The following is a 72,089-nucleotide window of genomic DNA, read 5'->3' as shown; positions in this document are numbered from 1 at the left end:
GTTCAATTGTTCATTCAGTCTTTCTCTCAATTAGCTTGATTTTTTCTCCATCTATCCTAAGGTCTCTTTACACTTCCAGAGTAGTTTAAAAGGATCTTAATGTAAATGAGAATCATGCTCATGTGACTTCAGTGAAGCCATTTGTGGAATAAGATATGACAGACCAGTAGTAAGAATGGTAGAGCCTTTTAATTATTCTGGATTTTGCCCATTTTTCACACGACTGAGTTTTTCAGTATAATTCATGTATAGAAGCATATTTCTAATGTTACACAATATTATGAAAAATGATGCCTCATGGTACAGGTTTTCCTGGTGGAGGTTTTTCTGCTTTAAGCCATATCACTGTCCACAGAGAGAGGAAATAGACATATTACTTTTCTGAGACAAGGGCTGTGAGGTAATATCTCTTATTGGACCAACTTCTAAGACCTCTATGACCTCTGTGTAGCTCAAAAGCTTGTCTCTTTCACCAACAAAAGTTGGTCCAATAAAAGATATTACTTCACTCACCCCTTTGGAGGTGCTAAGCACAATCATCTCTGAGTGAAGTCAGTGAGATTCCATAACTCCCATTATTGTTAATAATCACCAAATTCTTGATGTAATTGCTTGACTTCAGTCCAAGTCAAAACATGGTTCTTCTGTTCTAGTAATTAACCCTCCTCTGCCTTCCCCCCAGGCATGCAGAGTGCTATACAACATAAGACTAATAAAAAATAAAATAAAAACTAGGCCAGGATCCATAGTAGATATAAATGGGAACAGCTCATTTGAATTAGATAAATTCATGGAGGATAGGTCCATCAATAGTTATTAGCTAAGATGGCCAAGGACACAGCTCCATGCTCAGAGTGACCCCAATCCTCTGATTACCAGAAGCCATCAGTGGAAGACAGGAATGGATCACTCTGTAATTGCCCCCTTCTGTACAGTCCCTGTGAAGCTCTGGTGTTGGCCATTGTTGGAGACAGGATACTGGACAAGATGTACTATGGTCTGACCCAGTAAAACAGCTCTAGTGTTCATGTGTCTCCAAAGCTGAGACTTGAGTATGTGTTGTCCGAAAGGATGTGTATAAGTTCAGAGCTCAGATACCCATCAGGATATGGCTTAAGAAGTCTTAAATATAGATGGAGTCTAAAATAGAGAAGACCAAATTACAATCAATCTTATTTTATGGTCAGGTCATACGGAGAACACAGGATGGATGTAATGTAATCACAATTGTGCCAGCTAATTATTTAAAGTGGTACTGTATTCTGGACAAGTTAAATGCATCAAATCTAACCTCATGTAAGGCTTGAAAAGAGGTAATTGCAATAAGTGTGACATAAGAATATGAGGTCATGTGTTACTATTTTGAGGTCATTGCAAAATATATAACAGCATAGGCAGTATAGATTGTGCTAATAATTATAATAATAATAAATTATATTTCATCTATGGATTTCCATGAAGATAGTGTGATCAAAAGTGGCACCAGGGTATGACTAACTCAATTCCCTCAACAAATGGGGACACAAAAGAGGAGTTTCCTCTTATTGAGAGCCTCTACAGAGGTTCAAGAAGAGGAAGAATTGCACAATGAGGAAGAATATTATTCAAATACCATTCAATTAACTCACAGGATCTACTGGGCAAGGAATGTCTACTTGTGTGTCATCAATTCACTGACAATACTCTGCCAGTATTAATAGATCTCAGCCAAAGGCCTTTTACAAATGCTAAATAAAATGGGAGACAGGAAAGATCCCTGAAGGATGCCACATCAAAAATCCCTCTGTGTTATACAATTTTCTGTTATTACCAACTGACTCTTAACTTCTAGATATAACTAGAAACACTAAAAGACTGCTATAAAAATACTAGCAACATCTTTTAGTCACCAAAGCAACAACCCTGGTCCATGATATCACAAGCTGCTGAGAGGTTCAGAATGACCACTTTTGACCCCATTCTAAAACAAAGCAAGAGCCCATTAATGACCCTGATCTTTCATAATCCTGACAAAGAAAGACTTGAACCCAGAATGGGATGTATTCAGAGTATCAGTGGTGACAAAGTATACCTTAAATTGAGTTTCTGACACTTCTTAATACACATTGCTGAACAGGGCAACTTTGAGAGACTGGATAGAAATTAGCAAGCACTGCAGGGCCAAGAAATGGCTATTTCATGAAAGGGTGGCCCTCCTCATAGTTAAAGGATAGTTGACATTCAGCTCCAATCCCTGGTGATAGTGCGCTGGTGTTAATGCCTGTCAATACTGGCATCATAATTAGACTATTTGTGTAAAAGACCAAGATGGACAAGAGTCTGAATTACAGCTGGTGGAACTGATCCTAGCTTTCAGTGAGCAGAAAGTTAAAGCTCTTTTCCTTTAATTAGATTTATGTGTGTGCAAGAGAGTAGGCTAGACTGCAGAGCAGAGATATAACAACATTCAGCCCTTCTCCTTCTTCTTCTCTCATAGACAGATGTTGGAGCTCAGCGCCTAGGTCTTGTAACCAGAGTATTCCCTCTGTATCAAGCAAAGCATTGTAAACCACCTTCCAGATGTTGGACTGGACACTTTCTATCACGCGTTATCATCTGCAGCATTGCCCCACAGTCATAGCATGGGGAGGAGTCCAAGCCAGTGCATAGTTGTAGCAACTGTGGACAAGCCAGAGAGTAACTTACTGAGCCTGGTCCAGGGTTTATGATCAAGCAGACAAGGAGGCAGCAGCTGCGATGGACACCTGAATTGACTTAGAGTTTTAGCCTCTCTTTCCCACCAGGGCTTCCACCCTGAAAGAATGTAGATTTTTAGCCCCATGAAGACATTGAACATCTGTGCATAGTAAAGGGCCAGTAGCACTCTCATCCAGGAATGCATGAGTTGATGTAGCAAAGGGTGTCAAGAGATGAACTGTGTTGTCACACCCCCATTTGCAGGAGTGAGAGTCCACCCCTGAATACCAGGAGACCTTCCAGTTGGCACTGCGTGTTGTTTCCTTTCTAAGAACGGGACACCAGTCAACCAGCGATGTAATAAGTTGGTTTTCTCTGTCACAGCTCTGCAGGAGACTTAACAGTAATGGCATCTTGTTGAAGGTGTGGCAGAGCTATGTGTGCTAGCGCATACAGACTGGAGGTTGGTGTATTATTCAAGAAGCCACTAATAAAACGAGTGGCCAAATTCAGCTGTGTGTTGACAAGATGAGTGTGGCAGCTGCATACCAAGACTGCAGAGTAATGTTCTGCTGGCACAAACACCAGGGGCAATGCAGGTGTACGAAGGACTGAAGTGTCTGCTTCCCAGAAGGTTCCTGACAGTTTTCATATCAAAGCCGTATGGGAAGGAATCTTCATTTTCAGGCCAAGACAGATATCCTGATCACTTACTTCCAGCAACGGGGATTAATTCTCAGTGAAACCAAGACAGTGGTGACTACTTTCTATCTAAACAATCATTTTGCCAATCAACCCATCTTGATCCATGTCCAAGGATAGCTGTAGCCATTCCATGCAGTTGTCATGTACTTGAGAGTAAAACTCAACCATAGCCTGACATGCTGGCCTCACCTGGAACACCTGATTCAGCATTTATATGACACTTTTCATCCCTAGATCTCAAAATGTTAGAGTAGGGAAAGAGTCTCATTATCCATTTTATGGATGGGAACACTGAGGCTCTGCACCTGAAAGGTTAAATGAGCCACTCAGGATCACACATTAAATGCGTACCAGAGACAGGAATAAAGCCTAGGTCTTTTGACTCCCAAGACAATGCGCCTGTATTTTGCTAATTCAATCAAATCACTATCCTGTCTTTCAGGGCCCAATCCTGCTCCCTCTCAAATCAATGATAAGTTACAAGATCAGGCCCTTCAAACACATTTACTTATTGCATCTTGTGACCATAGGATAATTTATACTATGTAAGTGTTATTGGAATTTACATGTACATAAAAGTAGATTTAAAGAAACAGCAGGTTCTAGAGCAGTAATATGATTATCCCTTCTCATACGTAATAAAACAGATTCACCTCTACCATAACATTGCATGTTATGTTCCACAACATGCTTTGACATGACTAATATGACCCAGCTGATCTCAGCAATAGAAAAATGTGAGGGGTGTGGGAAATGGGTGGTTTAAGAGTTACACATATGCATTGATAAAAAAAGAAAAATACCTGGCTGTTATGCCGGGGTGAGTAAAAACAAAAACAAAAGATGAAATACCGTGAGTTTGCAAGGGGTTGCAAATCTACAAATTGTCAGATTTTAGCATTTAAATGTTTTGAAAGGTAGTTGGTGATTCTGTGGGTGTAGGTGTGTGTAGGAGTAAGTAAGTAGACAGTGGATTTCCAACGGTATATGTGTTCCCTCTGTTGTTTAGAAGATGACCATATAACCAGTATTTTCTACTGCAGTGTTTAAGCAAGAACCATATGATATTATGTTTTATTTAAAATTGCCTTGTACCACTGAGGCTGGAAACGTGTACCTTTCGAACATTTCCATATTGCATAGTGCCACCATATGCTGCCTACTTTAATGTTTGTAAAGAGATTGCCTACTGCCTAAAGGTAGCATGTCTCAAGTTTACAAACCACATACATATTGCTTGAGGGCAGAAATGAAACCATTAAGTTAAGAGAATACACCAGGGTTTTTTAAAAGGTGTTAATGCAGATCTACAATCCTCCATCATTCTTTAAATTGAAATATATTGTAATGTGAAAACAAAATGAAAGGGCTGGAAGTATAAGTTTGATAACAGCATTTGGATATAAAAGGTGGAAAAAAAGAAGCCAGCTGATTAACTAGACACAGACATATCTACCTTAAGTGTCCTTGGAATCTCTTGAAATGAACATTGTAATTATGAAGCAAGACTTTCATGTTTCTCAGAATTAGTATAAATGGAAAATAGCCACTGGACATTACTACTAATTTAACAGAATGACTCATTCTATTGTTTGTTCTGAATTATCTTGTCTATATTTTAAAGAGATAAGTTGTAATTTATATATTGTAATATTTAATTTTTGTTAAATTTGGTTTGCTTCATAATAATTTAATACATTTTCACCCCATGTTTGCCTTTAGATAGCTTCAGAGAACATAGAGATGGAAAAGTCCCAAACCATGCCAATACAAGATTATTCCCTATTGTACATTTTACGGTATTTTCTCCACTCAAGTTCTAAATAACTCAAGTGATGAGGCTTCCATCTCATCTTAAAGAATATCTTATCCCCTCTTAAAGAATATTCCATATGGTTAATAGATCCCATAGGTGAAACCCTCTGAGGTGATAAGTAGGTCTTGCAACATTATTATTTTATATATTATATTTATAGCAGGATAGCTCTGAGGAAAGCTAGTCAAAAATCAGAACTCCGTTGTGCCATGCTAACAAATAACTAAGAAGACAAGTCCCTTTCCCAGATAGCTTACAATCTAGGTCTCAGGCAGGATTCAACAGGTCAACAAAACAGACAAATGAAATGAGAGGACAAAGTAACAGAATATAGCAGAAAAATACACCTCCCAGCCTACCACTTGCCTAACCAATGCCAGATGGCAGCAACTTGTAGAGATGGATTTAAAGAAGGGATTTAAGAGAGGATAATGGTGGCTTTACAAATTTTGATGGAGAGTAACACGGGAGAAAACTTAGAAAAGCCTGATGAAGAAGCAGACAAGCCAGCGAGTGATGCAGCTGTTACTGAAGTCCATGGAAACTGAGGATGCTCTGTACTTCACAGTGTTATGATTACAGCCCACATGCACAGGGAATTAGATAAAAACATAAATACTCTTGCTGGAAAGTTGACTACTTTGTTTCTTTGACTTTAGTATAACATACAAGAAGCCCAAAACAAAGAGAGAAAACAGGCTGCTCCTTCAGGCAGAGGGGGACAACTCACTCCACCTTGCTTTAAGCAGGCTCTTTCCAGACTGCCTGTCTGCTGACTGACTCAGGCTACCAAGATCACATGGCTTCCCCCAGAACCTGGTGGCCTGCAGGCAGGACCAAGACCACACTTAAGTTATTGCTTGTCTTTTTTTAACCAGTTTACAATACGCCACACAGAGGTGGTACTCCAGATTGGGTTCAGTATCAGGAATGTTCAGCCTATACTTTGCCTTTTTTAATTCTATCTATTCCCTCCTAATTACTCTGTTAATAATTATTGGACTCTAAACTAAAAGTGAGCAGCACCCCTTATTGAAATTGTATCCAAACATACATGCTATTGCATGTCCCTTTTCCTAATTTTCTTAGAATACAAAATTTTATTCTGGATAATTAAGGTACTAGCATGGGAAACTGCTGGAAATTGGAATATTTTTTAAATAAGTGAGGACTTATCATGTTCTGTATATTTCATGCTAGGGCATAGAGCTTGTTCAGTGGAAAAGGCATTTTTATGTATTTCGGTGACAGGTTTCACATAGTGTACATTTTTGGAGGGTGTTGGTGCTTTTGTTGCTCTGAGCCACACTAGGAAGTTAGGTAATTGTTTATAGGAAAAAGTCACGGCGTGCGCTAAACACAGTCTCCAATTTCCAAACCAAGTATTGTGATATTCAGCTTACAAGTCACCCCTATTAGCTACTAGGGCTAACACAGGCTTCCTTGCAATAGTTCCACATTACTAAATAGTCTTCAAAAATACCACTGCCGCTTAATTTACTTAATATTAGTATCCATGTTAACCTAATACCTTTCTTTTTTTTTAAATTGGCAGTTTATAACATGCTTTCTTATCAGGTAATAACTATCTAGATTTATTTAAAGAGCCCTTTCTTGTTAGCACAAGAAACAAAATCCTACAACGATAGCAGATTAGGTTCCCCCTGAGGCCTAGTTCAGACAGTTTGTGCCTTTGTGTTCGCCTTTCCTCTATTGTAAGACGTGTTCAGTGGCCTGTGTTTTGAAGCCTGTAGGGAAGAGATTAAGTTCTTGTCAGCTGGCTGTCTAAGGGTGTGGCTTTTTAACATTTTGGCTAGCAGATGGTGGCAAATCAACAGGTGCACTCAGATCATGGCACCAGGCTTTTTACATCTGCTAGGCACACAAATAGTGTACGCTAAGCTACTTCCCCCCACACCAGCTGGAACATTTACTATTACCAAGTATGGCAGCAGACAAGGTGGTGAGAGATGAGGGCTAGTGACCTTCAACTATTAACCTTCCTACGTTATACTCTGAAAAGGATCAGCATGGCAAGAATGCTTTGATGTGAATATTACACGATGAAAAATCAATAAAGACTACATGGTGATTAGCTGTTGTAGGAAATGATGGGTAGTTTTGGTTTAAGAAAAAAGTTTTACAGTGAGTGACAGGTTCTCTCAGCAGCCATAAAATATTCCAATTTTAGCAGGTCTCTTTTGTTTGCATCCAATGTTTCATATACTACAGGTGACCAAACAGATTGCATCAGCTCTAGATTCTTTTGGAAAATAAAAAATGCACCTCTCAGACTAAAGTTTGCTGGGGCCAATTCAACTCAATTCTTTTTTTGTAATGAAAGAACATGATTCCAGCTCATTTTATTTCATACAGAAAGCATTATTAGTACAGAATAATGTCATAATCTTATAATGAAATTAATTTGTAGTGCTACAGTAGGAAGAGAACTTAAAATGACTGAAAATACTCAGCTGTTTGAGGATTAATGTCTTAGTTTTCTTAGAATATAGAAGCCACTGAAAAGGGGTCCAGGAGACAAAAAGATGACTGAAGTTGTGTTCCCTTTTCTATTTGCAAAACATTTTTTTTAATAAAATGACATCAATGTATGTTTCTTACAAAGGTAAATGAAATCAGATGGGAAACAAAAAAAATCCATACTGACGTTCATTCACTAAAATGTGCACATTTCTGGCTGACAGAAAGGAGGATGGATAGAGCTGGTAGAGGAAAAAGACAGATATTGTAGTACTGTTATATCACAAAAAGCAGTGAGGAAGGATATTGTGTTAGTATGTGATTTTATATACATCATATGCAGAAAGTGTGTGTGTGGAGGGGGGGGGGAATGTAAGCAGTGATATTTTCCTCATGAAGTCTTAGAAAGGATTTGTAAAAGGAGGGAATGCAGCAGATAGTAGTTAACAGTAAGAGAGAGAGCAGGGATAGATAACCTGTAGAGGTAGAGAGATAGGTGAAGTGAATGCCCTTATCTTGCCAGTTTTACCCTAGATAATAACTCATTTTACTTCAGTATTCCATGGTATTTGCTATACTTACCATAAGAAAATACCTATGGGACACTGTTACATATTTGAGTTACATTATGTTGTATTTTAAGGTAATTGGTGAATTTTTACAGGGGGCCACATTGGAGAGAGACATGAAAAGCAAATCGTAACAAAATGGACAGTGGCTAGAAGACAGAGGCAATAAAGTGGCAAAAAGTGATGCACTATGAATAAAGCATTAAGAATTGCATATCTTTTTGTACTAAATAATGGATGAGTTTAAATGAAATTTAATGAAAACCTGTGCTTTCCCGACTCCCTTTTCTCTGTAACCAATCTTTTAGCTTCCCAACCCAATCAGACCCTTCTGTACATCCCTCTCTCCCCATCCTCTGCAATGTAACTTCTAATCCAGCTCAGTTTCCACTCCCCAAGAACAAGCAGCTGATTTCCCTGGCCTGGAATCAGAGACTGAAATTATCTATTTCCCTCCCTGATGGTTCTCTTTCCTCTCCCTTTCATTCTAACCTGATCTAAGGTCTGTTCCTCCCCCAGGGTCCTTTACTTTTGCTGATGTTCTGGATCCATTGCAGGGTCTCAGCAAACCTGGCAGTTTCTGCTAAACTAGCAGCTGTCTTCAACTCTCCTGGCTCTAGGGCTTCCGTGGGTCAGAAGCAATAAATTGTGTGTCTCTCATGTGGAGGAAGCACTAGAGCGTAAGAGATTTGAAGAAAGTATCCAGCCCAGAAGAGACAGCCCAACCTGCTGAAGCCCCACAAAAGGATTTACTAGGATATCAGCAAAGGTAGAAAGGATATCTGGGGACAGAAGAAAGCTAAAATGGGAGTGGGAGGTCGGTTATTTTTCTGTACTGATCTGAGCTTTCAGAGAGGAGTGCTCTCAAGGCCACGTTTTGGGCTGGTTCTTCTTTCTTTTGGACTGTTACAACCTGCCTTAGTGCAGACATTCCATGGTATGGCTGAAGAAAAGAGAAGCAGAAACAGTGAGAAATGTCTTCATCGTGATGATGACTGAGCAATGTGCTCTCTGATGTGACAGAGTGGGTACATCAGAGGCCTGTGTAAATAGATAAATGAGGAACTGGAGAGTAGCACCAGTCACATTTACATGATCCCTACTATCTTTTGATGGGTACTGGTTTGACAGAATAGGAGATGATGCAATTGGTATTAAAAAGGTCGCTATAATCAAGAGACTTGACATGTAACACATGTGCCACTGCCCTCTGCTGGATGGGATGTCAGACCTACTTTTAGTGTGGTTAAATATCTCATCCTCAAATGACTGGGGAGAGGATGTTCCAGAAAGATAAACCAGTTAAGGTTGGTCAGTGACAATCAGATAGTTACTCAGCATCACATGACTTGCTAAATTATATCACTTCAGAGCATGATAATCGGTGGTAAAAGATAGAGTAAAATCTTTCATTGTCTATGTAGAAAAAACAGGTCCAGGAGGGAATGTGGGCTGAGCAAGGGTTTTTTGGGAGAGAAAGGCAAAGGGGAGAGAGCAGGGTTTGGGGTGGTAGGAGGAAAGAGTGAGAGCAAAGAAACAAGGTGAAGAGAAGACCAGAGAAGAGAAGAGCCGGAATAATGAAGGAAAAATATTAAAAAGTAAAAGAAAAGTTCTTTTAGAGAGGAGAGAAATGAAGGAATGAATGAGTGAAGATGGATGGAAAAGGTAAATTGAGTCACAGAAGTATTTTTTAAAATGGGAAAAAATAGAGTGATGGGACATGAGATTGAAAAGCTGATAGAAAGGTGCAAAGATACTCAGTGAAAATGGTGAATGGGAAAGGGAAAAGAAAATCGCACAAAACCAAAGGCAGCCATGGTAAATTCAACTTCTCTCTGTCAGTGCTTCATCTCCTTTCCTGGTCTGGGTGCTCTGTCTCTCATGACAATCTGCCCATTGTCCCCTCCTTCATCTTGCTGTTCTGTCATCCTAGTACCTTTTCTCCTTTAGCTCGCTCAGCCTGCTCTGTTTCTCCCCATATTTTCTCAACCTTTGGTTACTTTTGTCACCATTTCATTGGTCTCCACCCTTTAGAAGCTCTATCCTCCCCGCTTCTAATTTCCTTATCTCCCACCGCCGTTTTGGAGGTTTCCCATGTAAGCGTTTTCATTACGCTTTTCTTCTGTCATGCACACTGCACAGCTGCCAGCAACAGAGGCAGCAGGATGTGCCAAGGAGGAAATGCTGGAAGTTATATGTTTTGGGGACACAAGCATTGTTTGTTGAGGCCAACCTGAAAGATCATAGTGAATGATAGGCTAAAAATTCTCATACTGGCCCACATTCTCTCAGCTTCAACATGCCTAAGCCCATTCTGAGCCACTGTTGAATGTTTGCCACTTTTCCCCACTATATTAGACATATCCATAACATGTTGTAGATCTAAACAGAGGAGTCCCTCGGAAGGATAGAGATCTTCTGGGAAGGCTCTGCTTTGTAGATTTTCTGTGATGAAATGGAATATATGCCTTGACTACTAATTTTGATAGATTGTTCAGAAATTCATGTATACTCAAATGTTTAAAAAAAAGTAAAATTTGCAAATTTATTCCTACTGTAAGTGTATCTAAATGCATAAATATTTAGACATTTTCAGCAAAGCTGCTAATGTCTAACCTTTATGTGAATCTATAATTTGGTATAAAAGGTATTAAATGCTATGGTAATGTCACAAATGTCTATAAATATTCACCTCTTATTTATGAATATTTCACAGACCATAAGAAGAAACATTAATGAATACAGACCATTATTTCTTAAGGAAAAGCCTGGTAGAATTTCATACAGAAGGATAACTTTTTATAGGCTGTTTGAACCACGATGTAGAATTTCATAGAGAATTATATCCCTGCTATAGAAAGTTCTATAGGATAGTTCAAAATAGCTATAGAAAGGAGATTATTCTCTATTAACTTGTATAGGTTTATATAATGATTTCTATAAATCTCTATTACATTTCTATAGAACATTTTTAGTTCCATCCCTATTAAATTCTATAGAACCCTAGTCTGATAGGCTAACTACACTGATGAAAAATCCTTTCAGACTGATATGTTTTTCTTCCCCAATTGCAGTCCTATACTTCTTTTACTGGTAGTTTGTTAGAGGTGTACTACCCATGCAGGTCTCAGGAGGCTCCCAAAAAGTTCACAACACAGTTTTTTTCCACCAGGTCTACAGGGGTGAGGAATCAGACCAGAAAGGGTTAAGTGGCTGGAGACCAGATGCAGCTGGGCTCAGTTAAACTGCAGGGCACAGCTGCTCTGTATAAAAAGGAAAAAGAGAAGCATGTTAGCTAGGGATGAAGGAAAGCTGTGTCTACCGAACTGTTTATACCCCGAAAAGGGGGAGTGCTTACATCTCAGCCTCTTGGAAAATGAAGAACTTTGTAGGTATTTTGTTTAGTTCTGTGATTTGCTCTCACGGTTGGTTAATGACAACCCACCTAAAGATGCTGGATGTTCACTTTCAGGCATCATTAGAAAAGATAATTATAGGTTAAACTGGAGAGGGGCAATGAAATAAGAACTAGCAGAAACCTGATATGAATCCTTCAGAAGGTTTGAAAAAAGATTAGTAAAGTCTCTGTTCCTGCTGAATCAGGAAGCTTTCAGGTAAATGCAGCTTGTAAGTTTGATACCCAGCAAATACCAGGTTGGTCTTATCCACATTTTATAGGTCTGTCCCCCAGTAAAAACTTGAATAGGGCTCTTAGGGTATATGCTGTGTATCAAGCTTGCTATAATTTCATGGGTGCTTCTTAATCCTGTAAACCATCTTTGAAATGTCTATTGTTTACATTGTTCTAACCTCTCTAATGCAAACTTGGAGAGATTCTGTGGGCAGAAATAGTTGCATCATACTATGTACAGAGCTATTCAGATATATTTAGTGTTTCCATTAGAAATCTGCCATCAAGCAAGACAGAGCATATGGAGAGGAGTTAGTGAAAACCTGATTAAACATTTATATTGAGCACATTTTGATTTAACTCACATAAATAACTCATTATTTTTGTTTTCTCTTTTTCTTTCTTTCAAAATCAACCATTTCCCCACCTGCTGTGCTAAAAATAATGCTAACATATCGGTAATAAAGAAAGCATTAGTGCTAGCAGATAATGACATTGTACCCATTCAGACCTGAGGTTCCCAGTACATGACTGTACTAAACGTATATGTTTTTGAAGAAGGCATACGTTCAATTCAGTAGAAAAACACCAGCATCTTTCTTTTGTCCTTCTAAATCACAAGTAGATATTCCAGGGGCAATGGTTATTATACAGAAACTAGGTAGGGGTGGGCTCATGATGGGAAGTTCAGATTAATAGCTGAACATCTCCAAACTTTGAAAGCGTTGTATATTTAGTGTTTTATTTCTGGATCCATTATAAAATGGACAGGAATTTTTAGATATAGATTCAGATCTGAACTTTTCTAAGCTTTGAGGGGATTTCAATCCAGTGTTCTAGTTCAGCCCCATCTATCATAGTTCTTGAAAGGTTCAGGGCCTAATTCTCAGTTGCATTAAGGCATCTTCTGTTAGTCTAGCAATGTTTGTTTCCTTAAAGTGGGTCTAAAACCAGCTTTAAGGACCCTCTATGTTGCTTAGCATAACTGAAAATTCATGTCTCCCAGTTCAAATTAGGTTTGGATAAGCACAAAGCACTACAAAATGTGGATTCTTCTCCGAGTCTCTTGAGAGCTAGATATTTCTCTCAAAGAGCTTCCCTTCTACCTCTCTCAAAACAAAATTCAAACCCTGATAATTTCCAATGCCCTTTTGCTCTCATTACCTGTCTTCTCATGGGAAACAGGATTTCATTTCCCATCAAGCAGCCAGAGCTGCATTCATATTTAAGAAGCATCCCAGGATCCTTTGCAAGGCTTCCAATACTTATTAAAAAGTAATGCAGTATTCTACAGTAATGTCCTAAAGCACTGCAGTAACATGTAGCTTTGGGTCATTACGGGAGAACAATGTCATGTTCTGTATGGCATTTCCTCTAAAGCTCCATGGTAGCTGTGATGTGGGTCCTGCCTTAATTCTGCAACCAATGCCTCCTGCTGGTATGGGTCGTGAGGAATTAAAAACCCAATTCTGTGGGAAGTAAATTAGGTACGAGTAAGTGAGAAGACTTCTAAAACAAAGATAACACAACCTGTTTGGAATATGCTATGCCCAATGCTGAGAGGCAACATGAAACATGCTCATCAAAATGTCATTTTGTTAGTATCCTAATGCATTAATCACAAGGTGATATATTTTCTAAAACAAAAATCCACACCAAAATATCACTCTCTATAGAGTCATTATTTTAACTTGTTTAATAAACCTATGAAATCTGGTGGTTTTGGTTTGCATGAAAAACTACTGCCTGTTGGATCACAAAAGTGATCGTTAGTGGAAAATAATGCACTCAGCCTGGGGCTATGACAATTATATCTCCCTTTTGTTCATTTTTTCAGTCAGCTGGGAATAGTTTGCCACTGTAAGTGTCAGCTCCAGATATCTGTACAATGCATGGGGAGAACGGAGACTTCGAAGGTAACTCAGTTAAGTTCACACGCATCAAGAACTTCTGATGACATACCAGTGGTAACCATATGGGGAAAGCTATACTGATTTGCGAATTTCATTAGAAAGCTTAGATGTCTATGTATGCAGCCTTATTCACAGTTTTTTTCTGTATTGTGATTTTAGGATATAACAAGGTATTAACAAGAAAAAAACATGTTTTCATGAAAGCTGCATACAAATTGTACCTCTGCCCTGAGCCCTTCTGTGTGTTTATTTTTCTGAAAGAGTTGGTTTCTTAAAGAAACAAACAAAAATTGAAGTGGGAGGAGGGGAAACTTTTTTTGAGGGTCCATTTTAAAAATTCTTTGATATCAACATATAGAAGGGAGAGGGTTGAGTGGGGTGATTGTGGTACAGCACAGACCTCACCTGTTGGGCTTCTTAATTAAGTTGTTGTAATAGTTGTTCTGGGTTTTTCTCAAAGTGAAAATAGTGTAAAAAAACAATTACATAAAGATTGCTTTAAACACTTTTTAAGAGGCTGCAACTGTTCAGATCTGGGGAGATCATTTGGGACTTTTCCCCCAAATGGTTGGAGGTGAACACTTTGCTATATCCACTATATTAGGGATTTCCAGACCTTGAAATTCCAAAAGGTGGAGTATTGTCTAGTAGTTAAAGCAGAAGAGACTGAGTCAGGACTCTGAGTCTCATTTCTGTCTGTCATGACTCACTGTGTGTTGGGTAGGTTACTGTAACAGGGCAGAGGGTAGAAAACCCCTCACCTGCCTCTGTTAGCCCAGACCTAAGGGGCTTGGGCAGCACAGGTAACAGTAACCCTGAGCCGCTGAGCCCCTAGGGTGTCTAGGGCAGAAACTGGGACTGTATTGTTGCACTGTTAAAAATAGGAGCACAGGTGAATGCAACCTACGAAGGTGTGGCGAGTCCTTTTGGCTAGAGAGAGGGGATGGAAACAAATGGGGCCTTGTCCGGGACCCGAACCAAGCCACTGCAATAAGTGGCGACCCAAATGGAAGAGACTCCCAATGGCTCGTGAAGGCGGTGCAGGAGCTCCAGCGGTCCCACCAAATGGAGCGGCAGACACTCTTGTCCTGGCAGGAGTACCAGAAAAGGAGCCTGCAGGATTTTATAAAAGAGCAGGCCAACGCACAACAGAAGCTGCTGCAACAGATGGTGAGTCCCATGGGTGGGGGAGGTGGCAGGGTGACCGGCTGGGGACTTCGTAAAATGAGCCCAAGCAACGACCCCGACACGTACCTTGGGGCTTTTGAGAGGGTGGCAACAGCCGCAGGCTGGGAGAGGACTGCCTGGGCCCTGCACCTTACACCATATTTAGAGGGTGAGGCCCAGGCAGCCTCTATGGCCTTTGGAGAGACTCAAACTCAGGATTATGACATGGTGAAGGCTGCCGTCCTGGACTGGGTCGGCCTATCAACAGAAAAGTACCAGTAGACGTGCCGGATGGCCCAGGGAACAGGGAGTCTATGACCACGGGCATTCGCCCAGTGGCTAACAGATTGGGCTACAAGGTGGCTGCAACCAACCACCCATACGGTGGAGGAGGTCTTGGATGTGATAATTTTAGAGCAAATTGTGCAGAGCCTGACGGACACTCTTTGGGTCTGGATGCGACGGCAGCAGCCAGGCTGGCTGGCAGACGCCATGAGGGTAACCAAGGAGTATGTGGAGGCGGAAGCTGGGGAAACCCATTGAGGACATGGAGCCCAGAAGGAGGGCTCTGAGGCCTGTGCCCAAGAAGGGGCCTGAGCTGGGAAGTGGCAGGGGCTGAGACATGGCTTGTTGGCAGTGTGGCCGACCGGGTCACAAGAAACAGCACTGCCCAGACATGGAGTGTGGGCTAGTGGATTTTTGTGGGTGGGCCGGTGGCCAAGGGAGGCCGAAGGGTGGCCATTGGGCACCAACCCCATCTGGGTGGGAAAGAAACCCTAGCAGGGTTTGGTGGATCCTGCCTCTGCCCAGTCATTAATCGAGAGGGGGCTAGTAAAACCATTATGGGTGGTTCCGGGGGCCAGGGTTGTGGTGCAGTGTATACACAGGAAGACTTGGTGAAACCTGCTGGTCCAGGTGCCCCTTGAGGCCAATAGGCGGTTCAAGTGGCATCAAGCTGGTGTAGTGGAGGAATTGCCCTACCCAGTACTTCTGGGAGCAGATTAGCAACCCCCTTCCAAGGAGTTGGGAGGGCAAAGGAGACCCTGGGAGGAGGAAGGCGAGAGCAAGGGTATGCAGGACCCCGTGGAAAGTAAAACCCCTAGACTTAAGCCAGGAGAGGAGAAGTTAATGGAACCCCAAGGACTTGAGAGGGAGTTGGGGGGCAGGACAAACCCCCCGGGATGAGGGCAGAAGGACCTGACACCTCACCACCCATGGACGCCCAGGAGTGCTGGACATGTCAGGGAAGGGAAACCTTTGGAAGCAGTGTCTGAACCCAGAAAGACAGAGGGCTGCCGGAGTTAAGCCCATGGAAGTGAGGCTGATGGCAACCCTGGGGATACCTAAGGGGTCCGAGGGCCTAGCTGGTCATGAGACCCGCGCGGAGACTAAACACAAGGGGGAACCCCAGGGGCTGAGGAAAGCCCCGACCACAGGGGAGCCCCACTGGTGGCCCTACGGACTGAGGGGATGCCCCGGGAAAGAGTGTCTGTATGGAGGGTGGGCCAGGCCAGAGACAACTGAGCCCCAGGAGAAAGAATCCATGCGTCCCCTGGTGACCGGGGACATGCTGCCTCACAGCAGCCTGTACCAGTGGCCGAAAAGAGGTAGGGTCTGGGTGAACTGGTTGGTTCAATAAAAGTGGGGAGGTGTGTAACAGGACAGAGGGGAGAAAACTCCTCACCTGCCTCTGTTAGCCCAGACCTAAGGGATTGGGTAGCGCAGGTAAAAGCTGTGGCCCCTGATTAAGCTGGGTCTGAGCTTGGCCTAAGGAAGGAAGTGGGAACATCTGGGAACCTGGCCCAGAGAGATAAATAGGCCAGTACTCAAAGCCAGGGGGGAGGTGTGGCACAACAGGGCATGGGCGTTTGGGAGACAGGCTGTCTACTGGCCAGGAGGGAGGTCAAACCCTCAGCCTCTAGGTTGCCTGGGGCAGAATCTGGGGCTGTATTGTCATGCTGTAAAGAAAGAAGCACGGGTGAATGCAACCTACGAAGGTGTGGTGAGTCCTTTGGGCCAGGGCAAGGGGACCCTGTGGACAGAAACAGGTCCAGGCCACCTGGCCTGCTACAGTTACAGACGGGTTTGCCTGCCACTGGTCATGTACCACTGTGAATCCCTATCTCCCCTTCTATAGACAAGGGAGCCCAGAAACAGAATGAGAGCCAGTTTAGGATGTGTGACTTTAAAGTGGAATTGTGGCTTTGTGAAAAAAGAGGCGAGTTTGGGCCCAAGGAGAGAATGTTTGTTGCAGTTAGTACATGTGTGTGCGTGCACGTGTACGCACAGGGGCGCACACACTTTTTCTGAGGTGCCAGCAGATAAGACTGCCTCTTTCCCACCATGAAATCCACTAGGGATCCTTATGACCTATGTGCTGCACTCAACCTGCTACAGGGATTTTCTAATCCATCTATTTTCATATTTTTTAAATCATTCCCACCCCCGTAGTATCTAAGCACTGATGTGTTATGATGATCAGTTAAAAATGTTAAGGAAAAAATACATGTTGGCAACAGAAGAGTTGGACAGACCTTCCAGCTTTCTCCTCAGCCAGGATCCGTTCTTGCTTGTGAGCAAAGTGATTCTGAATCTGACCTGTAGACTCCGTTATATGCTGTGCTGGACACATGGTCTGGCTGCATCTTCGGTGGTAGGATGCAGGTAACTTACATATTCCACAGATAGCTGCATTTGTGCAGGACCTATACTGAAATAATCTCTTTGCTACACTTCTATGAAGGGGGTTAGAGGGGCACACTTTTAAACACTTGCATGTAAAAATGCAGGTCTCATCATTGGTTGCTTGTAGGAACAAGGTACAAAGCTATCCCAAACTGACTGTGGGTTTATTTACAATGTTTTTATTTTATTTTAACTGTTTTCAGTTATTCTAGTTATGTAATCCGGCTCTGTTACTACTGCATGTCCCACTGCCTTCCTGCTTTCCAGCTGCCCCCTCAACTACCATGCCTCTAGGGTTAAGAGAAATGGTAAAAATGCCAGCAAGGTAGTTGGACCCTTATACAATTCCAGCTGTCCAAGAAAGATCTCCAGCTCTGAACCTAGGATAGGAGATGAGCAGGACTTTTCTGCCCCCTTTGAGTCCTTTGTGGTTGTTGCCCCCAATTCCTGTAGGTTGGTGGGGAGGGAAATCTTGAAGTCTGGACTGAGTAGAGGGAATAGAAACCTCTGCACTACCTGTCCTAATCTTCTAGTTCTTAGCAGCTACAGATTAGAGCTGGCCGAAAAACTTGCAGCTAAAACTTATTTTCAAAAGTGCTGTTTTGTTGAAACCAAAGTGTGGAAACTTATGAATTGCAACAAAAGTTTCATCAGGAATGTTTCTCAGGTTCAGGAAGGAATTTTGAGATGGAGGGAGCCCAGCAGACCATGGCCCATCACAGAATAGCCAGTAGCCTGGTGGTTGGGGCGCTTGGGAGATCCATGGTTAAGTCCCTGCTCTGCCTGATACAAGTGCCCTTACCATCAGTGTTAAAGTCAGTCAATCTGGCTCTCTCCTTCTATATAAATAATTGAATATTCATTGGTCCAGAGAAAGACTAACTGTATAGCCTGGTGGTTAGGATACTTGCCTGGGATGTGAGAAAGTCCTTGCTCTGAATTAGGCAAAGACGGGACTTGAACTTGCGTGTTATACTTCCTAGGTGAATGCCCTAACCACCAGCATATTGGCCACTCTGCCCCTCTGTCTTTGATGTTATTCCACAAAAAATTTTCTAAGGGTCTCTTCCATTTCAATGCAGAATGAAAACCACTTTTGAAATCTCATTTTTTCACAAAGTGGAATTGTTGTTTTCTTTTAGCCCTACTCCTGACCTTCTTTCCCCAGGTATAGGTGTTGGATCTTAGGGTTGGAGAGGGCAGGATCTCCTCATGGTTTCTTCTGCTCCCCCTTGCTTCTTACATATAAATAAACTCTGTAAACTAGCTGCAACATTTCATTTGCTCCAAAAGAAATTTCAAACAAGACAAAGCTCAGAAACGTAAACCAAAAGTCACTAATATTCCATGCAGCTCTACTTGCTGGCAAATGGTTTGATCACAAGACCAAAGGTGTGTGTCACATTGTCACAAGGTAGGTGTGGGTGTGAACAGAGCTACTTTCTCTTGTAAAGGGAGGAGTACTCCTGTGTTGTCTGAAAGCCCAATGCCATTGTAACTGTGTGATCAGGCTACAACGTACATCATTTCCCCAAACCAGACCATTGTGACAATCATTTGGACTCCAGTTCTGAAGTCAGAGTTAATATATTTTTAAATTTTAATCTGGAAATGAATTTAGTGTGCATATATTGGATATATAACCTGTTTTTGGGAAAAAATGGATACTTGTTGCTGGGGAACTATTGTAACTGGGCACATGAAATGCAACTTTAATCCTTGCTTCCTTTACCTGGCAACCATCCCTTGTCCTCTGCCTCGAAAGCATTAAAGTAGATATGCTATGCTAATAAATACAGGGAGCAGAGCAGTAGCTGCTGTGTCTAAGGAAGCACAAAACTGAAAGACGCGTTACTATTCTAATCTGAAATGTGTGGTGTGTAACTGCAGAAAATTTTAAACCAGTCAGTACATGATGTCACTTTTCACTTGAGAACATGTTGCTCCATTCTGCTTAGTTTTTCAGATCTATTAGTGCTGCACTTTCCTGGGATGTTTTATTTAACAGTTTAGGGAATACTTCTCTTCTGTGTTTTGTGTTTGTTTTGTTTATTACTTTACCTTCAGAAATGCTCTAAGGAAACCAAACTAGTAAATGTTCTACAAGTAGATTAACAACAGTATGGCGTGCATAAAGCTTTGTCTGTCTCTGCACAAGTTTGGATGACTGAATCTTCTCTTTCACACCAACTTTACAGTGGTGTAACTCATTAACTTCCATGGAGTTACTCCTGATTTACTATTGAGTCTCGTTCACAGCTCCAGAATGAGAAGTCTATCCTATTTCTTTTTTTCCTGTCTGGACTTAACAAAGTAATTTTTCTAGGAAGGTTTATATATTTAATTGAACATAAGTACTGCTTTCTTTCTGTTTTTATAATCATAAATATATTTTTTTGCACTTGACAATATTTGCTCCCAGTGAAGTCAGTAAGAGTTTCACCATTGATTTCAGTGGAAGCCTGGTTAGGATCACAGGAGATGTTCTGCCCCATGTTGCTTGTTTTGTGCCATTTAGGAAGTACCAAAGGAGTGCAAATTAATTGCAAGTTCCCCACTGGGGGTTCACCTGGTGTGGGGTAGTCCTCTACTAGCATAGATCTGGCAGAGCTGTCTCCTACATCTCCCTCCCAGTGTAGACTGTGTATTGGAGAAGACAGGGGTATGTTGGGCAGGAGCATAATGCACTACAGCAGTGCCCAGAGACTGCTAGTGGTCTCTTGAACTATTGACGGATAGCATGAGTTAAGTAGCATAGGGGTGCTCTGACTTGCACCTCGGGTTGGCCTATAGATGAATCCCTAATGGAAGTTGGACATAATCTGGCCCATAATCTCTGAAAACACAAATAAAAGAACTAGAGCTGTCAATTAATCACAGTTAATGTATGCGATTTAAGGCAAAACAAATTAACTAAATTTTTTTTTAAAATCATGATTTAATTGCACTGTAAAAAACATAAACAAAAAAAATAGTGTTTTTCAGTCCACCTCATTCAAGTCCACACAGTCCTACTTTTTGTTCAGCCAATCGCTAAGACAAACAAATTTATTTACATTTACAGGAGGTAATGCTGCCCACTTCTTATTTACAATGTCACCTGGAAGTGAGAACAGGCATTTTTATGGCACTGTTGTAGCCGTTTATTGCAAGGTATTTACATGCCAGATATGATACATTCGTATGCCAGTCACGCTTTGACTTGTAGGCTCTAAAGTTTTACATGGTTTTATTTTTGAGTGCAGTTATGTTTTTTAGAAAAAATTCTAGATTTGTAAATTGCACTTCCAGAATATATCTAATTGAATAACACTTCTGACACCTTTGATTTTTGCTCATCAGTGTTTTTTCACTGGTCTGCAAAACAACATGGAACACTTTCAAGGCGAAAAAAATCTGTTCTAGTCTGTTCTGAAGCCTATAAATGCCACTTTTCACAAGATTTTTGTGAAATGACTTGTTTTGCATCAGAACGTATGAAAGCACACATCTTTGCAGGTTTCTCTCCTAAAACTGTTCCTCACCTGTCTGAAATTTTAAAACTCAATTTCAAAGATTTTGTTACAAATAAGACTATTTTAAATGAAACTGACCTATTTTGATTTAAAAATGAATTTGTTTAGTTCAAAAACTTCAAATTTTACAGGTTTTTGTGAAATTAGACCATTTTTATGAATTCAGAATGAAATGTGATTAACCTTTCATTGACAAATTTTTTTTGAAGCTTGTCAATATTTCTTGCCTATTGATTATATACTGAGAGCTATTGGGAAATTAGTGCTAATAAATTATCTAAAAAGAAAATAGTATATACTCTTTTCTTGTAACAATGACTGAAATTTCATGATGATCAGCTAATTAAATGATACCTATTACAGGCAGTAGTAATAGGATAACTTTAACACTTTGCAAATTATTTATAGCCAGATAGGGCAGCACTACAATTAAAATAAATCAAGCCAGTTGAGAAAGATCAGAGATAAGATCCAAACTGGACTGAATGTAATAGAAATACAGGGACTCTGTAATGTCTCCATGATAACAGTCAAGACTTCTGTATGCAAAATATAAAAGATTGTTTTTCTGTATGCTGCCATATGTCCACTGTAATTTGTGGACATATGGACAGAGGATTCTCTCAAGTGTAATGTATATTGCACAGACAAAAATAAAAGGAGCAAAGGGCTAAAATCATAAGCACTGTTTAGAAAGCAAATGAAATGTTTGTAGCAAAAATGTTGGTGCATTAACTAATAGCTTTAGATTGTCTGTTGGAGCTGGCTGATAAAAACTGGGTTTTCTGATATGCTTCAACAAAAGACAATAGCCACAAAATTGTTTGTGCCTTTAAGTGTAAATTCTTCGATCTGTTCTGCTTTTTGGAAGTATGCTGTGTCTGGTCCTTTTAATCGCAGCTTCTAGGACAAGTTAATCAGTAACTATTTATAAATCTGTTATCCCCATTGCTATCTGTTCTTGCACAGAGTGAATATTAAAGTATGGTTCTAAAACTACTGACAGAAAGGAAAAGAGAACTTAGAGAAGCTCTGGGTTTTTGAAAATTTTTCTAAACTTGAGATTCTTTTTCTGGCTAACAAGAAAGTGAAACTTTTGCAAGTCCAGGGATGTGTACATGTTTTGCCTTGTTTTCTCTGTAAAAACAGAGGTAGCCCCTTAAACTGTACCTTGTTGGAGAAGCTAGGGTGATGGTCATCAACATGTGTACTGGATTTAATGCTTCCCTCCACCCCACCCTAAGCCCTTTGAGAATCAAGGGGAAAGATGAGCTAAATCAAAAGCCATGACCTCATCAGTGAGTCAGCTGCCTGCATGCATTTGGCAAGGGCTGTGCACTTTAAAAAATGATAGGTAAGGATACTTAGACACTTAAAGAATGGCAAACAGACTTACTAGTTAAAAATGAGTACCTTCAGTGAATGTCACTTCATCATATTATTTTAAAGGGTGGCTTTATATTTTCTTTCCATGTTGAAAATGCTAATGGAGAATGACACCAAGTGAGGGAAGGACGAAAGGATGTTTAGGGCAGATTGGAGCAGTTCCCTGAATATTAAGAACACTAGAGAGATCTGCTGCTGTTAATGTGCACATAGCAACTTGCTTCCATAGGAGAGACGCAGATTTCTCCCCCAGAGAGATTAATCTCCTCATAGATGAGTCATTCGAGCATGAAGAAATATTCTTTGGACATGGTGCTCTAAATGGAAGCCTATACATCAAACAATGAGGGTGTATTATATAGAGATGTTTATAGGATTGGGGCATGCCAGCTGGGGTGTGCAGCTTTAAAGGAATAAAAAAAATGAAAGGATTTAAGGTGGATCTGCACAGAAAGCCATTATTTTGACATTATGTATGAGAATAGATCCATTTTTTGCCTTATATAGGTTGGGAGGGGTAGGGTGAGTCAGCTCTTAAGTGGAGATGTTTACTCATATTTTGTCTCTTATCCTGTTTGAATTACTTGTTCCAATCCTTATGATAAAATAATAAGATCATTGCTCCTTGTGGTATTTGCACAAGGCAGGAGAGGCTCTTACCAGGGCTGCTTGTCGGTGGTGTTTCTTAGGTTGTTTTTTATATTGTTATGTTAATAGCAGTCGTATTGACAATTTGGATTATTCCTGCAAGGCAGTGAACAAGTGCAATCTGTCAAGGTTTCCCGAATAAGACTCGCCAGTTGTTAATATTTACATGTCGTAATGAGTTGTTAACTTTTACACTAGCAATATGGAGGGAAGGAGGGTTTTGCTACCAGTCTCTAAGTGCCCTATGATGGCTGCTACAAAGTAGCAGAGGGATACATGGCCAAGTGAACACTTCACTGGAGCACTTCAAGATAGTCAGTCTGATTTTTGGGAGGGTGGAAAATCAATTAATGTGTGCATGTACATTTGCTATTAAATTATACTGGATTGATATTCCAGCGTTAATCCCTACATCAATGGATCCAAGCTAGATACACTGGTCAAACTTTGAAAGTTTCTTTTATTTTGAAAAATTCTGCTGGTGTGAGACAGATTGCTAGCACTTATAATGGTACTGGTAGAAATGTGCAAAAGGAACTATTTAAGTGTACTTGCTCTGTGCATATCGATAGCTACAGCGTACATATACTAATATTAAGTATTTAGAAGTGTACTAATTAATACATAATTAATACTTAATAGTACCCTTAATAAAAAGTTACTGCTATTTATTCTATGTATTACTTGCACATATATCAAAGCAGCATTATTCTGTTTATGCATGTGTCTATACATACATACATACACACACGCTCACAAGATAGAATAATATAATTCTTAATTGCTCCTGCTAAACTCATGGAAGCCATTGGACAGGCATACTGTGAGGCTGAGGCACCATCAGCTAGAAAGGAGTCTGATGGAAGCTGGAGGGAATTAAGCCAGTAGAACAACCAAAATAAAAGTCCAATGCTCCCTGATAGCTCTAGGGAACAATCCTGCATTGGGGGCGGGTCCAGAAAGGATGGAATCAGAACAAGAGTTTTGCCATTCCTAGTTTCTATGGCTTCATCTATGATCATTTTAATAGCTTCTCATTCCATTCTTTACCGACTTCATTAATGATCTGGAGGACATGGATTGCACCCTCAGCGAGTTTGCAGGTGACACTAAGATGGGGGAAGTGGTAGATAGGATACAGAGTGACCTACACGGATTGGGCTAAAAGAAATCTGATGAGGTTCAACAAGGACAAGTGCAGAGTCCTGCACTTTGGATTGAAGAATCACATGCACTGCTACAGACTGGGGATTGACTGGCTAGGCAGCAGTTCTGCAGAAAAGGACCAGGAGGTTACAGTAGACAAGAAGCTGGACATGAGTCAACAGTGTGCTTTTATTGCCAAGAAGGCTAATAGCATATTGGGCTGCATTAGTAGGAGCATTGCCCGCAGACTGAGGGAAGTGATTATTCCCCTCTATTTGGCACTGGTGAGGCCACATTTGGAGAACTGTTTCCAGTTTTCGGCCCCCCACTAAAGGAAGGATGTGGACAAATTGGAGAGAGTCCAGCAGAGGGCAACAAAAATGATTAGGGGACTGGAGCACATGACTTATGAGGAAAGGCTGAGGGAACTAGGCTTGTTTATTCTGCAGAAGAGAAGCATGAGAGGGGCTTAATAGCAACCTTCAACTACCTGAATGGGGGTTCCGGAAAGGCTGGAGCTAGGCTGTTCTCAGTGGTGGCAGATGACAGAACTAGGATCAATGGTCTCAAGTTGCAGTGGCAGCGTTGGATATTAGGAAAAACGTTTTCATTAGGAGGGTGGTAAAGCACTGGAATGGGTTACCTAAGGAGGTGGTGGAATCTTCATCCGTAGAGGTTTTTAATGCCAGGCTTGACAAAGCCCTGGCTGGGTTGATTTAGTTTGGGTTGGTCCTTCTTTGAATAGGGGGTTAGACTAGATGACTTCCTGAGGTCCCTTGCAAACCTACTATTCTATGACTGTGATTTCTAGTCCTTTCTTCCTGCCTGCCTGGTTTCTGCATCACTGAGAAGCAAGGGTAGAGTCCTCTGGTGTCCTGTTTGGAAGATGTTTCAGAATTTGGAGGAAATATTTGCTGGTGGCATAGTTTACATAGATACATTGGGCTTGACTCTGTACCACATCTTGTGAGAGGAGTGGGACAAAATGCCATCTTGAAGCTCTCTTTACCCCACCTGGACTCAACCAGTTTTGGGGGCTGGTGTAATCTCTGGAATAGATTAGAGCAGTCCCAGGGGCTGGTCTAACTTGCAGGTGACAACTGTCTGTCAATGGCTCTGCAGCCCAGAATGGCTATAGTGAAGAATGCTGCTGCTAAACCCATCCCATCCCCAACACACTCACTCCTTCCCTTGACATGCGTTCTGTACTGGGGGCTGCACGTAGGGGTTGCATAGGGCACATACAATTACACTTCTCAGCCCCTTGACTAGGGGAATTCTCCCCCAAGCTGTTGCAGTCCCTATACTATGCCGGAATGGGAAAAAGAACTTTCCCTTAGTATAAATCTCTTGGCGGGGAGGGGGAGAAGCTTTATTACATTTTGTGTTTAAAAAAAAAAAAAAAAAGACAGGAAATGTCAGACATTTGGCTGCAGGATAATACCGCACCATGCTATGAAAGCCAGAAAATAATGCATTGGCAAATGTATCTTAGCTGTGAATATTTCACAAGGAAAATGTAGTATTGCAGACTTAATGTTGGGAGTGTTTCACTTGGAAAAATATTGGCTTTTTATGCCATGTGAAAAATTGTAGTGGTGAATAGTGTCTACCAGACAACCTTCCTGCTTGGGATATTTTACTCTACCTCATTTCCTTGGCAGGAAATCTGAATCATAAGAACATTTCAAAGTGTGCTTTTATGGATGGTTGTGAAATATTTTCAACTTTACATTCCACTTACCTATATCAGGAAAACTGTTTTTCAATAAAATATTTCCTTTTACGTTCACCCGTTTCAGAAATGCACTATATTTTGGTAGATCATATACTGTAAGAAGAAATCATACTTGTTATGTGCAACACATTGAATTTGTAATACGTGTCTGATAGTGATTTTTGTACTGAACTCCCATTCTTCCAGTTGCAATGTAACTGCAGACCTGACCTACGCAGAGGCTGCTTTACTGGTACTTACTTGGTTATGCAGTCGTGGGAAACCTGTAAATCTAACTTGAGTCCCTGACCAGACTTTCATACACTGAGGAGACAAATGATACTTCAGGTTAAAATAAAATCTAGGATGTGTTTCCTTTTAGGTGGTTCAGGTAGGTTAACATCATCTTTCTTTTAAAATTGTTTTATCTGGTCTTTTTAATGGCTGGAAACATCATTCAGCTGTAAGCAGTTTATTTTTGTTTCAAGAAGAATTTTTGCCTAAACATGGCTTCGCTTAGCAGATAGACATATTTAATGATTTCAGCAGACTGAGTTGGGGCTGACATAAGGAGAACAAATTAATAGACTTTGGTTTCAAAGAAGAACATAAGGGAATAAATGTAATGTACGTCTGTTATCCTGTGCAAGTGCTGTATGAAATAAAAGCTGAGCAGTAGCAGGGAGGTAGAACAGGGTGATGTACAGTGTCAGGAGAAAAGAGTGAGAGCTAAGAGTTATGCATTTTCCCACAAGATAGTTCTGACTTTCTGCCAAAAGGTCGGTGTCTGATAAAGTATTTTACACTGGTGCCTTTCTTTTTTCCCCATGATTCCTAGGAATGTGCAGCATGTGGGTTTGGGCTGGTAGCAGGCAGTAACAGATCTCAATTGCAGTACAATGTCAGTATAACTCCACTCAGATGGACTTTAAATGGCTTAAATTTTCACTTGTTAAATAATAAACATAAAGTCCCTTGTTAATACCTTGAAGTCAATAGTGGTGACATTTTTAATGCACATGATTAGAATATTAAAAAAACAAAACAAAAAAAAAAAACTTTTTTTTTTTTTTTTTTTTAAAGAAAAGAAATCAAAACTTAGGGCTTCATTGTAATGAACATCATTAAAAGGAGAGTTGGGCACCTTGTCACCCCACCTGTCTCCTGGATTTTAATGGAAAAAAGGCAACTATTTTTCTTTCAGAGTGCAATCCACTCTTCTCCCATATAGCCAGAGTGGCTGAGCTCTTTGCCCCAGATCAGGAAAGCATCCTTTCACAACAGCACTTAAGCACACAGTTAAGGTCATATCCCATGCTTTAGAGCTTTCCTGAATTGAGTGTCAAATGCAGGAGTGATTATCTACCACCTCAACCGAAGTCTGGTCATTGGACCTATTGCCAGCCCATGGGCTCACTTAACTACAGGAGGCCGTCCATGACAGTTGCATGAGATGTTGGGGCCAATGTGTCCCCAAGGACATGATTGCAGAAAAACACCACTAGAGTCTCACTGAATTTTCCTCCTTGTGGGTATTTCCCTGGCAGGGGATACTCTGGGTCTATGATCCTGTGTTTGAAGCTGTCCCTGTCTCATATGTCATAAATCACAATGCAAACAACCATGCATTCACAGTCCACTAAAATTGTGTGTGCTGCTAGTCTCTGCAAAATATGATTGTATTACTGTTACCTTATCCTTGTCTCTTCCAATTAACTAAGATTATGAACTCTTTGGGTAAGGGACTGTCATTTTTATTGCATGTTTGTGCAGCGCCTGATCCCTGATGGGGCTCTGTAATGCCAACAGTTAGAGGCAGCCCCTGCTGCAAAGTTTCTTCTCTCAAATTCCCCATCCAGCCCAATCAGGTTAGCCACCCTACATTTTCAAACCATTTACTTACACATACAAGGAATTCTGAGGGATTTGGTACCTTTCTGCCTGACAGCATGTAGCAAGACATATGCATCAGACCGCTCCATATGAACCTCAAGGAGGGTGAGTGGGAAGAGGAGGGTGGAAAAAGATGTTAACTCTGCTTCTGACAAATATATCTTACATATGATTGCTCAGTCAACTGAGAGGTCGAGAGCAGCCCAAGAAGGGCAGCCTGGACCTCTGAATTATGAGGTAAATGGTGTTCTTCTGGAGGAGATGAGTCAGACACCATTGCGTCCTTCTGCTGAGCTTCTATAGGCCATGAAGTTCACTCCTCAGACACTGGTGCATGTGTCTTGCTGCACAGTGGTGGCATAGAAGAACTAAATCCCCCAAACTCCTATTGCACATGTAAGTAATTGGCAAAAAATGGCTTCAAAACTGAGGGTTAATTTGGATTGGGGGTGGGGTCTGATACAGCCAAATCTCTCTGGACATAGCAGCAGGGGCTGACTCTGACAAGGAAATGTCAGAGCTCTCTAGACATGTAATTAAGCTGAGATACCTTGTCTAGTTAAGTCTGAAGTTTATATCTAGCTATGATAACTGAACCACTTATTTTCTTTTTATTCTCTGGTTTTAACAAATCTCATTTGTGGTTTTAAAAAAAAAAATTTACTGTTTTGTGGGTAATTTCATGCATAGGACCCCAAAAAGAAGAAAATCTCATAACCTTAAAAGAGAAATGCTGAAAGATAGAGACTTTGTACCCTGTACCACTCTCTGCCCACCCACTTTAGTCTCAGATAAGGTGATGGACAGAGGTGTCTGCTCCCAGTGAGTTGATTTGCCTTCAGACTACAGCAGGCAAATGAAAGGGGAGAAGCCAAAAGACTAAGGGCTTGTCTACACAGGGAAGCTAATGCAGAGTAAACTAGGGTGTGAATTTAAAGCTCACTAGCTACTCTGCACTAACACCCTATGTGGACATTCTTATTGTGCACTAAAAGTGCATGTAGGTGGTTTAGCTTAATACACTTCCGAAGTGCATTAAGCTAATGAGCAGAAAGGCACTATGAGGACTTGTCTTCATTCACCGCAAGTACTTAGTGAAGATGCCACCTACACCACCAATGGGAGGGCTTCTCCTGTCAGTAGATACTCCACTTCCCCAAGAGGCGGTCGCTATGCCAATGGGAGAAGCCCTCCTATCAGCATAGTGCTGTCTGCAGTGGCAGTTAGGATGGTATAACTGTCATTCAGGCGTGTGGAAAATCCACACCCCTGAGCAATACTGACCTAACTTTCAGTGTAGACCAAGTCTCAGGATATGTCTACACTGCAATAAAAAACCCATGCCACTGAACTCCAGGCTTGGCTCAGTTGGCTTGGGACTGTGAGGCTCAGGCTGAGGGCTACATAATGTGGTGTAGATGTTTGATATGGGGCTAGAGCCTGAACTCTGAGACCCTACCCTCTCATGGGGTTTCAGAGCCTGGGCTTCATCCTGAGCCCTAACATCTACACTGCTATTTTTAGCCCTGCAGCCTGATCCCTGTAACCTCAAGTCAGCTAACTTGGGCCAACTGTCCCATGCTGTCCCCAAGGACGGGGGTAGGGGAAGTGAAGAGGGGTTTTTGAGTGACTTTAACTGTGCATTTGTATAATATTCAAATCATTGGTTGCCCAAGTTCTCATGGGGTCTGACTACATTAGTTTTTTTTACTCCAGTTGATTGTTAATTTTACATGCTACTATGGATATCCACAAATATATTTTTGGCCCAAGTTAGCTGGGACATGCTGAAGGTCTTACTGCAGTGTAGACATACCCTCAATGCGCTGTGAGTGTCCACACAGGGAGCTAGAGCGAAGTATCTAGTGGGCACAAGCTCCTGGGGGACAAGCAGAAGATGAGTTGCAAGTGGTATTGGTCACACCAACACTAAAATATATATTAACTTAGAGATTGGTAATAGCATATGATGGCTTCATCTCTGAGCCAGCATTTCAAACCCTGCCCATGACTAAAGATTTTATCCTCAGATAGTGGTCTGTATAAATAATGGGGGGGGGGGTCTCATTCTAGTTTCTTAATGGGAAGATATCCACTTCTCAAAAGTTACTACCACAGTTACCATTAAATGGCAGCCTTTAATTTAGTCTGAGCAAAGAGACTAACCATTTATTAGGTGGAGACTCTAACCCAGATGTCCCTCTAGTGGTAGTGTTCATTTTGATGAGATGTGGGGTTAGGCTGAGGTACATCAGCAAGGCAATATGGGCACATTAGCAGTTGCTGCCACCTCATTGTCTGTGCTGTAGTCCCGTTGACTAAAAATAGGACTTTGGTATCCAGGCTTATCTCTTTCACAAGATGACTAGCCCATTAAGGGGAGATGAGGCCAACCATACCTATGTCATAAATAATTAGCTGCTTCCCAGCCTGAGGGGCTGGGATTAAGGAAGGTCAGGTGATACATTAATGGACACCTGGGCCTTATAAAAGGCCTGAGTGAACTCAGTCTAAAGTGGAAACACAAGGAGTGGGTAGATACCTGTGGAAGGCCCTGAGCCAGGGTTTGTAGGAGGTTGGTCCCCCAAGGCTGGTTTCCCCTTGAGTATCCCGTGTTCTATACCAGAACACGGAAAGACTCTTACAGGTGGCCCAGATTGAGGCTGGGAAAGATTAGGACCTTTTTAGGTGGACTCTTTGCTAACACAGAAGGGGTTAAGTTTGTTTGTGACTTGGCCACAGGGCAAAGCTACATCTTCAAAACAGACAAGTCTCTGGAAAGCTGAAGAGATCCCCCTGAGCAGAGAAAATGGGTCCGGCAGTGCCTGCAGTGCCATCCTTGGCTAGCAGGGAGTGGCATGGTGGCCAGGACCACACAACAATCAGCCCTATTCACAAACTCTCAATTCAATCAAACAAAATAATAAAAGAGAACTTCCAAGAAAAACAAAAATGATTAATAAAATATTTAAAATCTTATTCCTCAGTTTGAAAAGGTGAATTAGTAGACACATCGATTGAAATCCTGAAAACCTTTAATTTACTCTTTTGGTAACTGAACAGCAGAAAAATAGCCTTCAACTAGAGGTACCCACTGAAATGTAATTAACCTTTTGCTTGTGGAAGGACTTCCTTGGGGAATCTCAGATGTTTGTTTGGCGCTCTCAAAAGGGTTAATCTTTAATAAAGACATCCTTTCTCAACAGTATTTATTTGGTATTGCTCACAGTTCTCAGTGACATGACCATTTCACCCATTTTCTAGGTGATAACCTGAATTTTTAATGTACCAAAAAAAAAAAAAAAAAAAAAACCCAGCAGAAAACCCTCCCTTACTTTTTGAGAGAACTTTTCAAACCTTCTATATAAATCATAAAGAAACAAGGGGTTCAAGACCCAATCTCTCCCCTCCAGGTCACTATTAAAGTTGTGTGTTTTCAAAAACCCAAACATTGTCTTTGGCCCATAATTCCTCCTTAGAACAAACAGAAGCACTGAGCCAACTATATTCATCCATCACACAGGTTCATTAAGATTAAAATAACATTTTTTGAAAGTAGCTAATCAGAGAAACCTGTTGCATAACAAAGTTTCTCAGAGTTTATGCTTGTTTTCAGAGTAGTATTAGTGGGGATGGAAAGGACGGGGGGCAGGGGAAGTGAAGGGGGTTTTTGAGTGACATTAACTGTGCATTTGTGTAATATTCAAATCACTGGTTGCCAATGTTCTCATAGGGTCTGTCTACATTAGTTTTTTTTACTCCAGTTGATTGTTAATTTTACATGCTACTATGGATATCCACAAATATATTTTTCTTGGGGTGGTCAAGACCAGCAAGTCTTAGGTAATTTGAGTTACATGGCAATCAACTCAAGTTAAGGTCCCATAGGAAGCTAGAGGCAGGATATAAACACATCTCCACTCTCTGATGTGTGCGGACCCTTATCTGTTATCCTCTAAACTAGAGAAAGGCTTCCAGGCACATTGATTTTAATCTGAGCTTAGTTATATGATCTGTAAAATGACATTGGTAATGCCAATACACCTTTCTAAAGAGATGTGCAGATGAAAATTCAAGAAATTATTATTAACTCTGTTTTACTGGTGGGAGAAATTGAGTCCCAGCAAGAATGAGGACCTTCCCTGATCAACACAGGTGTGGAGTGGATTTGATATCGACTGCCAAGCCAACGGGTTTGAGTGCAATTCCTATGTCTGACACTTAGTGACTAAATAGTAACAATATTTAATAGTAGTAGTATATGTACAGTAATACTTTTGGGGTACATCTATACTGGAAAAAATTAAGATTCTCCCCATCTTCCTGCAATGGTACTAAATCGTAACATTACAGAGAGAGAAAGAGGAAAGACATATTATGAAGGGATATAAACCATCATGTTTCAGGGCATAAGTCATCCACTAATTGTGAAGATTAAGAAGATATTTTCCCTCCATAATTGTTCCACAGTTGTCCATTATGGAGTTTCTTTCACTGTCCTCTGAAAGCTTTTGTTGCTGGCCACACTAGGAAACTGTTTTAAGCCAGTTTGGCAATTCCTAGGTGGGCCACCATTGACATCATTGGCAACACCACTAGAGAAAAAGAAATATTCTTAGTGTAGTCCAATCCATCCAGGAAAAAAAAGTGCATTCATGTGCATTCAGTTCTAATGACTGTGCCAATTAGAGATTCCTGTCCTGGGAAGTACTGTTTTTGAAAGGTGTACTTTAGTATGTGCCAATGCAGAGAACCTAAGCTAATGACAATTGGACAGCTCACCACCCGAACTAAGAGTAGCCTGAAACAAGGGGTTGCAGTGCCCTTCAGACCCTTCTCATATTGACCAAAAAGAGTTCCAATTTGCATCTTCATTAAGGAATAGACTGTGGCTGGGACTTACAGCACCACACTGGGGAGTAGGAAGAAGTAGGGTTCAAATTGCCCCCATGTCCTGGGTCCAGAGGGCAGAGCAGAGATTATGATCCTGTTACTCCCCTCTGTGAGCAATTGGGCTAGGAAGGATAGAATGAGGGTTCCGACTCTTCTCCTCCTCTACCCCCACACCTTTTATGAGCCAACCACCAGAGCTGTCTGGATGCAAGAACTGGTGGAGAGTAAATACATTGTGACCTGTCAATGGCTACAGTGGCTTACTGCCGTCCTCCCTAGTGCAAGCGGGAAGCACTGGAAGAGCTATGCTTCAGAATGGTGTCTGTGACACACAGTGCCTGCAGAGCCTTCTCCTGGGGTGGTGCAATTTATATTCTGTCATTCGCTCAGGGCTGTGACTAAAGGCACAATTGAGTTTTACATTGGCTGGATTGGATTGGTAGTTGACCTTGGCTAATTGGACAGAAATGCTGTTTGTAATAATTTAGGGCCTGATCTTGCAAATGTCCACTCATCTGAATGCGGTCTAATCATGTGAGTAAATATTTACAGGATCCAGACCTCTAGAATGTAGGAATATAAACATTCATTCTTGTCTCCAAAATGTAATTGTTTCCCAGAAACCTGCTAAACTACACCTTGCAATTCATCATGTTAATTCATTACCCTGCTGCATTATCTAAGCAATTGCTCAATTTCATAATCTAAGACATAGCCTGGATTGCAAGTCTTGAAGCTAGTAGCTAGACTAGGATGGTAGAAGAGCAGAGACACTTGAGGGGCCAGGGGCGGAGACATCCTATGAAAATGACATTTTTCTGATGTCCTTGTGGAAAAATACAAAAAAAAAATCCACTTCTCTACCAGGAGTCCTTGTGTACTATCGTAGACAGCTCTATGTACTCGCCTAGCACATTTGCTACATCTGTTCAAACATACCTTCCATTTAAAACTTTCAGTAAAAAGTCAGTTATGAACTGGTAAGATGTAAGTGCTTTGTTTTTATATACTCTTCCAGGCCTTGTGCCAGAATTTCAGAGGGATTAGGAGGGTGCTAGGGCAGGTGGCTAAGAGGCACTCATTATGAGACTTCTCTAACAAAGTGCTTCTCCACCAGTTTTATTTTCAAATTGATAGAGCAGATATTTTTCTTTTCTTTTTTTTCTGGGTGGGGGAAAGGAGCTCCAAACAATGTATTGTTTTTGTTGTGTAATTTTTACATGGTGAGTGAAAAGCTATTTTTGTTAATAGCCTGACATAATTATTCACTTTAAAATCTTGCAGCCAAATTCTGCTGTCATTTGCATAGGTGTAAATCCAAGTCACTCTACCAAAATCAGTGTGTCACTCAGGGTTTACACTAGTGTAGATGAGAGCATAATTTGACTCTGCATGTCTGAAATGTCTGATTTTTGAGTAACTATTTTATCCTTAAACCAAGAAGAGCACAGTCCATATCCTGTGATGGTGAGCATATGTATGTCCTCTATTTCTGTCTCAGCATGGCACTTGCCACAAATCCTTGCTTTTCCTGTGGCATTTTGTTTGATTGAATATAACAACAAATGGTTGAATAGACCTATGTGTTTGGACAGAAAGTAAGTGACTTAGAACCATTCTTAAGCAAAATTTTCTTAGAAACCAGATGTATCATTTACATTTTTTGGTTACTTTTCTTTTTTAGTGAAGACGCAGAAGTCAGATTGGCATTACAATCCACTGCACTGCTTTTCTGTTCACTCTCCTTTTTCCGCCTAAGCATGCAAAGGTGGTTGCATGTGCTATGAAGAAAGGGATTTAATAAATAACACTATCACTTACTCTGTGCATTATATGTTTGGAATAAACTGCAGAAAACCTGTGTAAATAACAGTTACCTTTTTTCTGAATCAGGTCCTTACATAAAAACAAAACAATATGTGTAAGGAAAACATGGATTAATAATAAAATACAGTCTCTTCTCGAGGTGCACAGACTTGCAGCATTCATTTCCCTTTCCAGCTGATGTCTCTTTTTTACTTTATTTGTACTCGGATATTTAAAGGTTTTTCTTGTATTTTCTCTGTTTTTACAAGGAACACTGATAATATAGTCATTTAAGAAATATTTGCCACTCCATATTCTATAAGCTTTTAGCAAGACAAAATAGGCCAGTATCTCTTTTCTGGATATGGCAATTAATTTTGAGATTAGCATGTTGTATTTTTTACCTTCATCATTTCTTCACATAAAAGTAAATCTTAAGTTTTGTCATACCTTATTATTGCTCTGACAGAAATGTTCACAGTGACATGAATGGTGTCTTTGGCTACCAAGACAGATTTTCATAATAATGATTTTTTTTCCTGTAGGGGGCTGTGAACTGCTAATTAGCATCTATGACCCAATATTCTCAGCAAGTAAGAGTAATAGCATTAATTTCTAGTTTTATGCAGGGTGCAAGTCTAATATTGCCAGCACTTCTGTTTCATTTGTAATTAACTGCAAACAATTATTACAGAGTCAAGGAAGTAGATCCTAATGCTCTAGGTAATAAAAAAAAAATGAAATGATGTTTGTAAAACTCATATGTTTCATGCTGGGCTTCGCTGATTTCTTTCAGAGAACTGCGATTATGTGCCTATCGATTAAAAATTCCTTTTTATGTTTCTTTACATTGTTCTGAGTCTTAACGTTGGTGTGTAACTATCCAGTCCTCTCTTCAGTTCTCTGTGGCTTATTCAGTGATATCCTTGTACTTTTAATTAATATTTTGATCCCCAATACACTGGTAAAGACTAAAGCTGGATATTTGGCCAGAGCATAAGCTGTCGGAGGTGTTGCAAAAGAATGTTTTCAATCAGTTTAATTCCAGGCTATAGTTTGGGTCTAATAGCATAGTGATCCATAACCCCCAAGATAAGGACAATATATGGTCATGTACAATTGCTTACTTCATAAAAAGGACACAGACATCAGGTTTGTTTTAGTAGTTGTGTAATATGCCTTTCTGAAAACCTACATTCTTTTACTTGTAAAATGTATTTTGTTGACATTAGGAATAGTTTTGAAATTGTTAGTTATTATGCTGTCGATGAGATGGTATCATGTGCTGCCATTGCTTCAAACCATCTTAGCATAACATGTAAGGGTTGTTCTACTCAAAAGATAATTTACTGGGATACCCAATCCCTGAATGCAGGTGGATGTATTTACATCCTGAGAGCGTTGTTTCCAATCTCCAGTATCTGCCTAATATTATTAGAATGGGATGCAGATTTTAGGACATAAAACTGCAAATTAGAATAATGTATAGTCAATGGACAACTAAGAACATTTAAACAACCTATTGAAAAAACATTGTGCCTAATACTAGAATATCCACCTTATAAACTTCATGATATTCTTGAGCCAGTGTAATTATATGAATAGCAAGATATCTAACATCCTAACTTAAAGCCAGATGCCCTTTGTAGGATGCACTTCACTTGCAGTAATGGAGATGATTTAAATGAATGTGGAAATAGAGTCTGGAATCTAAACACATAAAAAGATAATGAGCCAGATCCTGTGAGGTACTGAATTGCAGCTCCCATAATTTTCAATGGAGTTTCTGAATGCTCAGTATCTCAGGATTCTGACCCACTGTTTTTTTACACAAAAAACAAATCAAAGATCTTGACCAAAATGTTGCTTGTTTGACTCAAATAATCATGAACTCAAAGGTACCCTTTGGCAAATATGGAATTTGATAATGGTGGTGCTGTACAACTGATCATGGGGAGAAGGGTGCATGTGGAAAATGTAGGAAAAAGTTTTCATTTCATTTGAAATTTTCATTCCTTTCATTTTTGGTGGATTTTTTGTTTTTTAAATTTAAAGTCTTTTTTCTTTTTCTCTTGCATTTTCTTTTTTTTTTTTAATTGCGCAAAGTAGAGGGATGAGGGAGTAAGTGAAACAACCAAGAGAGAATGGGACTTCTCTCACTTCTGAAATTTGATTTTATTTTTTTTAAAGTTTCATTTCAAATTTTTTTAAACAAAAAACAAAATATTTCATTTTTTGACAAAAGCTTAATTGAAAAATTTTGAGACCCTATTATGTTGTCTTCACAATACAGTAGCTTGTTCTTTATGCACAGAAATCCTCTTGAGAAAATGAGAAAAACAATTTGTACTTTAAACAATAATAATACTTGTGGTACTACTAAACCCAGTTTGAAGAAACCAAATTTAATCCATATGGTGAAGGGGGTCACCTGCTTAATACTGCAGTATTAACTTGTGGGATAAAACCATGGGGAATCTTGTACCTTTTTGAACAAATGAACATTAGATGTTGAAATATTCTGTATAGACTTGCTAAATTATGTCTGTATAACTGCACTTGTTATAACTGCACTGAGGCTTTAACCGGCATTAACTAAGTTGGTTTAAAAAAAAAAATCAGTCCTTACTGACATGAGAAAACAAGAACGGTGATACTAGATCAGACAAATAGTCTATCTACCCAGTATCCTGACAATGGCCAGTGCCAGATGTTTCAGAAGGAATGAACAGGACAAGGCAATTTTAAGTGATCCAACCCTTGGCATCCAGTCCCAGCTTCTGGCATTTAGAGATTGAGGGTCATCCAGAGCATGGGGCTGCATCCTTACCATCTTGGCTGGTAATCATTGATGGACCTATCCTCTATGAACTAATTCTTTTTTGAATCCAGTTATACTTTGGGGCTTCACAACATCCCATGGTAATGAGCTGACTGTGTGTTGTGTGAAGAATACTTCCTTTTGATTGTTTTAAATCTACTGCCAATTAATTTAATCAGGTTTCCTCTAATTCTTGTGTTAAGGGATGAATAACACTGCTCTATGTACTTTCTCTGTACCATTCATGATTTTATAGATCTCTATCATATCACCCCCTAAGTCATCTCTTTTCTAAACTGAACAGCCCCAGACTTTTTAATTATTCCTTGTATGGAAGCTGTTCCATAACCCAGTCATTTTTGTTGCCCTTCTCTGTACCCTTTTCAATTCTAAAATATCTTTTTTTTTTTTTTTTAGAGGGGCAACCAGAACTGCACATAGTATTCAAGGTGTGGGCATACCATGGATTTACATAGTGGCACAGTGATATTTTCTGTCGGGTGGTTCCTAACATTGGCTTTTTTGACTACCATTGCAGATTGAGCAGATGTTTTCAGAGAACTATCCACAGTGACTCCAGAATCTCTTCCTTGAGTGGTAACAGCTAATTTAGACCGCATCATTTTGTATCTGTGGTTTGTATTATGTCTTCCAGTGTGCATTTGTGACATACTCAGCATACAAACCAGACTAATGAGTAGCTGTGTCACCTCTGCCTGCTAGCTTGGGGTGCCTTTTACACCATTTTGTTGCTGTAGCCTCTAGTCTGGACTGCTTGTGAACAATCTTCAGCATCGAAGTCACTCCCACCTATGTCTGTGTGTGTGCTTCAGCCAGCAGCCCACCTTGGCTCTGACCCCAACAGATCCCCCAGTCCTAGATTTCCTCCCAGAAATGTATATCTTGTATTGTCCAGGAGAGGGCTGGACAGTACAAATTATATAAAGTCTCTTATTGCTTTAATAGAAATAATATACACGTAATTTGCCACCCCCAATGGCGTTTCAATTCAAACACGCTGGATTAGATAAAACAATAAAATGTGTTTATTAACTACAAAGAGAGAGATTTTAAGTGAGTACAAGTAATGAGGCATAAAAGTCAGAAATGATTACAAGACAAATAAAAAGAAAATGCAACTGGTGCCTAACTTACATGCTGTGTTAAATTCAAAATGAGGTTTTCTCACCACACGCTTTCAGTAGTCCCACTGACCAAACTTCTGAGCTCAGGACCCCTTCTCCAGTTCAGTGGCTGCTTCCTTTGTCCCCTTGGATGCAGTGAATTAATGGGCAGAGAGAGAGAGAGAATAGGGGTGCCTTGGGTTGTCTGCCACATTTTTATAGTCTTGTCCCTCCTTTGTGAAGCATTTCCAGCTGGGAGCAAGGCAACAGTCCGTCTTTGTGGAAGGGAACTCAAAGCTGTTTCTTTACTAAAATGTAGATTTTTGTCCCTGCCTCCTTTCCTGCCAAACAATGGCCACTTAGCAGGTCTATCAGCCTTATTTTCAGCTTGCCCTTTGTCTCTGAGGAACTGGTTAGGCCACTCCCCAGACTTCTCTGGAAAACATACTTTTAGTCATGATCTCAACTTATGTTTATAACTTCACATTAGCATTCCTCAGATTTGTTACCTAAAAAAATGCCTCCTTTGTGAGGATCTCCCCCATATCCTCTGCAGTGAACAACAATGTACAAAATTCATTTAGCTTCTCTGCTATGGCCTGAGTAGTTATGTTGGTAAAACTTTGTGTAAACCAGGCCTAAGTCTCTCTCTAATAAAGGAGCATAACGAATAACTTTCTTATCCTAACATAGTTGATAATATAACTTCCCAATTTCTTATAACAACAATGCCAGAAGCTGGGAATGGCTGATGGGATGATTACCTGATCTGTTTATTCCCTCTGAAGCACTGGCATTGGCCACTGTTGGAAGACAGGATACTGGGCTAGATGGACCATTGGTCTGACCCACTATGGCTGTTTTTATGTTCTTATGTCAGTGAGGTCAGCAAGTCCAACCTTCCCAAATATAAGGTGTACTTATGATGTCCATGCTTTACCTTCCTGTGACCTCTAACATCATTCCACACTTTGATTCAAAGCTCTAGTCAGGGTTCAAGAGTGTACTAATCTATGATACATGTCTTAATTTTTTATAAAGAGTCTCTCTGTCTCTTTCTCTCTGGTGACATTTACAGCTGGAACTGGGAGTGTGATTCCCAGCTTGTGTAGATATTCTCACACTAGCTGTCTTTGAGCTAGTGTTCTAAAAATAGTAGTGTAGCCACAGTAGCTACACAGTAGCTACACAGTAGCTACACAGTAGCCACACTAGCTCAGTGAGATCTGGTACCAGTATGTGAATGCAAGTTGGGAATCACACCCTCACTCCAAGTGTCGCTGTAGCCTCTGTATCCTTAGGTCCTTCTCATTTCTTTCTTAAGGATCTCATAACAAACCTACACAAGATTATTTGCAGGCTAGCAAATTTCCAGTTTCATTGCTGAGCCCCAAAGCATAATGTACTCCTTGATGGAAAAGCCTTATTTGTAGACTGATGGACTCCAAGACCAGAAGGGACCATTGTTATCATCTGGTCTGGCCTCCTGAATAAGATAGGCCACAGAACCTCCCCAAAATAATTCCTGGAGCATCTCTTCTAGAAAAACATCCAATCATCATTTAAAAATTGTCAGTGATGGAGAATCCACCATGACCCTTGAAAGGACAGACATTTGCAAGAGAAACTGGCTGTCATCCACACTGATAGACTGGAGGTATGTGAGCTTCATATTGGAATTGTAATATACTTATCTACAGATGTAATATACTTAGATTACTGTAATGCATTGAACCTGGTACAGCATGACATTTTGATTAAAAAACTAGAACAATACCATATCACTATGGCACACATTAAGTGATTTAAAAACCAGCTAATGGAGATCTCTCCAAATGAAACTATAAACAAGGAATCATCATTGAGCGGGTGTGTTTCTAGTGGGGACCCTCAGGGATCACTTCTTGGCTCTACACTATTTAACATTTTTATTAACGATCTGGAAGAAAACCTAAAATCATCACTAATGAAATTTTCAGATGACACAGAATATGGGGAAATTGTAAATAATAAAGAGGACAGACAACTGATACCCAGTGATCTGGATCACTGTACAAGTAATGTGCATTTCAGTACAACCAAACGTAAGGTTACAGATCTAGAAACAAAGAATGCATGCCATACATATAGGATGAGGACTCTATCCTGGGGAAGCAGTGATTCTGAAAAGTACTTGGGGGTCGTGGTGGATAATCAGCTGAACATGAACCCCCCAGTGTGACACTCTGGCCAAAATGGCTAATGCAATCTTGAATGTATAAATGGGGGAAAATCAGGTAGGAGTAGAGAGCCTCTTAGTACCTCCATGGCTATATTTACACTTATGGTAGCGTGCAGTGTACCTATAATTCATGCCTCATCACAGGTATAAATAGCAGTGTACACAGTGTAGCAATGCTTAGATGAGTAAAGATATGCCAGAACCATAGGATATTTACCCTACACTGCTCTCTACACACCCAAGCAGTGTCTCCCCCTCTATACTGCTATTTTAAAGCAGTGTAGTGTCGCTGCCTCCCCACATTGGAGCCATTCCCCAACACCCCCTGGCCAGAGCCTTTCACTGCTGTGTGTAACTTCACACTGCAATGTGGACTTAGCCTGCTTTTTCACTGTGGCATGTATTTACACATACCTTACAGGCCACTGCTCACATAGTCAAGGCCTGTGTTTGGCACGGGTATCCCAGCTACTGGAATACTGTGTCCAGTTCTGGTGTCCAAACTTCAACAATTATGCTGAAAAATTAGAGAGGGTTCAGAGAAGAGCCATGAGAACGATTAAAGGTTTGTAAAACATGTTTCATTGAGACTTGGGGGCTCAATCTGTCTAGTTTATCAAGGGGAAGGTTAAGAGATGACTTGATTATAATCTATACAGATATATAGGGAACAGAAATTTGAAAATAAAGTAATCTAGTAGACAAAAGTATAACAATACCTAATGGCTAGAAGTTGAAGCTGGACAAATTAAAACTTGAAACAAGGCACAAAATTTTAACAGTAAGGGTAATTAAGCACTGGAATTATTTACCAAGGATTGTGGTGGATTCTCTATCATTGGAAAAGCTTTAATCAACACTGGATGTTTTCCCAAAAGACATGCTGTAGTTCAAACAGGGATTGGTTCAAGGATGTCCTCTGGTCTATGTTATGCAGGAGGTCAGAGTAGTTTATCACAATAGTTCCTTCCAGCTTTATAATCTATGAATCATCAGAGATTAGGGATGTGTGCTCATGTGTGCTAAGGAATCTCAGAGAAGCAGCTGATCAGTGAGAATAACAATATCTAAATCTGGCTTTGCTGATCAAAGCCGTATTGATCACATACCCTGGAGAAACAAAGAGGAACCCTTTATAGGCAAAGCAGAGGTACAGGACACCATAAGTAGCAACTGGAAAAGGCTGTAGCAATGATTGTGACATGGACACTGTTGACATGGTAAACACAGACCAATTTTTTTCATTTCAGTTCTAAACTATCATATAATTCATTAACTATATGTTGCCTGAGGCAATAAGGGTCATTTTGTGCAGGCATTTTTAGTTTGCTGACTTGTTCATCTCAGTTTCTTTTAAAGTCACTGTAGGAAGCCGCTGTGGCCTCCCGCGGAGACAGAGCCCGAGAAAGGGCACGAGAGCCCTGATTGGCCCAGCTCACACCCTGCCCCGGAGTCTGCCCGGCAACAAGGGACCCGGGCCGTGATAGGACCACCCGGCCAGGCCAATTGGCAGCCGCGGGGCGGAGCCCCAACAGGAAGGGGAAGGATAAAAGCCTGGCCCCTGAGCTCAGTAGGGCCCAGATTGCTGCCAGAGGCAGACGTGCTGCCCCGCCAGCAGAGGCCGAGGCCAGAGCCTAACCGCCGCCGACAAACCCCGGCCCCACCTGGGCCCGGGGATTGGATAGGGCCCTCGAGGAGCTGGACCAGACAACCCGGCCAGGACGACTGGGCCGAGTTACCCCGACCCCGAGCCCGGGGCCGTGCTCTGGGACCGCCAGACTGGGCTGAGACCCCACAGCAGCCCGAGTGGCAGGCACCCCCGGAGGCCGGGCCGGATTTGGAGGAACTGCCGGCCGCCAAGCCCCTCCCTGCAGCGGGACAGGACTTGGAGGAGCTGCCCGAGGCCGAGCCATTCCCCACCTCCAACGACCTGGAGGAGCTGCCCCCTGAAGAGGAGCTTCCTGCCTTACCCCCCCATTGATGAGGAAGGACTGACGGCACTAGACCAGGTGGACTATCCCCGTGTCACGGAGGAAGCAGGTACTAGGGTCAGTGGGGAGGAAGTAGCCCAGGGACAGCCACGGCCTGTGGCTGAAGCCGCCTTATAGCCGGTGTGTTGCGGCGGGAGCCCCGCCGGCACAGTGGCAGCCGCTTCTGCCACTGCTAGGGCCCTGGGCTGGGACGCAGTGGAGACGGGTGGGCCTGCGTCCCCCTCCCCTTCCCCCTTTGCCCTAGCCACCCCAGGAGGATTGCTCTCCTGACCCCGCCGGAAGCTGTTGCCTCCTCTGCTCACCCTGCCTAGGGGTTGGAGCAACTGACTCCTTGTTCGCTCACCCTGCCTAAGGGCCTGAGCGATCCTCTGCTCACCCTGCCTAGGGGTTGGAGCAACTGACTCCTTGTTCGCCCGCCCTGCCTAAGGGCCTGAGCGATCCTCTGCTCACCCTGCCTAGGGGTTGGAGCAACTGACTCCTGGCTCGCCCGCCCTGACCGAGGGCCGGAGCGAGTAACTGCTGCTCACCCTGCCTAAGGGCGGACTAGTAGGACTACTCACTCGCCGAACGCGAGCTATTCCCTGTTTGTAGGAAGCCGCTGTGGCCTCCCGCGGAACCCGAAACGCTTACAGTCACTTAGAAAAAATAATCACTATTAAACATTGTCTGTTTTTGTCAGTCACCTCAGAACATCCAAAGTGCCAGATAGTCTGCGTTGTTGCCGCTGTTGTGTTTGGTTTAAACTTGTATATGGCTGAGTGGAAGGGGCACATGTACGAGTTTTGTTTGTGTTGTAACTATTTTATAACATCTTTTGGTTTGAAAATCTATTGCCTCATTTGTTTCACAGAGTGCGGAAAAGCTGAGTTATTCCAAAAAATGCCTACATCTTTCATCAGGGCATCCACCAGGAATGGAGGGAGAGAAAGGTAGATGTGCAACCATCTAAAAGTGCAGGTCGTACTGCACACGCCAAGGCCAGGCAGGGAGATAGGGAAAGGAATGGGAATGTCCTAAATACAACTGAACACAAAATGACAGACAGCAGCTTCTCTTTCCACCCATACTGAAAACCTGGGACCTAAATCTTCTTTAAATGTTATTAAAGTTACTCATATCCTGCAGAGAAATACTGCTGTGAGGTTTCCAAGGAAGTCTTTCAGAAAGATAGTGCCTCTACTGTTGGCTTTACCCTGCTATATAATACTATGAGCAATAATGCATTCTATTTTAACTCTCATATTTCTTCAGAAAGGGAGCCTGATTCTCCTTTCACATTCATCAGTGTAAATCAGGAGTACTTCCACTGATGTGCTGTCAGAAGAGAATCAGTCCCAGGGTCTGCGAAGCATCACCTTCTCAGTGCTTTAAACACTTTTTACTACAGTACTGGTCTATAGGATTCTACAACATGTAGATAGGGCACCAAGCACAAATATAAAGTAGGAACCATCGCAGAGCTTCCCTGGTAGCTGCTTTTTCCTTTTCTCCCACTATTCTGGCTTCCCTCCCCGACCTGAGGATGGTGGCTGCATCCTTCTTCTGGTGTCTGCCCTTCTTCTTAATCTTCCTCCACATCCACCTGTTCCTAATGCTTGCCCTGCCAATACACCTTCATCACCTTCACAACCTTCCCCTGTGATCTTACACCTGCCTTCATTCTCCTTCACCCTATGGTCTCATCCTTTCCTTTTAACATCCTCTTTCTGCTCTGGCTAGTCTTCCTCCACTTCAGTCTTTACCACCCTCTTTCATGGGAAACCCAACTCCTCTTTCTCATTCCCTTTCTCTAGGAGTTCACATCACACTTTCAGACTTTTGGGTGCTCAACAAGGCAACATTAATATTTTCTTGACATAGTATTTTGTATGGAATTTCCTGCTTTTAAAAAAAATAAGAAAAATAGTGGAGCAGAAAAGGAGGGGTAGAGTCAATTTAAAGGAGAGACTTCTCTGTCCTGAACTTCAAAGCTCTCTACCTCAGACTGGTGATAGTGGTCTAGGAGAGTGTTACACTGACGTACAAGTGATGGGAGAAATTGCACACATGGCGTTTGTCCATAAGAAGAGTAATTTCTGCAAATGCTTTATTATTCTTATCTAAGGCTTTCTCTGTGCTGCTGTAGTGTTTCAAGTGTGGACAAGCCCTCAGTAGATGGGCCTCATTAGAGCTGTGTCAATGCCATCCACCAATTTAATAGATGGGCAAAATGATTGGATCCATAAGGTGCCAGACAGTTTTAGTATAAAGGAGGAATGTATACAGGGAGAGGCCGCTCCTCCCCTCGGTGTCCCACTGCCCATTGGCCAGTCAGAGAGTTGCAAACCAATTGGCTTTTGTTCTTCACAATCATTTAAACCCTGGCCTGGGGTTTCTCAAGTATCTTGTTCCATTTTTGACTGAACCCACCCTCTCTCTCCCTATTGTTATATAGGACAGAAACTGTGTTTTCAGTTTGCTATGGGTTGGATTCATCACCTGTTCAAGGGATCAAAAGGAATTTTTCCCATCAGACAGCCAAGCTGGCTGGGGCCAAGTAGTTTTTATTTCACCTTCCTCATAGCATCCTGGAGACAGTTAGGTTAATTTGGTATACACCAGTGATTCTCAACCTGCGGCCTGCAGTCCGCTTGCAGCACTATCAGCACACAGTTGCGGCCCATGTGACATCCTCCAGGGCCATACAGGTAGTATTGGATGCAGCCCACATAATAAATTATGGACCACATATGTGACCCACAATGGTAAATAGGTTAAGAACTACTGGGATAGCCATATTTAACCTAACTGTATCTGCAGGATGCTATGAGGAAGGTGATTTGAGGAATTTATTGTTAGGGATTGTATGAATCTTAGTTTGTTGCAGTTTGCATCAGTCTCCAGTGCAAATAAAAAGCCAAAGAGCCAGAAAATGAGATATGGGGTGTTGCTGGTGGACCCTAGGGTCATGTGGAAAAGGGAAACCTGAAGTCCTAGAAGACTGGGGTCCCTCTTTGGTCACTTCCATTCCCTGATGGTAGACAGGATTCAGCAGAGAAAGCTGAATCCTTGGGAAAGGCAGTGGAGAGTCTACCCTGAATTATGGGCTGTGATAGATGCCCTATAAAACCCCACACTGGACCCATTGGTATAGGAAGATGGGCAAATAGTGCCCTTCTGATGTTACATTTTAATACAATTGCAGCCTGACACTTAAAATCCATCCCTTACTCACACCAAGCTGTGTTTTGCTCCACAAGTATTCCCATTGATTTTAGTGGGGCTATTCACAGAGGGCTCTATCCTGCAATGTGCTGAGTTCCCGTTGACCTCAGTGGGAGTTGGGAGAGGTCTGTTCTGGACAGGATCAAACCCAGAGTACATTGCTACCTCATTGTGAGGAAGGGTATCGGAATCTGTCTCTGGTTTAGAGTCAATTCGTGTAATTATTGAATAATATATTTGTTATTCAAGTCAGGTCAGTCTAATTGTGTGAATTCCTTGTATTCTATTAATAGAGGACATTAATATTCTATTAATATGGACATTTGTGAATGAGATCAATGCACTGTATTGGCATGGTCCACTGAAGTGAATCTCACCATTGACTTTAATAATGGGACTTGGATCAGGTTCTATTGGTGGTTTTAAAAAAAAAGATTTCCAGGAAAAAATAATTCTGCTTTGACAATTCAGTGGGCAATTCAGAGATTGCAGAGGTTCTGTCGGATCCAATTCCCTCCAAGCTGTGTGCCCCCCGTGCAAACCTAACCACGCTTCTGTTCAATTACATAATGACAGTTTTAATTCTAATTTTCTTAATTCTGAAATACAGATTGACTTCCCAAACAGCGATATTTTATAGGCGGGAAAGAAGGGTGTCTTAGAAAATAGCTGTGCTACCTGCACCCTTGCAATGGCCCCTCTGGGGGAAGGATCTGCTTTTCCCCAGCTAACTTGGTACTTCTCAACTCATTTGATTTTCACTGCCACCCAAAACCATCCATGTGGTAGTTCTATAAAACTGCAAATTGCTGTTGAGTTCAAATTTTTTAGAGACATTTCAAGTGCACATTGTAACAGAGTCTTATAGTAATCATGTTGCAGAAAAAATGTTATAACAGTCTTCTCTCTGCCTGAATTAGTGAGGAAAAGGCAGATGTGGAAATTATGAGTAATGTAATTGATTATCTTAAAGCTTTTAAATACCCAAGCTCTCAGCAATCAAGATCTATTTGAGTTCAGAATCTAATAAGTGGTAAATACAATAGATTTCAGTATGACATTTTATCAAGTTCTCTGCAGTGCTTTTCCTCCTCTCGCTTTTATAGGCAGCATTATCATCTAATCAGCAGACAAGTTGGAAAATTTTATTGTGACACATAATCATTTTTAGTTCATCATATTTCTCCTTTCATATGCAGTTGCGATGAGTTTTCTCATAAAGCACACATTTGCAGTGGTTTTGTCCCCATTTGTTTTTAACAGGGAGTAAGAAACCGAATATTGTTATCCCAGGCTGTTTATTGACAACTAATTTATTGTGTGCCAGTGCAAGTACTTGTATAAAACACTTCCAATATTGGTGCAGTAAATTAATGTCAAAGAGATTTTTCCAGGCCCCTTGCTTTACAAAACTTTTTTAGTACTGATGATAGCTCCAATATTTATTCTAGGTATTAGCACCATTGTGCCCCAGGGGCAGTGCTGTATACAGTTAGGAGCTAATTTTTATTCTAAATCTTATTTCCTTTAAGCTGCAGACTGGAGTGCATGATGTCAAAATTCCACATTATGGTTCTGTTTGAAAATTATCATGACCTATTAATCAGTGAGAAACAATCTTAACACTATTCCATGAGGTCTTGATTCTGATTCCCTACTTCACATTGACAGAGCTTGTTTATTTTTAAAAAAGCTTACATAGGAGTAAAGAATATTTGCACCTCTGCAGAAACTGATGCATCATTTTTTTCTGGTTCTGTGAAAAGCAAAATATGTTGCAGGTCTCCTTCAGATTTTTTCCCCCCAGTTTAATAACATAAAAAATAGATGGTTTTTTTTGAGTAAGGAATTTTCTCTGCAAAACAGGGGACTTTTATTTAAAAAATGGAGAACAAAAATGGAGAAAACTAGCCTGGGCAAAGGCATGTTTTTGATTATTTTCACTGCATGCAAAGAAAAACAATCCTTTGTTCACTGGTGTGAAGTGAAAACATTTGCCATTAACCAAATTCTTACAAATCCACCCCCTCAAAACTCTGCTAATTTGCTTGCAAAAAAATGTACACTGTGCAACTCTAGGGACCTGGCCTGCTCTCTTTGGGAATGTCTTTACTACAGAATTAGATCTGGGCTTTTGCTTGAGTATTGTTGCTAGCCCCCTCCAATACAGAAACAAAAACCTCTCACCCAAGTTAGGTGGTATTTTCAAGCTGGGCTAACTGGCACAGCAGGGGCTGCAAAGCTCAGGTTCCACTTGCACTTGGGCTGGTAACCTGCCCACTTTGTAGTGGGGATGCAAGCTAAATCACTCAAATTCTGATAGTCCTCCAATGCCTTCCCATAATTCCCTCCCACCTCAACCCGTGAGCCCAGAAGTACAGACAAGTTCTTCCACCATTCACTGGGAAAGAGTCATATGCCAGCTCAGCTAACTGCAGCACAAAGCACAATGGGCTATGCCCCTAGGAACCCTAGTGAAACACCCACATAGAGGCATGTAGCACCAGAGAGAACAAAAGTTGGGCAGGGTTTTGCAGTGTGGTTGCTCAGAGCCAGGTGCTGATAACCCAAGTAACACTGTAAGGAAGACATGCTCTTTCAAATAGTCCTGTTCCTGCAGTTCATGGTTTTCTATAGCCCTGATGCTACAGTGGCTAGTGTGTGGGCAAACTGCTATGCCTGCACAGAGCCCCATTAACTTCAAACAATTTAGGGCAACAAGGCCTTGATCCTGTAGTTGGCAACTCAGGTGCAGATGGCCGAATCATTGTAGAGTGCTCAACATGGGTGCAGTAGTCCACTCATATACTGTCAATTGCAGGATCACTGCCTATTGCTGCGCGCAGTTTGCATTGGAAATAATTAATAGTGAAAGTCAGGTTAAATTAAATATTCTGTATAAGAAGGAAAGTAAACTGCATCATTTAAAGCTTCCTTCAGTACATACTATTTTTCTAGGCTCTCTCATTTTGAATATTATAATTGAGACCCATATTTAAACTTTAGCAGGTTAGGAGGTATAATAGAAATGTGTGCATTGATTATGAATGTACAGATTAAATGAACAATTTTGAACTAGTACTTGAGATGGTTAAATAATGTCTTTCTCATCTTACTGTTACTGTATTTCCTAATGACAAGAATTCAAGCAAACTAAAGAATCTTTTGGATGCAGTATTGTTTCTCCATGGATGAGGGATTACTGATTGGCTTTTTAACTTCAGCTTTTCCAAATAGTTTTTCAGTTATTTAATTTACTCTACATGGAGCCTATTGATTATTCAAGTTGGCAGTCAATTTTATAGGGCACCCCGCTGTTTCTTTGCTTAATGTAGTCAATGATTGTAATTGCTTGATCAGTGCAGCCCATGAAATAGGTTTTGTGTCTTTTTTACAATGCATTGATGGCTTTATCTGATGCAGTCTTGGCAGGGTCTAAGTTTTACAGCACTATCCTGAACTCCCAGAGGTCTCTAGATTAATGGCTATGGCTTTCTGTTGGAGCTGCTGATACTGCTCTCCAGAATGTATTCACACATCTGGCATGCCACTCTTGGCAGTTGTGCCAGCTTTTTGTTGTGCAGTTACAGAATATCTCACCAGTGCCTAGTTAACTGTTTTCACTAAGGGAATGAGATAAAAAGCCATCCACAGAGCTTCTGGCATTCACTCTATGTCACTATAATCACTTTTTTTTTTTTTAATTTTCCATTACACTTTTTATACGGCCAGTTGATATTTAGAAACAACAAAATATTTGTATTATGAACTCTAGTTTAATACTATAAAAGATCCCAAGCTTGTCTTGATTTCCTGTAAACATATTAACTCCTTCTCTCCAACAAATAGCTCTTTTATCACAATAAGAATAAATAAATATATTAAAATTGTACCCAAAAGCCTAAAATATCTTTTCATACGAAAAGGTGTCCGTGGAAGAGCAACAAAGAGAAATCTCCTGACCTCGTCATGATTAAAGTAATTTTTTTTGCCTTCCTTTGTATCATGTTAAGTTACTTAGGCATCATTTGGTTCTGCTTGAAAGTCAATATTTCGGATTTGGTAGAATTTGAATTGTATTATCAGACGTGTAAAATGTAGTCCTAATAAGGAGGCCAAGAAAATATAATGAAACACAGGTGCATAAATCCACGGACAATATCATTATATAGCACACATACACCATTTACAATGCCTAAGGTGACATCCTGCCAAAAATGTAAAAGTGTGATAGATTTTGGACCAGCTGTGGTATGAATGGATTTCCTCAGCTAAGCTTGACATAGAAGCTGGACATGTGCAGCCTCTATATTAATTCTTTTCTCTCCAGATAGTATATTGTAAATGCATAATGCATCTTTGTGTAGTAAAGGTCTACTGAGAAGACATCTGGAATACAATACTTAAAATTCCTAGTCTGTCTTTTCCACTGAAATCGCAGTTATGTTGGGCAATAGCACAAGAATCACATATACCTATATGCAATATTAATAACCCATGGACCCATGTGTTAACAATAAATAACCTTCATAAAATCTGTCACGGTGAAAAATAATGAGAATAACATGGTCAACGCTTTTCACTCTACCAGTGTTATTGGCATTGCATTGACATCATTGTTGGATATTTTATTATTCCTGCTGACTTTTAATGCTGTAACAATGGCTGATTACATTTCTAGGGTCCAATCCTACAAAACACTTAAGCATGTGAGTAATCTAACTTATGTTCCTAGTCCAATTGAATTCACATGCCTGAGTGGTTGCACAATCAAGACCCTATACAGATGGCTCCTCTCCCTCAAATATTACATAATAGTTTCATCTCTTTTCTTTAGTTTATGAAGAATATTGCCATTTTGCTGTCTATGATATCTTTACCTGCATTAAAACTGAAGGATTTAGGGTTCTTAAAATGGAAAACTTTACCCAACTATGAGAAAAGGCAGGGCCTATAGGACTGGCCTTAAAGGTGGGTGATCAGAGCAGTCATTCTAAGTGCTAGCTTCCAGGGGGTGCCAAATCTCTTTTGTTGGTGGTGGTGTTTTTTTGTGTTGTTTTGGAGTTTGTTTTTGTCTTTGCTCAACAATTCAGGGGTGCCAAAGACATTTTTGGCGCTGAGTAAAAGGAGCCATCTTAGAAAATGTTATTAGCAAACAATTGAAAGAAGCGGTAAAACTGGAAATACTCTTCCTTTCAGACACAGGAAAAGGATGCAATTTATCTTTCTGAACCCAAAGCAGTTGCTTTACTTTAAAATGTTGTAAAAAGTATATAGAAGTTCACACTAAACATCTGTCTCTTTTCTTTCCAGGAAATTAAGGTATGTGTACTGTGGTTACTGTTGAAAGCATTGCTTTATTTTTTCCCCTTAATGGCACAATAAGTAACTATAAAATAATTCATTTAAAAAACGGAATGAGTTGGTCAAGGGGAATATGAGCAATAGAGCAGGTCAAAATATGGGGGTGAATTACACATAAAAATAGTCATTTTTATTCCATAGATTTAAAAAAATTAACAGTTTTCCTTTATTAAAAAATTTTGGGGTATAAAATTATTTGTTTTCTTTGGTTTTTCTTCTGCCTCCCTGCCTTTTCCTATTTTGGTACTGAGAAAGGGTAGTTGGGGGCGGGGGTAGGATGGGGGTGGAAAGAGAAAAAGAAGAATGAGTGGGAGAAAAAGCCTTAAAACATAAACTACAATAAATAAAAACTGAAGCAATCTACATTTTTCATTTTCCAATTTTGTTGAAAAATTAACGTTTTTCACCAAAAAAATTCAATTTTGAGAAAAGGCATCTTTGAAACATTTCTGCCAGTTGTGTCAAGTAGACAAAAAGACTGATCGGCCCAGATCCACAAATGTTCTTAGGCATCTAAACCCTAGAACTAGGTGCCTAAGTCCCATTTTTAAGTTGAACTGTGATCCACTAGACCCCGCCTGGCTGCTGCCTATCCCTGTAAGCTCCTAAACTCACTCAGCACCTAAGTTTTTTTTCAGTAAAAGTTCCCTAGGCACCCAGTTGTCTGCCTCTAGGCATGCATAGTGCGGTTTTAGTCAAGGGGTTGGAATGCCTATCTCCCATCTAATCCGTACTTCATTCCTTGAACATTGGGAAAGATAGGTGCTCCTCTACCTATCTCACCTGTGGGACCCAATCTGATAGGCATGGGGAGGGGCTGCACTGCAGATTGGGTCCCATTCAAAAATCTGGGATGTTGTGGGGGGATGGTGAGGTGGTGGTGCCTGCTTTTGTAACTTTTACTCCAGTGGTTAGAGAACCCACTTAGGATGTGGGAGACCCAGGTTCAATTCCCTGTTCTACCGGGGGTGTTTGTGTGTGAAGGATTTGAACAGGTGTCTCCTACCTGTCAAGAGAGCACACTCAAACCCCAGAGCTATGAATATTCAGGTGCGGAGTGGGTGGCTCTCTCAGTCTCTTCTGTGGAAGCTGTTCCACTGTGTATAAATAATTAGAAAGTCACTGGAGTAGGGGTCCTGGCCCCTAGGTCTCCCACTTCCCATATGGGCACCCTAACCACTGGGCTGCAGAGAACTTGTCTGTATGGTGCCTTAGTTCACACCAGCTGGTGTGTAAATCCTAATGCCTACCCAGTGTGTTGTGCACTAACTGGCCCATGTGAACCTGATGATATGCATTAAAATTCCCTACTGGACATTAATGTGGAACTGTTTGAAATGGGACTAATTTAATGTGCACTAGGGAACTTTTAGTGCTTGCCAACAGCATCCACATGGTTACACTGGTGCACATTTGAATTTACATCCCAGCTGGAGTGGACTAATGTACCGTGTAGAAAAGACCCAAAGCATTCTTACTTTCACTCTCGCCCAACAACTCTTTAATTATTTATCCAAAGTGGAACAGCTTCAACAGGAGAGACTGAAGAAGACCCACACCAGACTATCCCATAGCTAAGTGGTTAGCGCATGGTCTTCAGAGATGGAAGACCCTTGTTCAAATCCTTTCTCCTTCTCGTGGAGAGGAAGGAATTGAACCTGGGTCTCTCACATCCCAGGTGAGTGTTCTAGTTACTGGTTAAAAGTTACAATGTGGACATCACCTCTTCTTCTAGCTGTTTTGTGTGGCATGTGGCACATGACTTACTCCTTCTCACTAGAAACAAAGCAGGCACCTAAGCCACCTGACTCCAGGAGATGGGTTCCTAGTTGTGGAACTATCAGATAGGCATCTCCCTGCAGCCCAGACTTAGGTCGCTAACTCTATGAGAAGGGTGGGGCTTGTCAGCATCTCCCATTGGCTAGTTTAGACAGTTTCTGGCCTTGTGGATTGCATTCTAAGAAGCTTAGCTCTCCCCATTCATTGTATGGGGACCATAGGTGCCTAACTAGGGCTTTGTGGACTACGTTGTTGCTGTGTTTTTTCTAGGTGCCTAAAAGTTAGTAATTCTAATGTCCATGCTTTTCTGGATCCAGGCCATAGATACTACTTATGACAGACTTAAAATACCTTGACATACCTGAATGAACAACTTTAAAAATATTTAGATAAATTAAATGTGCTCAAGTCAGCATGGCCTGATGAAATTCATCCTAGGTTACTTAAGGAATTAACTGAACCGATCTTGGAACCATTAGCAATTATCTTCAAGAACTCATGGGGGATGGCTGAGGTCCCAGAGGATTGGAAAAGGGCAAAAATAACACCAATATTTTACAAAAGGGAACACCGAGGATCTGGGGAAGTATAGATCATTCAGCCTAACTATGATACCTGGAAAGTTACTGGAGTAAATTATTAAACAATCAGTTTGTAAGCACCTTGAGGATAATAGGATTATAAGGAATAGCCAGCATGGATTTGTCAAGAACAAATCCTGCAAAACAAACCTAATTTCCTTCTTTGACAGGGTTATTGGCCTAGTGATATATCTGGATTTTAATAAAGTTTTGGGAGCAGTGCCACATAACATTCTCATAAGTAACCTAGGGAAAAGTAGTCTAAATGAAATTACTATAAAGTGGGTGCACAACTGGTTGAAATACCATATTCAAAGAGCATTTATCTGTGGTTCACTGTCAAACTGGGAGGATGTATCTAGTGGGGTCCTATAGAGGTCAGTCCATGGTCCAGTTCTATTCAATATTTTCATTAATGGTTTGGATAATGGAGTGGAGAATGTTTTTGTTTATAAAATTTATGACACCCAGGTGGAAGGGGTTGCAAGTACTTTGGAGGATAGGATTAGAATTCAAAATGACCTTGATAAATTGGAGAATTGGTTGGAAATAACAAGATTTCAATAAAGACAAATGCAAAGTACTTCAACTTAGGAAGGAAAAATGAAATGCACAGCTACAAAATGGGCAATAACTAGGTAGGTGATAGTACTAGTAAAAAGGATCTTGGGGTTATAATGGATGACAAATTGAATATGAGTCAACAATGTGATGCAGTTATGAAAAAGACTAAATATCTTTCTGGTGTGCATTAACACGATGTTGTATGGAAGACATGGTAGGTAATTGTTCCACTCTTCTTGGCACTGGTGAGGCCTCAGCTGGACTATTGTGCCGAATTATGGGTGCCACTCTTTAGGAAAGATGTGGATAAATTGGACAGAGTCCAGAGAGAGTAACAAAAGTGATAAAAGGTTTAGAAAACCTGACCTCTGAGGAAAAATTAAAAAAAAAAAAAAAAATTGGGCAGTTTAGTTCTGAGAAAAGAAGACTTAGGGGAGATCTGATAATAATCTTCAAATATATTAAAAGCTGCTATAAAGAGGATAGTAATCAATTGTTTTCCAAGTCCACCGAAGGTAGAAATAGTAATGGGCTTAATCTGCAGTAAGGGAGATTTAGGTTAGATATTAAGAAAAACTTCTGAACTGTAAGGGCAGTTAAACTCTGGAATATGCTTCCAAGGGAGGTTGTAGAATCCCCATCATTGGAGGTTTTTAAGAACATGGTGGGCAAACACCTGTCAAGGATAGTCAATGGTATACTTGGTTCTGCCTCAGCACAGGGGGCTGGACTTCATGACTTCATAAGGGCCCTTCCAGCCCTACATTTCTATGGTTCTGTTATAACATACAATTGTATCTTAATCGAGAAATTCAGGTTCAGTCTCAATTTCAAAACACAGAGGAGTTTTGTGATTTACTTAAATGAAAGCACAGCATTTGGATGGATTTGAGGAATTCCAAATGGATAAACTGGTTCAGATAAAGGCCATGGTCTCTGGCTGTTGCTTGATGTTTGCCTACTTAGGGACTGCAAGATGAGACCCAGAATAAGACAGACCCATCTCTATTCCTTAAACTTCAGCTTTATTTAAAGTACATTTTGGCACGGTTTCTGGCTGAGACAAGAAGCAGAACTTCTAAAATACTCTAAGGCGGGTTGTTCTTTTGTTATCTCTGGCTCAAGCAGAATCATGAAATACTGGAAGTCTCCGTAGAGCCTTTTCTTATTAGATTTCCAGTCCAATGTTGTAGATTTAAGGCATATTCTGATCTCACTTCACCAGTTATTCCTGATTTATACCAATGTAAGAGAATAGACTTACGCCATGTAAAAGTAATGAGAGTTAAAAATCAGGTCCTCTTGAGCCTCAGATAGTTTGGATAAGCTTTACCTCCATGCTTTTGTGGTACTTCTCCGAACCAAACTGAAACACTAAACTTCTTCAGGTTCGTCCATTACTACTCTAAATGTGGTGTGAAATTTAGTTTAGGTGTCTTGGACTGGAAATGTGAACAAGGCAAAAAAACTGTCAGAAAAGCTTCCATCCATTTAGTTCTCAGAATGATGGAGATGAAGCTACAATATTCTTTTGTTGAGAGCTCTTTATCTAAGAGAAAAGACACACTTAATTCTTGTCCAAAATTTTACTTTTGTAACTGTGAATATTATTCTTAGCATATTTGGACATAACAGTTCAAAAATAATCTTTACTCTTGAAATATTTATACATAAGAAGCATTACAGAAATAAGAATGCATGATTACTTGGATTTGGTTGCATTCTTATGACATAATTACTTTATTTTTGGATTTTGGTGCCGAATAGTAACAAGACAGAATTTTTTTAAAAAATCCAAGGATAGAATGTTAACTCTTAAGCCACTGGGGTGTGTTTGTGTAGAGTTAAGGGGTTCTTTTGTTTTATTAAATCTCAGCTGTATCTTTAATTCACTGATTGTATTGGAGCAGTTTGTGTTGAGTGAGACTAAACATACAGGGCATATGAAGCTTTGCTTGAACTGAGCAGTAGTGTTGGGAATCAAAAAATCTCTTTTAACTGAATTCTGATGTAATCTAAAGGTCTTTCAGATGTTCAAACCAGCATGAAGCATGAGACAAAGCCAATCACACTGCTGAAATAGAGTACTGTACAGTGTACTAAGGAAAGAGACAGACAGTCCCACAGAACCCGCCTCTCAATGGGGAGGGAAGTATGCAGAATAAGGGATAGTGCAGTGCCCACACTCCTTTATGCCAAGGAGATGGGGGAAGGGTTATTTCTTCTGAGAAGATGGGGGCTGTGGCTCTGTACAGTCACCAACACAGGTTAATGCCTGACTGGCTGAGTTTGGTCCTATTCCTTTCCAAGGTCCTATATGGGGTCACATGGCTCTACATTTCCATCAACACAGGTCAGGGTCTGAATGGCCCTAAGGCTATGTTTACACTGCAATAAAAATCCATGGCACCAAGTCTCAGAGCCCGGGGCCAATTGACTCAAGCTCACAGGGCTCGGCCTGCAGGGCTAAAAATAGCAGTGTAGACGTTTGGGTGTGGACTGGAGTCCAGGCTCTGAGACCCTCTCCACTCATAGGGTCTCAGAGCCTGGACTCCAGCCCAAAACCGAATGTCTACATTCCAATTTTTAGCCCTGGAAGCCTGAGTCAGTTGACCCAGACCAGCTGGGGCCGTGCTGTGGATCTTTGATTGCAGTGTAGGCAGACCCTGAGTATACACAAACTTGTAGGGGTTACAGTATGTACACAAGCCATTATTATGCAAGTTATATAAGCCATTGATTTTTATCAGATTATTCCAACCAGCTCCCTCTTTCCATTAATAATTTAGTTGTTAATTTAATACAGACATTCTTCTTCTGAGTCACATTCCTATAGTAGGCATTTGTTTATGCAATCTTAGTGATGAAATACACTTATTGGCTGCAGTCATACATACTCTAAATGAGCATCTGTCTTTGTTTAAAGTGCAGTCCTCCTCTGAAAAGTGACTCTTGTAAGAATCACATAGTGTGGATCCATGTTTATTGTGTCTCAATGATTTCCATATCAGATATGCTTAGTTTACAAATGTAGAAACATTTTTCCAAATGCAAGCTTTTGTTCCTTCTTACATGGAATAAAAGTTCCTCATGACAAGCTATCTCCGCATTTATAGCTATGCAATCTGTGTCATCATATAATGCCCTCATTTGCACTTGTGCAGACCCATTGACTTCATCAGGCTTGCCCAGGTGTGATTGGAATTTAATAAATAATCTGGTAGATAATGGACAAGTTGGAATAGAATCCAGTCCCCTGCTTCTTGCTAAATTGGTTCTGCAGGGCTAATAGGAGTATAAAAAAATGAAAAACTGTATTTTCTCCCTAAAGTCAGCAGAATCTGTTCTGAACTCACAGGAGGAGCAGATCTGCTTTTCAGTTTTCAGAGTGGAACATTTTAATTTCAGTAAATAACAATATTTCCTAAATGCCATATTAATGAAGATTTGGGGAATTATATCTATGAAATACCTCTTGTGTCTATCTTCACACATCAAGCCTATAGTCTCTCACTTTGGAACATCCCCAGACACTGCGAAAATGGCTTCTTATACCATGATATTTCCTCCATTTAAAAAAAAAACAGAATGTTGGGTTGTTTTTTTCAAGGGACCAAATAGCAATTAGGCAAATGTTTACCTTTAAGTCTATTTTGTTTTGTAAGACTGGCCTGCAAATATATCAGTCACATTTTTCTGCTCGCAATGACATCTCCTTGTAGACTGATGATGACTGGCCTCCTGGCAGGGAATAAGGGAAGGATCAAGGAACTTCCTTTTCACACTCTGCATGAGCATCATTGACAATAGCTCCCTCCATAAGCCCAAGGTTCACATTCAGCATGGCCTTCACTCCTCCTATACAAAGCAGGTCAGGCATGCTGTTGTGGAACGAAGTTGGAGGAGAGGAGCAGGGGTGATCTGGTTTTATACGTCTCCTCTGCATAGCCTGTGCACATAGGCACAACAGAGCTCCATGATGCATAACTTGTACTATCCAGAATGATTATATTCTTCCAATTCTTTGGATAGATTGATTGGATCACTTCCTTTCCCCACATTGCAATAGAGCGATATCTCACATATACCCTCACATTGCCAGTATTCTCCTGTAGTTCTGTGGGAAAATGTCTCGATGTTATATCTATTTCTTCTTTTTTAACAGAGCTCACCGCAATACTGGGATCTAAGTGAGTGGACTTGGACATGTAGAGCATCTCCCATTGGCAAATTCAAATCATTTCCCTTTGGAGTATCCACTTAGCTTCCCCTATTAAAAACAATCCTTTGTTCCACCAAAGAAAGCAAAAGAATTTGAAACTTTTTGGCGGACTCTGTCCCAGCTTTTGATATTATAACAAACTAATTGCATGCTCTCGGCAAGCAATAATGGATCCAGAGTTTCCTTTGAGATCACTGTGAATCCTTTATTGGCCTGTCCTTGAGTATCCCTGTTCCTCCATGCCATAGTGCAGAGCTTTGGGATGAGAACATGGAGGAACTCTGTACTCCACTCTGCATGGTGGAGAGAGCTTCTGTTCTGGTCCTACAGTGACTGGAGTGGAGGGAGGTTTGGGAGACAAGTCATTGTCTGATCACCAGGGTTGCAGTTACACAGATCCATTGGCAACAAATCCTTGCAAAATGGGAGTCCAGAGACTGTAGCTTCTTTTCCAGTGCAGGGGCCACAGAGGGCTTCAGCACTCTACCTCAAAGCCTGCCTGTGGGGCAAGATGTGGATTCTGCTTTTGGCTCCCCTGGAACTTTTGTCTAGTTCCCGGCACAAAGCTCATCTAACCAGGATTCGTGTAGTTGGGATGCAAATTTCAACAACCACAAAAAAGCCTAATTACAATTCTATTTATAGTTCTTTGGAGAAAATTTGCCAATAGAATTAAAACATCCAGGGGAGAGAAGCAGCACATACAGGCACATCAGCCACATTCTGTCATGCAGCATCCACCTAGACAAAGGTCTTTGTCTATAAAAGGCTAAAATGCATCTGAGATAATTGCTGCTCATTGATTGTGCCTCTGAAATGGAGTCATTATGGTATTTTCCACCTTGAGGCAGTCTTGTACACTTCTTTGAAAGGGAAAATTCAAAAATTCAAGTAAAGACCCAAGTTCAATCAAATATGTGGCAGTAAAAGCTTGATTTACAGCTTTAAGGGTTACTCTTAGCTGACCTAACCCTGAGTGAGGCTTGGCAGTTTTGTCTGATCTTGCCTTAATGCTGTTATCCTGTGTTTGCTAAATGATTTAACATTGAAATGTTGGAAGTAGCCAAATATTTGTCTTCGGTCCTTGATGAATATTTGTATAGCTCTTTCCCCAATCATTCTGGAAGCAGAGCAGAATGTTAAAAGTGCAAAACGCATGCAGTATTACTTGGTGGACACTGTAGACCCGCTGAATTGGTGTTGCATCAGGGACGAATTTGAGGCAAGGATTGAAAATGGCCATGGTTTGGAACACAGTATCCTGCATTTGCTTGAATCTTGTATTAATGGCAAGTCAACACTCAACGTAAATTGTGCTGTCCTAGTAGAATGTATAAAAGAGTCTGAAGTTCCATCTGAAGACCAAAATATTTTAATTCATCTATAACTTTTTTCTCTGTTTCGCTAAAATATAATGAAGATAAAAGAGCCCTTCGAGGTTGAATGATTTTGTGGTTAAGGAACTGGAAGAGAACTCAGGAGATCTGGGTTAAAACCTTGGCTCTGTCACAGACTTCCTGTGTGAGCTTGGGCAAGCCACTCAATCTCTCTGTTCTTCATCTGTAAAAATGAGGATATTATTATATGGGCTTGGGGGAAAATTCACTAGTGTATTTAAGGTGCTCAGATATTAAAATGAATAAGGTCATAAAAGAATGTAGATGGATAGAAATGAAAATTTCTGAATGTGGCCTCCATTTGCACACATCCAGTTTTCCTCATGCAGTTTCTTACCTGCACAATTTTTGCAGACTAACACTTGGGCATGCAGATAATAGGATAGATACACACTTCTATTTGTACATAGAAAATAAGTGCAAAGTACTTTGTGCTTGTACTTGTTACCATGTGGGTGCATAAAGTTTGAATTTAAACATAATGAAGGTGCAAAATTGCTCATGCAGAAATACAAGGCCAAGATGATGCCTCTTTAAAAATTTGATCCTGAGAGTTAAATAACTATCTTAAATGTGATTCTTATTAGAGAAACTAAAAATCTGCAGCTTTTCACCATCCGAGTTTTAATCTGATATATCCTGTATAGTAGTGTTGTACTTTTAGTGTGAAAGTACTAATTTGTGTTGTTTCTGTACAACTACTGGATTTAGTTGATCAGGACTTGATTAGCCTAGATTTGGCCATCACTGCTGGGTCAGGGTATTTTGCTCCTTATACTTACTTTTCATAACATTTTAATAAAAGAATGAGCTCTTTTAATCAGTGCCTATTCATAATAATTTATAGTTAATGTATCTGAAAGAAACAGAGAGAAATGAAAGAAGACACTTTTTCATTCATAATTCTTTTTAAAAATGTGCCTCATTTCCCTCCCCCCTTCCATCCCCACACGCACATACTGATATTGCATGCATGGCTTGCTCTCAGCTTGCTAGGAAGCAAGCTGGGGCAAGCCTTGTAATATGATTCAAATTGTAAATCTTATGTCTTGCATCCCCCAAGCACCTCATCTTATATGCAGTCTGGAACCTTCATTCCAATACCAATTAGACTAATATATCCACGCAGCTCCTATTGGGGTGATGGATCGGCTGGTGGGGGAAATGGAGGCGATTTTCTCAGCTCCTCTGCATTCCCATAGGCATGCAGCATTTGACAGATTGGGCAGAACTGCCACGAAAGAGTCTGACACAGATGGTGTAATTAGAAAATGCGAAGTGCGAGTGTGAAATTTATCTTTGATCAGCACCTCCTTGCCAGATTGTCATCTATGTTAATATGATGATGGCTTCTTGGAGATGGATAGAAGGAAACAGCAGCCTTGAGGAAGAAATGGAGACTGAGAGAAGATATTTTGTTTAACTCTGAAACTCGATCAATTTCAACATAAGTAAAATGAGATTTAATTTATTTAATTCCTAGGAAAACAAATTGAATCTGAATCAGATACTCTATTTCTTAGGCCTGTTCTCAATATGGTAAAACCTTAAATTTTGTTGGAAGAAAGATTATTTTTATGAAGAAATAAATAAAAAAAATCTATTAATGTTGGCACATGTGAAGTTACTGATTCAGTCTTTATTTAGGCTTAATACAATCTAAATGCCTACAGAAAAATCACTCTATTCCCTGGCTGGACACATTTACATGATCAGATATTTCCCGTCAAACTTTGAATTTTCAGTATAATTCCTTCTAGCAATCCAAAGGGTATATTTTTGTTCTTTACAAAATACAGTATTTGTTAGGGCCTTGAGTTAGATTTTTTTAATCCAAAGGTTTATTTTAAATTGAGCATTAATAAAGATATATATAACATATTGTTTCATTTTTCTAATATCTCCCAGGAATGTGAGCGTATCTTCCTCCAGATTATAGATTTCCCAAGAAGTTAACTACTTGAGGAGTTATGCCATAATAAAAATATTTTAAGTTTACGTAGTACCTTTCTCCTAACCATCAAAAACCACTTTTCACACATTAGTAAATGAAGACTCAGAATGCCCTAGTGAAGTAAGTATAACTGTCCACAGATGGGAAACCGAGGCAGAGGGAGATTGAGTGACTTGTCTAAGAATTTGAGCAGTAGAGCTGGAAATAGATATCTGATCTCAGCATTCCCAGTCATATGCCTTATCCACAAGACCATCCTTTGTCCCACACAGAAAGGTACAACCATTACAATCTTATCTCTGGATGGGTCAAAAGGTTTAGGTTTACAAACCACTGTGACAGTTCATTTTGTTATAAGCTGCTCAAACGTTCACGTGGATGGTGCTAATTTTCAGGAAGGTAAATTAGCATAATTAATGACCAGCCAAATTTGGGGGTAATACAGTATGTAATTAACATTAGAGAGTTCTGTTATACCACCTGCCCCCACATTTCATTGTTGCAGAGTATGAACTGTACAGGAGGCTATTTTCCCCTTTGCTGCACTGAGCAGAAAGCAGCTTTCTTCATCAGAATAAGCCATTAGCTGTAATGGCATGTAGGTGTAATGGAATGTGCTCGAAACATCTGTGCTGAGAGCAGGGGAGAAATTGCTGCATGCAGTCCTAGGCCTTTGGGGAGCTTGATTAAGGATTGCTTCAGAGAACTTGAGATCTGGCTTGGGATGCAAAAAAGAGAAGAAAGGAAAATAACACTAATAGATTTACGGATGTACTGCAGGGAGAACAAAGGATTTTTAATTTTTTTTACTTCCCTTTATTGCTTTTATATTGCATCTGTTCTCTGCTGGGCTTTCACTTATTGAACTGATCTGGAAAAAAAATGTAGCTCAAAATGCAGTTTAGCAAAAGAGTTCCTAGCTACATAAACATGAAAATAGCTTAATATTTGTCTTTGTTTGCTAATGAAGATTTAATTGAAACCTACAAATAATTCTAACAATAAATATAATTTATTCCTCATATCTGAATCATGTTTTTCAAATAGTACCTTCTCAGTTTCAAAATAATTTAAATCTAGGTATATTTTTTTAAAATCTGCACATAAGACACTTATTGTCTTGTGTTATCTGGATTGCTCTAGACTTCATTTGCTGCTGCTTGAGTTAATTTCCTTCAAGATTTCTTCTTATATTAATTTCTGATTCAATGTTTCTGAACTCCGTTTGTTTGCACACATTTATAATAACCAATGAAATATATACCCTACTAAACAATAAGGGAGACTGCAGAACCACCAGGCTGTATTTGTCCTGGCTATTTATCCATCAAACTGTGAAGCATTTGAAATTTAATCTATAAGATCTTAGGCAAGGGTTATGGAGAAGAACAATGTTTAAAAAAATGTTTTTTGGTACCATGAAAAGAAAAAAGGTTAAATGTTTGAAAAATCCATATAACAGAAAAGGGAATTAACATACTGCATGAGACAGATGTGGATGTATTGCAGAGAAAATGAGAAACAACCCTGCAAATATTGGGTGGTTTTATGATTAAGTAAATCTTATTCTTCTAATTATAAATGACAACAAAGCACTATGTTCACTGATATCCATCTTTCTTATGAAATAAGAAGATTTCTGAGCTGGTGCCAAAAATGCCTTGCAATGAAGTTTAAAATATGTAGGGAGGCAAAAAATGTAATAAAAATGCAAAAGCTAATAATATTATGGTGACTGTCATTGTTTACAATGTAGCGCACCTGCTGTTTAAAAAAAAAAAGAAGAAGAAGAAAAAGTGAAATCATCAAACTGTTCCTAAATGGAAAATCTGGGCTGCCTGCCAATTACACAATGTGTTTCAGGTGCACTGTAAATAGGAACAATAAAAGGTGCAGAGGAAAGAATCTGAAATGTTAAATCTCAGACACATGAGAATATTATTATGATTATATTACCTGAAAGAAAATCTTTAATTTCCTTCAATGTACAAATAGGTTTAAAATTTTACCTCTGTATAAAGTTGTAAAAATCCAATTATCTCTTTTTTAAAAAAGAAACTTTGATTAAATTAAACCAAAAAGAGAGAGAGAGCCAGAGACTCCAAGAAGTCCATTAGGGATTTCCCCTTTAGCTATATATTTTACATAAAAGGCTCTCAGGTGGACAGTGATGGACACCAGTTGAAAACCCTAAACTAAAATAATTACATCACAGTAGGTAATTTTTGCTTTTAAAGTTCTAGGAAGTTCAGAGCCCAGCCCTGTTCACGTTGAACTCAGTGGGAGTTTTGTTATTGATTTCAATGGCCCAGAGCAAATGCCTGGTCCTGAGATTTAGGGGATTGAATCTGATCTACTTATATTGGTGTAAATGGTGACTAACAGGACATAGGACTGAAAAGAAATTTCTGGGTTTAAGGGATTTAGATTTGCACAGCTAGGACTAAATCCTGCTCATTTTACTCAAGTAATTAGTTTCATTAAAATAAAGGGGACTACAGGCCTGATAAAGGAAAGCAGGATTTTAACTCCAGTCCTGTGCTTTGTTGATTGGGTTGGAGATGATAGTGATCACTCTTAAAAATGTCACACTTACCCCTAGAAAATAATAAAAAACCCACAGTGTTTATTACCTTATGTATAAGAAAGGCCTGTAATATCACAGTAATCATTCTCCCGTCCCTCCTTCACCCACCAACTTTTAACCCTCAAACAATGAGCCAAATTCTGTTATCAATTCCTTTGTGTAAATCAGGAGTAATTCCACTGAAGTCATTCAAATTACTTTAGATTTACCCCCATGCAGGTGAGATCCGAATCTTTTTCTTTGTATTACTGTTGCTTTGTGGTCAGATCCTGATTGACTTGCCATTGGCTTCAGTGGGGACAGGGTTCCACCTTTGACTAGTCAGAGTGTGTACAATGATTTGAAAATGAAAAGCACAACATAAGTGAGCAAATTATTAGTAAATACCTAGCTAGCATACTGTAAAGCTTTTAACACGGAAAGCAATTACCCATCAGGACAATCTTGTGAGGAAAGTCTCATCATTTTACAGGAGGAGAAGCTGAAGCAGAGATAGTTGAGGTAACTTTAGCATGATGATTTAAAATGTTTCCATGCCCTCCAGATTCCATCCTCAGCTCCTAAAATAATCAATTTTTTTGTGTTTATATAACAACTAATTGTGTGATTAAACTGACAGTAGTCAACAGTGGGGAAATGAGAAAGAAATGATTACGATAGATTTCTTCAACCTTTTAAATATATTTTTGGAGCTTTTTCAATTCTGCATACTCAAAAAATGTCAATGAATATCAGTGATGTTAGGGAGGAGGATGGAATTCATACTAAATGCCAGGGGATCTAAGACAGCGCCCATTACAGAGAGGTTCTATAAATAATAAAGATAGTATTTAAAATCAGTATGGAAAAAGCAACAGAAATATGTATCTCAGTAGTAGATGGATGGAACAGATAACCTATAGTGTCTTTTATCTCTAACCTGATGGTTCTACATGCTTGATTCTGCTCCCACTTGTGCTACTGAACTCTATCAACTAGTATGGAGTTATAATGATGTGGGAGCCAAATGAAGCCTATTGGTGAAATCCTGGCCCTATTGAAATCAATAGCAAAATGCTCACTGACTCCAGTAGTGCCAGGATTTTACTCTATGACTTTGCCCAATTTAGGACGGACTCAAAGAAAAGACGCTCATAGATTAATAGATTCCAAGGCCAGAAAGCACCATTGTGATCATCTAGCTTGACCTTTTATATAACACAGTCCATGAAACTTCCCCAAAATGTGCCTAAATGTTCTGTATTCATTCACCTGGAGCTGCTGAAGGAATAGGGCACCAGCTAGGATAATTCCAAGGCCAATGTGATATAGAGCATAGTTTCTCAACCTGTGGTACGTGTACCCCGGGGGTATGCAAGACACAGGAAGGGGGTATGCGGAGAAAAACCCAGTGAAGGGAGGTGGGCAGCAGCTTCCCCCCCGGTCCCACCTCCTAGCTTGGAGGTAGATGGCAGCCGCCCCAGTCCTAGGAAGCTGGGCGGCAGCCACTGGCTTTTTGGGATGCCGGGTAGCAGCTGCTGGCTTGGGCAGCAGCCTCTGGCTTTTTGAGAAGCTGGGTGGCAGCCACCGCATCCCTCCCAGTCCCAGCTCCCAGGTGGAAGTCCGGTGGCAGCCTCCTGCGAGCTGGGCTTGCACCTGGGTGGCTACCACCCACACTCTAGCTCTGAGCCGAGAGACAGCCTCCTGTGCCCTGGTTTAAAGATGGGCAGCGGCTGCCTGCCACCTGCCCACATCCCTGGGTCCCAGCCTGCGTGGAAGCCTTCTACACCCCAGCTTGGAGCAGGTGGCAGTCGCCCACCTCCCGGGTTGGCAGCCAGGCAGCAGCTCCCCTTCCCAGCTCAGAGCCCAGTGCCCAGAAAGCCAGGCAGAGAGCCCAGCGGCTTGCCCAGTCCTGAAGCTGGGCTCTACTGGCAGGTTTGCTTGTGAATTTCACTGCTTTAGCTGAGCTGTGAAATTGACAGCTATGACAGCCCCAGATTTTACCAGTATTAAAATGTTAGGAGGGACCACACAGTGTGATTTGCCCCAGGCCCGCACCCCCTTAGGGACAGCCATGGGGAGCACTGCTATCCACTCTGGTGGGCCGCTAGTGCCTACTCATACCTCATAAGTTCCCACCTGTGTGAGAACACCACGTGACTCCGCCATCAGGCCATAGTGATTGGCTGGCATTGACCTTTGCTCCTATATGGAGGAAGGAGGGGAGAAGCAGCAGGGGGTTTGTAATCTACCAGAGCCACACAGCATTGCAGAACTCAGAAGTCTCCTGCTTTACGAGAAATACAGTTGTCCAGTGATAAAGGGGGAAAAGATTGTATTTCTCAGAGTGGAAAATTGAGTGTTGGGTTCCTTATCAAAATTTTCAGAAATTAGGGGGTACTTGCTACTTAAAAGGTTTAGAAACACTGCTGTACGGTCCCTATAAAGGCTTTGAAAAGAAAATCCTTATGGAAAACTATAGAATGTGTTAGGGATGAAACAAGTGGAATGCAATAGTAATTACTCTAATAACCTGTAAAACCTTATTGGAGAATTAAAATCTTTCTATCATTTCTTTGAACCATCAGACAGAATTCTATAGGAGAGACAGAACTTTCTATTAGGTTACATGGCCTTATTTGATGTTTTGAATAATACTAACAATGAGTAAAGGTGCAAATTGAACCTTAAGGACTTGCAGATACATATTTCTTCCCAGCCAAAAGATCGGACTGGTATATGGATAACATGACATTCCAGAGTTATAGTACACATTTTTTTTAAAGTTTTGGAAAGGGGTATGCACTGTCTTTCTTCAGGGCATACACCAATCTCCGGTTAATGGGGTTGGGAAGAAATGGACCCTGTGGGTAGGTTATTTCCTAACAGCCTATTGCAGGGCTTCTTGGATCTTCCTCTGCAGCAGCTGGTTCCAGCTACTGCTGGAGACAGGTCACTAAACTAGATGGATGACTGGTCTGATCTAGTAGGGCAATTCCAATGTTCCCAGTGTTGAGAGGAATAAAGAAAAATATGTAGATTATAGTGAGACCTTGCTGGGACATACTTTTGTCCCAATGAAGACAGGCCCTAGATCTTATTAAGCTAAAAATGTTTAGGCTGGCATGGAAAACTACATTGGGACAGGCCAGGAAAGGGCTTCAGATTCACATTTACATAAACTGAGTGAGTGACTTGGTACCCTGCAAAACCGGCACAGAGGAGCTTCAACTGCTACTCCAGGCAGTCTTAACACATATCCATATATTTGTAAATTTGATGTAATCTTATTTCTTTGCGGGTTTTGAAACATCTCTAAAGTTGAGATAAATAGACATGTTTTTAAATCATTGGTTAAAGCTTTCATTTCTTTACAAAGTTTTAAGTGGTGAATTGAGCCAGTTTTTCTCACTGCCATGAAAAAAGGAGGGTTTAGAAAAAAATCAAAATACATTTTTCTCTTTTTCATTCTGCCCGCCTCACTACTCCCACCCAAAAGAAATAGTTCTTCTTCTTTCTAAATCAATATGTTGTTCCTTTTAGTCAGCTGGATATTTTCTCTCACACAACATACAGGAGAAGTACAGGAGAAGGCAGATAATTTAGCACGAACAAATATAAATTCCATAATACAGTTAATCCCTGGAAATCCACTGAGGTGCTCAGGCACTCTGAGCAATTGATTAACTGGATCAGAATCCAGTGGCAAAATCTTTGTGCAAAGGAACCTAGATTTCTTAGGTGTGCCTGTATTCGTGGCAGGCAGATAATTTAACTTTATTCTTTAGAAACTACTCCACACCACTGTAGGAGGAACATGGAAGCTGAATACTGCTTCATCCCAGCTGTTTGTCTACATTATGTATATCCCCTCCTTTAGGGCAAGCAATGTCTGCCACCAGGGGAAATTTGCTACTGAAAACCAGCAGTCACAGTTCACAGCGCACAATGCTATGGAACCAATGTAGTCATGAATGTGTAAAATAAAACTACAGCGATGCAACATAGAGATAACATAACCTCAGGCGTTAACAGCAAACCCGCAAGGGCACTGAAGTATATGGACTGTATAGGAGGGATGTGAGAAAGATGGGATCAGCAGGTTTTCCTCTTTTTTCCTTTTTATTTTGGGGATACTAATAGTCCATTTTGGTAAGAATAATGCTGCTTTTGTGTAGTTCTTGTTTTTTAGGCGAAGGCACAATGGAGTGACTTTGGAACTAGCTAGGTTTGTCTGTGTGGAGAGTGTTCCATTATGGTTTCAGGTGGTCTTTGCATTGTGTTCTGGATGTTCTCACTTTGGAACTCAACTGTAATAACTGTGCCCCTTTGATAGCCGTTGTAAGGTAGCTGAGAAAACCCTACCATTTTTAGATTCATAGATTACCGGGCCAGAAGGGACCATTGTAATCGTCTAGTCTGACATTCTGAATAACACAGGCCATAGAACTTCCCCAAAATAAGTCCTAGAGCCTATCTTAGAAAAACATCCAATCTTGATTTTAAAAGTATCAGTGTTGGAGAATGCACCATGACCCTTGATAAATTGTTCCAATGGTTAATTACTCTGAGTGAAAAAAAAATGTACACCTCATTTCCAGTCAGAATATGTTTAGCTTCAACTTCCAGTCACTGGATTATGTTGTATCTTTCTCTGCTAGATTGAAAAGCCAAATATTTTTCTCCATGTAGATATTTATAGACTGTGATCAAGTCACTCCTTAACCTTCTCTCTCTTAGGCTAAATAAATTAAGCTCCTAGAGTTTATCCCTATAAGGCAGGTTTTCTAGTCCTTTAATAATTCTTACTACTTTTCTCTTAAACCCTCTGCAATTTTTCAGCATCCTTCTTGAATTATGGACTCCAGAACTACTCCAGCAGCAGTTGCAGCTGTGCCAGATACAGAAGTAAAGTAACCTCTCTATTCCTAGTCAGGATTTCCCTATTTATGCAGTCAAGGATTCCATTAGTCCTTTCTGCCAGAGCATGGCACGGGGAACTCATGTTCAACTGATTATCCCCTTCAGCCTCTCAATCTTTTACAGAATCACTGCTTCCCAGGATAGAGTTCCTCATCCTGTAACTATGGCCCACATTCTTTATTCCTAGATGCATACATTTACATTTAGTTATGTTAAAACACACATTGTTTGCTTACACTCAGTTTACCAAGTGATCTAGATTGTTCTGTATTAGTGACCTGTCTTCTTCATTATTTTTTTTGTGTCATCTGCAAACTGTATCAATGATTTATGTTTTCTTCTCGGTCATTGATAAAAATGTTAAATAGCATAGTGCCAGAAACCAGTCCCTGTAGAACCCCAGTTGAAACACATCCTCACGATAATGATTCCCCATTTACAATTACATATTGAGACCCGTCAGTTAGCTGGATTTTAATCCATTTAATGTGTGCCATGTTCATTTTATATCGTTCCAGGTTTTTTTAATCAAAATATTGTGCGGTACCAAGTCAAACACCTTACAGAAGTCTAAGTATATTACATCAACTCTATTACCTTTATCAACCAAATGTATAATCTCATCAAAAAAAGATATCAAGTTCGTTTGACAGGATCTATTTTCCATAAATCATAGTGGAACACCAGGAAAATCACTTAAGAACCTTCAATCCCATTTCCGACAGGCATGGGAAGGCAAAGCAGGATGAGGTGTGAATCTCCACCTTATACAGTTACAAGTTAGGAGTGACTCCACTGAAGTAAATAGAGTTATGCTGTTATACTGTTTGTATGAGAGCAAAATCAGGTTCCTTTTCTGCACTTTGTCCCTTTGGAAAAGGCTTTAAGAAGCTGTTAGCAAAGACATTCAGGAAGGAGCTAGATTTCTCACATTTGGATCCCTAATAATTAGTTTTCAGGCCAAGATGCAATATAGAGACTGTATTGTTCTTATCTGTTGATCTTCTAATAATAGGCAATGGTTAGGTGTCTAGTCTGATTCTTGTAGAACCATCAGCAGCCACTGATACCATTGCCCATGACATTTTACTAACTCATCTGTGGACCATGGCAGGGATGAACAAGAATCACACTTAAGTGGTTCCATTCTTTCTATTTGGAGCTTGCTCATCCACTCATCAATGTCTCTCCCAAGAGGTTCTGCAGGTTTCTTTTCTCTGACCTCTCTTGTTCAATGTGCATTTGAGGCTGCTGGAGTAGTTAAATAATTAGATGATTTGAGCTGCGGGGCCATCAGTGTGTTGACATGAATCTGTGCCTCCTTTTCCTCAGGTCCAGACTTTATGGTGTCTCTACTTTGCAGTTTCTGATTACAACAGGGATTTGGACAAAAGTGAAATAGTGTAGGTTCAATCCAGATTAGGCAGAAGATGATGCTGGTTGGTCGGTTGGGAGAATTATCTAGAGTTTGGTGATTGTGCCTCCCCACAACTATTGAATGGGTTTACCCCACCCTTTATCAGAGATCTTCAAGATCTGTTGCAATTTGGTAGGTTTCAGTAGGCAAAAATGTTTTTTCTCTCATTTGCACCATTTAAATTGTAGTTTCTTTAGGGCAGGGATCATCTTCTTGATTTGGCTCCAAATCCTGATTGCAATAATAAAGGTAGTAACAACATAGATGTATGTGTATGATTTGCAACTATTTCCCCAGATGTGGATTTTGTTAGTTTTATCTAACATAACTCTTACAGTTATCAGATCCATTTGTAACCTTGGGAATGATTGATAGATTCAAAGGCCAGAAAGAACCATTTTGACCATCTCATTTTATCTCCTGAATAACACAGCCCAGAAAATTTTAGCAAATGATTCCTGTATCAAGCCCATAATCTCTTGTTGAACTACAATATATCATTTAGAAAGACATCTAATCCTGATCTGAAGAGTGAGTGAAGGAGAATCTATCACATCCGTAGGTAAGTTGTTCCACTGGTTAATTACCCTCAAAGTTAAAAATGTGTTTCTAGTCATTGGTTCTTGTTATGTCTTTGTCTGCCATATTAACAAGCTTTATGCAGTAAGAAATCTCTGCCTGTGTCTGTACTTACACACCATGAGCAAATCACTTCTTAACCTTTTCTTTGATAAGATGATCAAAGTGAGCTTCTCACTGTAAAACAGGTTTTCTAGGTCTTAATCCTTCTTGTGGCTCTTCTCTGAACCTTTTCTAGTTTGCCAGCATCCTTTTGAAGTGTAGACATGAGAACTGGACAGGGTATTCCAGTAATAGTCTCACTAAAGCTGTATACAATTGTAATACCACCTTCCTACTTCTACTCGATAGTTCCCTGCTTAGACCACCAAGGATCATATTTGCTTTCTTAGCCACCACACTGCACTGAAAACTCATGTTCATCTAGCTTTGCACCATGACTCCTTTTCATTTTCTGAATCAAATTAAGTTGCTGTTTTATGCTACTGGTTACTATCTGAAAGACAACCCTCTCACCTTGGATCACATATTATTTGAGGTTATGTGATAGGTTCTTGCTCACAATCCCTGAATTAGAATGCCTAGGTACTGGTGGCAGGATGTTCTAAGTAGATGCCTTTATCTCTTCTATTCGCTTCTCACATTGGTTCAACAGAGCTTCAGTTTAACCTTCAAGGCCTCGTGGAAAGCCCTTCTCTCTTCTCACGGTTTTGCTTGAGGCGTGCTGAGGGCAAT

General features: G+C 40.5%; 1 long non-coding RNA gene across 1 annotated transcript; it reads left to right on the top strand.

Annotated features, from left to right (window-relative positions):
• Positions 1-11,551: 11,551 nt before the first annotated feature.
• LOC137145132 (uncharacterized) lies at positions 11,552-58,592 on the top strand. The gene is made up of 4 exons (XR_010917573.1): positions 11,552-11,635; positions 13,716-13,794; positions 14,676-14,961; positions 58,462-58,592. It is a non-coding gene; the product is annotated as an uncharacterized lncRNA (long non-coding RNA).
• Positions 58,593-72,089: the final 13,497 nt, after the last annotated feature.

This window comes from Emydura macquarii, unplaced genomic scaffold (assembly GCF_026122565.2).
Source record: "Emydura macquarii macquarii isolate MOO-44397 ecotype Brisbane River unplaced genomic scaffold, CSIRO-AGI_Emac_v2 contig_383, whole genome shotgun sequence".
NCBI classification, from domain to species: domain Eukaryota; kingdom Metazoa; phylum Chordata; order Testudines; family Chelidae; genus Emydura; species Emydura macquarii.
This window is presented reverse-complemented; position numbering and strand designations above follow the sequence as displayed.